Source organism: Carcharodon carcharias, chromosome 4, assembly GCF_017639515.1.
Source record: "Carcharodon carcharias isolate sCarCar2 chromosome 4, sCarCar2.pri, whole genome shotgun sequence".
Lineage (NCBI taxonomy): Eukaryota > Metazoa > Chordata > Chondrichthyes > Lamniformes > Lamnidae > Carcharodon > Carcharodon carcharias.
This window is the reverse complement of record NC_054470.1, coordinates 160,344,208-160,416,296: the sequence shown is the minus strand read 5'-3', so window position 1 is coordinate 160,416,296 and position 72,089 is coordinate 160,344,208. Positions and strand designations below refer to the sequence as shown.

General features: G+C 42.6%; 1 protein-coding gene across 2 annotated transcripts; it reads right to left on the bottom strand.

Annotated features, from left to right (window-relative positions):
- Positions 1 to 17,492: 17,492 nt before the first annotated feature.
- s100z (S100 calcium binding protein Z) lies at positions 17,493 to 45,539 on the bottom strand. 2 transcript variants are annotated; one of them, XM_041186327.1, is made up of 6 exons: positions 45,500 to 45,539; positions 39,500 to 39,565; positions 38,992 to 39,095; positions 38,748 to 38,842; positions 38,461 to 38,613; positions 17,493 to 17,753 (listed from the first exon to the last, which is right to left on the bottom strand). In XM_041186327.1, the coding sequence occupies exons 5-6, from the start codon at positions 38,599 to 38,601 to the stop codon at positions 17,592 to 17,594; spliced, it is 303 nt and encodes a 100-aa protein (XP_041042261.1). In that variant the 5' UTR covers positions 38,602 to 38,613; positions 38,748 to 38,842; positions 38,992 to 39,095; positions 39,500 to 39,565; positions 45,500 to 45,539; the 3' UTR covers positions 17,493 to 17,591. The 2 variants fall into 2 exon arrangements, with proteins under 2 accessions (XP_041042261.1, XP_041042262.1); XM_041186328.1 differs by lacking the exons at positions 39,500 to 39,565; positions 45,500 to 45,539 and having other exon boundaries at positions 38,992 to 39,167.
- Between the last annotated feature and the right edge of the window lie 26,550 nt (positions 45,540 to 72,089).

The following is a 72,089-nucleotide window of genomic DNA, read 5'->3' as shown; positions in this document are numbered from 1 at the left end:
ATCAAAAAACTCAAGCAAGTTAGTTAAACATGGTTTTCGCTTAACAACTCCTTGCTGGCTTTCTTCAATTTACCTGCATTTGTCCAAATGACTATTAATTTTCCTGAATTATCTTTTCTAACAGCTTCCCCACCACTGAGGTTAAACTGACTGGCCTAATCATTGCTGGGCTTACCTTTACACCCTTTTTTGAACATGGGTGTTACACTTGCAATTCTCCAGTCCTCTGACACAGCCCCTAAGTTTAAGGAAAACTGGAAAGTTAGGGCCAGTGCCTCTGCAATTTCCATTCTCAATTTTATCAATGTCCTGGGATGCATCTCATCGGGTTCTGGTGCCTTATCAACTTTAGGTACAAGCTGCCTATCTAATACCACCTTTTCAATTTTAAACACTTTTAGTGTCTGAATTACCTCCTCTTTCACCATGACCTGTGCAGCATCTTCCTTGGTACAGCCAGATGCAAAATATTCAGTTAATACCTCAGCCATGCCCCCTGCCTCCATCCGTAAATCCCCTTTTTAGTCCTTAATCGGCCCCACTCCTCTTTGTACTGATTATATGCCTATAGAAGAATTTTGGATTCCTTTTTATGTTAGCTGCCAGTCTCTTTTCATACTCTCTCTATGCTTCTCTTATTTGCCTTTTCAATTCTTGTCTGAACCTTCTATATTCAGTCTTGTTCTTGGTTGTATTTTCCATTGACATCTGTCATAAGCACACTTTTTCTGCTATACTTTAATCTTTATCTCTTTCATCATCCATGGAGCACTGGATTTGTTTGCCTTCCCTTTCCTCTTCTTGGGAATCTACCTTGACACTCCCTGAACTATCTCTTCTTTAAAGGCAGCCAGTTGTTCAGTTATAATTTTTCCACTAGCCTTTGATTCAATTTTATCTGGGTTAGTTCTATCCTTACCCTATTTTCTTTAGCATAACTTCAGACACATGTTTTTTCTCCTTGGGGAATAGGGGGGAAGTGTTGGAAGGATTCATGGGCTGATTATCAGCTCACTGAACCACTTCACCAACACTCTTTCTGTGGCCAACAAGTCCTGATGTGAGACTTGAACCCAGGGCTTCTGGCCTAGAGGTAGAGACACCTCCGTGTCACAAGATCCCCCCTTACCCCATTGAAGTTGGCTTTTGTCCCAATTAATTATTCTTACTCTGGATTGTTCCGCGTCCTTTTCCATAGCCAACCACAGCTTATGGCCCAATATAAGAGAGTCACCAAGAAATCTAATCGAGAATTCAAAAGACACTTCTTCACCCAAAGATTGGTAAGAATGTGGAACTCCCTACTACAGGGAGTGGTTGAAGTGAATAGTCTAGATGCATTTAAAGGGAAATTGCCTATGAGCGAGAAGGGAATAGATGGTTAATATTTTTAAATTTAGATGAGGAAAGATGGAAGAAACTCAAGTGGAGCATAACCAATGGTATGGACTGGTTGGGCTGAATGTGCCATATTTCCTATGTAGTCCTGCATTATGAATGCACCTTCCATGGCCATTAATTCCTGGAGTGGAACCTGAAGCTGGAGCTTCTGATATATCCTGCACCACTCAAATATTCTGGGAGAACATGTGCCATTTTATGTTGTCATCCAACAACAGAGGTATAGGCTTAAAAACAAATTCCATGAAAGTTTAAAATGCTTTAATTGGTGGCAAATTTGAGATAGTTATAATTACAGTGCAAATCTGGCCTGAATTTGCTGTTGGGGCTGCTGAGACAACTGAAGAAAGCAGGATGAGGTCCCAAGATATAGAAATACATTTCACTTAAGAGTTGGTTCAGGCCTTGACACCACCTGGCTAGAAGCAATGTCACGAACACTGAACTTGTAAATTGTAAATCCATTCTGAGAAATTATTGGAGTTTAAATCATTGATTATAATTTCGCACATAGATCTCTAATGTACCCATTGTAGTCCAGTCTTACTCTTTCAACTTCCTAAGTTCAGTATCTGGGGAAGCAATGGTACCGAATCAGAATATCTAAAAGAAATGAAACTGCCTTCTCAATTCACTAATGTACCAAAATCTCCTTTACTTCAACCTACAGTCAAATGTTTTTATGGAATTAAATAGTCTAGAGCTAAAGGTAGGGTTAAAAAAAAATGACTGTTTACTTTCTGAATAATTGGGACTACAAAATACGACCATAGTTGTCTTTCTGTATCAAAAGCATAATTCCTAAAATTAGTTAAAAAAAGGTCTCTAAACCAAGTTTGCTCTTTCTGTAAACTCTGATAGGAGGAGTGAATATTAGTTCTTCTATTTAACCGTCATGATTTCCCCATATCTAACTTTCATACAAATTAGCATTGTCATTGATTGTTCTCAACGCATTTCATGTCATAAGGGAGATAATAACAAGTAAAACTATGACAGGTAAATTCCAGAATATTAATCAAACATTAGAATCCATATGATTCAATACATTGTGGTTCACAATTATATAAAAATAAGGCAAGACTTGCATTTATGTAGTACCTAATTTCCCAATCTCAGAATGTCCCAAGACACTTTACAGCTGATGAAGTGTAGTTACTGTTGTAATGTATGAAATGTGACAGCCAATTTGTGTACAGCAAGCTCCCACAAACAGCAATGAGATAATGATCAGATAATTTTTTTTTGGTGATGTTGATTGAGGCGTAAATATTGGCCAGGACACCAGGGATAAATTATATAATTCTTATATTCTTTAATTTATCAGAATGACCAAGGTCCTTCACAAAAGTGTAGAGAATGCACGCAAAGCAGGAACAGGAGTAGGAATAAAGTTAAAGGAATAACTGTAGGATCAGTCTTAGTAATATGTTGTGAACAAATTTTTGAATGTGAAGAGAATTGTAGCAAGGTATAAGGGTTTAGGAAAGGAATTGCAAAAAGTAGGGTCATGGTAGTATTAAAAATCCCCATAGAGACATAATAACTTTTAAAAAGAAGTTTGAATTTCCAGTGACTAAACTCTATTTTGTAAGCAACTTTTCCTACAAACTATAGAAAAATTCCCTTGTAAATGCTTTAATGTGACCAAAAATGCGGGCATGCGCTTGACACAAATGAACGTAAAATATCATACAACAACGTCAGGCGAGCATCCCGATGTCATCGTGCACTCCCACAATATTTCGGTAGGTGGGTGCGCTCCTCCCGCCCCCAACACGGTAGCACTGAGCACTGCAACACGCGTTTCATGCTGGCTGGCTGTTAATTGGTCAGCCAGTATGAAATCACAGTCGGAGCCCGATCACAGGCAGCAGTTGGCTAACAGACCACTCCCAGGCCCACCCGCCAAGCCCCCATCACCACTGGAAAATCCTGGCCTGAGTTTCTGAGAACTTGCTCCCTTTCTATTCCTTTCTCAGCCATGTAATTTCTACTCCCCAAACTGACTTTCATGGTGAGGGAGAAATAGGAGATTCTTCCCTCTAGCTAAAGCTGGGTGAATTTTCAAATCTCATTTAAATCCTCACGAACCTAGTCTCTTCAATCTGAGTGCAAGCTTCCACCCAGATTTTGCGTGGTGAACAATAGAGTTTTGCTGTCTCCATCTCCTCTGTCTTCCTGTCTCCCTGTCTCCCTGTTCTCTCAAATTATTGCAGACTGAGACTGTGAGATTCAGTGATATTTCAAGAAAATGGCCTCTAAGCCGATCCTAAACTGGCTTCCTGTGGACTCTTACCCTCTCAAAGGCCATCTCCATGGTGACATGAATCACATAGGCCTTGTATCCAGGTAGAAATGCTAAATAGCTTTACTTTTCATTCTCTCTTGAAGCTAAATAGACAGTTTGAGATATGATTATTTACAAAACCAGACATTCATAAAACCTTCCTGGGACTCTGGAAATTAACAGTCTGTCCACCATCAGCACAAATGCTTTGGTCATTGTTTACATGTCTGAATACTTTGCACTTCATTCCCAGTAAAACAAACTGGACTCCCCATTAATACTTAAAATGCAAGCTTTAATCTGTAAAATGCAAGCTTGCTGTCAGCAGAATTCAGAACCAGGGGTCCGAAGAAGTGTCATATGGACTCAGAACGTTAACTCTGTTTCTCTCTCCACAGATGCTGCCAGACCTGCTGAGTTTTTCCAGCATTTTCTGTTTTTATTTCAAAACCAGGGGTCACCTGACCCCCTTCATTCCCCTGTTTTACCCTAAATTAAAGGCACAGACCCAAAACATAACAATCTTCTAAAAACTTGCATTTGTAACAATAGATAAATGCTTTGTTATTATTAATAAAGAATTGGGATGAAGAATGCATAGTAAGCAGAGTCAGAAAAGTGGAGGATGCAAGTTAGACCATAATAAAGTAGCAGAGATAAGTAGAGTGATGTCACGGAAGAGCTTATAAAAGAGGAGGAGCATTTGGAGGACAGCCAGTGAATGAAGGGGAACAAAGCAGTATAACTGAGTGGAGCTTAGTTTGGGTTCTTTTTTAAAATTCTTTTATGGGATGTGGGCATCACTGGCAAGACTATTATTTGTGGCCCATCCCTATTTTCCCTTGAAGTGAATGGCTTGTTAGGCCATGTCAGAGGGCAGTTAAGTGTCAACCACATTACTGTGGATCTGTCACTTGTTGGCCAGACCAGGTAAGGGTGGCAGATTTCTTTCCCTAAAGGACATTAATGAACCTGATGGGTTTTTACAACAATTGATGATAGTTCCATGGTCACCATTACTGAGACTGGCTTTCATTTCCATATTATACTAATTGAATTTAAATTCCAACAGCTTCTATTAAACCCATATCCCTGGAGCATTAGCCTAGGCCCATGGATTATTAGCCTAGTCACATTACCACACTACCACCATCTCCCCTTCATCCCATAGGATGTAGGCAATAGATTATTGGGTAACATTTATGTACTGTGGAGCCTGGGAATCTAGTGAGGAGAAAGTCACAGATCGATAGTGTTCCATAGTGTTCCAGCTGTGCCAGATGCAGAGAAAAAAAGAATAAAACTGATTTATAATATGAGGGCAAACTATTAACTGATATCTGCTTTGCACCACCAATACAAGTTTGAGCTGGCAAATGGGGAGCTGCTTAGGCAGGTACATAAAGCTTGAAACATTGTCATACACAAATCATGGGGAATTTGAACATCCTACAGTTTGAATGAACATATCAGAACTGTATCGGAAGAGAAATGTGAGAATATATTTTTAAAAATCAATGAATCAGGCAGGAATGGCTTCTCATGCAACTTGTGTGTTAGGCTACGAGAGTCAGATTTTGTTGGATTAGGTATTTAGCAATCAACCAAAGCTGGTTACCAAATTGGAAGTAAATCTTTAAAAATGCTTTACTAATGTGCCAAGAAATGTGCATAGATCTTGACTTAAATAATCTGGCAATACAATTCTTATCACAACTAAACTATTAATGATGTAGTAATTTAATCTCAATGAAAGGAAACATCCAACAAAAACATGATTTACACAGAATTGATCAGACTTATGAAATGTCTTTATGAAAAGCTTGGCAGTAGATTAAACCTTATGTTGAGCAATCTGAATTAAATTAATTGGATCACATCTTACCCTTGGCTCAGGATATATGTGAATGTTTTCTTTAGGCTAGGAACCAGGTGTAATTAGAAATTTGATGCTCAATTAGGGTATACATTTATTCTGAGCCCACATTTGTAAGGGGCAATGTACTAAATTTGATTTACTGGAAAGAAGCCTCGCCTGCTTAGAGTACATAACAAATATTCCAAACCATGCGACACAAGATATGGCAACCATTTAAAAGGAAGGTTGGAAGCCTGTCTGCAGAGTGGCTGGAACATAACCAATAAGTTGGTGTGGGCAAGGTTCCTCCAAGTTGAAAAATTCCCTTCAATGCTTTATGCCTGACAGGCAATAGATTCTTGCAGACATAGCCTTGGGAAAAGATGGGCATCAATCTGATTTAGCAGCTTTATTGTTTTTGAGTAATTGCTGCAGAACTTTCTGCACTGGTGCTTTAAAAAGCTTGACAAAACATTTGGTATTACGATTCCAGGAAGAATGAATTGATCTTCTTGTGTACAGGCTTTGTAATCCTCACAGCAAATACCACCACATTTCGTATAAATGTCATAAGTGCATGATAAAAGATTTACCTTCAAGTTTCTTGATTTATATGAGCAGTAGCACAATTGTGAATATGATATCTGGTTGCATAACATCTGTGATACTTAAGAATAAATCAATGCACACACTTTATGTTGAAAAGTCTAACCAAAGGATCCACATAAAAGATCTTTATGGAACCACCTGTGGCTGAAAAGCCTGATATTCAGTCAAGGGGCAATTCCATGATCTGCTGCTCTGTCAGTTGGGAACAGTGGGTGCACCTCAGGAAATTTCAGGTTGACATTTGGTAATTTTTTGACTACTATGGATGGAAATTTATGGGCTGCAAGATTGTGATTTTTGAGATGTGGGGTGGAATTTTATGCCAGCAGGACTTTTTCAATGTACTGATGAATGGCTCGCCGCATTTTATGGCCCCACCTGCATAAAATTCCATTTGTGATCACAGTGAGTGCAACAGACCCCTGGCAGTGGCAGATCACGGCATCACATTTCCAATGTCTAAGCTCATGCACACAACAACAAAAATCAAAAACACTACATGGGCAAGGTATCCAAAACATTTAGAACCATAACCTGCCACAAGTCAATGACTTCAGATGAGTATAGGAGAATATGAAAAAAAGGATCCAACAATGTTAAAAACAAAAAACTGCTGATGCTGGAAATCCAAAACAAAATCAAAAACCTGGAAAAACTCAGCAGGTCTGGCAGCATCGACGGAGAAGAACAAAGCTGACCTTTCGAGTCCTCATGACCCTTCAACAGAACTAAGTAAAAATAGGTCAGGGGTGAAAAATAAGCTGGTTTAAGGTGGGTGGGGGGGATGGGGGGAGAGAAATGGGGGGGAGGAATGGTTGTAGGGACAAGCAAGCAGTGATAGGAGCAGATAATCAAAAGCTGTCACAGACAAAAGAACAAAGAGGTGTTGAAAGTGGTGATATTATCTAAAAGAATGTGCTAATTAAGAATGGATGGCAGGACACGCAAGGTACAGATAGCTCTAGTGGGGATGGGGTGAAATAAGACTAAAAGGGCATAAAAGGTAAAGATTTAAAAATAATGGAAACAGGTGGGAAAAAAAATCTATATAGATTATTGGAAAAAACAAAAGGGAGGGGAAAGAAACGGAAAGGGGGTGGGGGTGGAGGAGGGAGTTCAAGATCTAAAGTTGTTGAATTCAATATTCAGTCCGGAAGGCTGTAAAGTGCCTAGTCGGAAGATGAGATGTTGTTCCTCCAGTTTGCGTTGGGCTTCACTGGAACAATGCAGCAAGCCAAGGACAGACATGTGGGCAAGAGAGCAGGGTGGAGTGTTAAAATGGCAAGCGACAGGGAGGTTTGGGTCATTCTTGCAGACAGACCGAAGGTGTTCTGCAAAGCAGTCGCCCAGTCTGCGCTTGGTCTCTCCAATGTAGAGGAGACCACATTGGGAGCATTGAATGCAGTAGACTAAGTTGGGGGAAATGCAAGTGAAATGCTGCTTCACTTGAAAGGAGTGTTTGGGCCCTTGGACGGTGAGGAGAGAGGAAGTGAAGGGGCAGGTGTTACATCTTTTGCGTGGGCATGGGGAGGTGCCATAGGTGGGGGTTGAGGAATAGGGGGTGATGGAGGAGTGGACCAGGGTGTCCTGGAGGGAACGATCCCTACGGAATGCTGCTGGGCCAGGGGGGTGGGGGGCGTGAAGGGAAGATGTGTTTGGTGGTGGCATCATGCAGGAGTTGGCCGAAATGGCGGAGGATGATCCTTTGAATGCTGGTGGGGTGATAAGTGAGGACAAGGGGGACCCTATCATGTTTCTGGGAGGGAGGAGAAGGCATGAGGGTGGATGCGCGGGAGATGGGCCGGACAATGTTCAACAATGTTCTCAGGAGGTGAACATCTGGGTGCAATTTGTAACATGTAAAACACTGAGGGGTAAATTTCAAATAGAAGGACTTGCCTGTTGGAAGTGCACATCATAAATTGAGGTATGCAACTCTTTTGGTTGAACAATCGCGGTCAATACACTTGTGTATTTCCATTATGTATTCTTGACGGGTGAGGTTTCCTTCTGCTGATTGTTATCTTATCACTTACTTCAAAGTTCTATAGTAAAATTGATATGCTAGTGATAGAATCCTTCAAATTTGGTTTCAGTTTTCCTCTTATATTTAAAACGTTACTGCCAAAGTGTCATCGTTCATTCATTTTGATAAATTATACAATATAAATAACAATCACATTGTACTAATGACCTTCGATTTGAGTCAGTAAAGTGGAATGTTTCTGTTGACCTTTCTTTTGTTCATAATTCTATCCATCCTCCAAAAGGCACTCATTTTCTAATCCTTTTATAGCAGACTAAAGTTTAATCCATATCTACTTATCTATACAACATGACCAAAAGCAGGACTGATAGCAGTTAATCCCTGTCACTTTGAAGATTAACTTAAATCTAAAAGAAAACTAATGATGTTCAGGTTGAATGTTATGAAGTCAATTCAATTGGCAATAGTTATTTTCAAATACACATGAAAATGAAACATTCCTGGGGTTATTCTCAGTAAATGGAATGACGCACACTACAAATCTGATTTAGTGCTGTAAAGTATAAAAAGGCAAAACATTGCCTTGAGGACAGATACTGATGTGTTCAGTGGCATATATCGTTTCTAACCTTTCAATATCTGACTATAACAGACATTGCTGAATATTGATTTGTGAACCATAGAACAAAGTGAATGCAACAAATGTCATTCTAGAGTTCCCTTTCCATACAGATGTGGCTTTGATTACAGATATGGGAAGCTAGTTCTAGTACTGATGAGATTGCATGATACACTGAAACGTCAGTGGGTATGTTTTGCCCACCCATCATACTTTGAGGTTGACAAAACATCAAATTAACTTTCAGGGTGATGATTCTAAGGGATTTAAAAGAATCTGTAACTTTACATTCAATACTAGCATAAAGCAAAGCATGAATTTAACAAACAGCTGCTTGATACATTGTAACCCATGTAAGCTGAGTTTCCTGCTTTCTGTCTCCCTCCCTTTTTGAATAAAGGAGTTGCATTTGCTATTTTCCAATCTAAAGGCACATTCCCTGAATCTAGGGAATTTTGGAAAATGCATCAACTATCTCACTAGCCACTTCTTTCAAGACCTTAGGGCGAAGTCCATCCTGACCTGGGGATTTATCAGCCTGAAGCCCCAACAATTTGCTCAATACCACTTCCGTGGTGATTGTAATTTTCCCAACTTCCTCCCTCCCTTCCATTTCCTGATTTACAGCTATTTTCACGACGTTACTTGTGTCCTCTATAGTGAAGACTGAAGCAAGATACCTGTTTAACTCATCTGCCATCTCCATACTTTCCGTTATCAATTCCCCAGGGACACTTTCAATAGGACAAATGCTCACTTTGCTAACTCTTTTCTTATTTAAATACCTATAGGGCAGAATTTTACAACAGTGGGATTTTACGTTCCCGCTGAAGTCAATGGCGTTTATAATGTCTCGCCGCATTTTACGGCCCCGTCCCTGCCGAAATGGGGCTGTAAAATCCTGCCCATAGAAACTCTTGCTATCCATCTTTATATTACTAGCTGGCTTTCTGTTGTACTCTAATTTTTCCCTCTTTATTAATCCTTTTGTCATTCTTTGCTGTTCTTTATATTCTTTCCAATCTTCTGACCTGCCACCCATCTAAGCATAATTACATGCTCTTCCTTTAAGTTTGATACCGTCTTTAACTTTTTTAGTTAACCACAGGTAGTGGGCCCTCTTCTTTTTTTCTTTCTAATTGGAATGTATCTATTCTGTGTATTCTGAAATATCCCTTTGAATGCCTGCCACTGAACTTCTATTGATGTATCCCTCATTTGCCAGCTCACATTTGCTAGCTCCACTTTCATGCCCTCATAATTGTCCCTATTTACGTTTAAAATACTAGTTTTGGACACACTCATTTCTCCCTCAAAATGAATGTAAAATTCAATCATATTATTGTTGTTGCTGCCTAGGGGTAGCCTTCATTAGGAGGTTATCAATTAATCCCATCTTGTTGCTCAATGTCAGGTCTAGAATAGCCTGCTTACTGGTTGGCTCCAGAAAGTGTTGTTCTAAGAAACTATCCTGAAAATATTCTATGAACTCCTCATCTACACTACTTTTGCCCATTTGATTTTTCCAGTCTATATGTAGATTAAAATCCCCCCTAATTATTGCTGTACTTTTCTAGCAAGCTCCCATTATCTCTTCTTTTATACTCTGTTCTACCATGTAGTTACAATTAGAGGACTTCTACACCACTCCCACAAGTGACTTCTTGCCTTTATCATTTCTCATCTCACCCAAAACAGTTTCTACACCCTGGTTTGTTGAACTTCGATCATCCCTCTCTAATATGCTAATGCCATCATTAATTAACAGAACCACCCGCCACCTTTTCTTAACCCCCTGTCCTTTCTAAATGTCACGTACTCTTTAATATTCAGGTCCCAATCTATGTCATTCTGTAGTCATGTCTCTGTAGTGGCTATCAGATCATACCTATTTATTTCTATTTGCACTGTCAGTTCATCTGTTTTGTTTCGAATGTGTTTAGCCTTGCTCAAAAGTAAGGTAAAAAAAATGCTTGCTGGACTAGTGTAAGAGCGATGAGCTGTGCATAATATATATGACAGGATTTGTCCTCAGGGCTCGCTGCACCTACGCATATATGGGCTGCTCAAAACACACAAAAGTGATGTCTCTCTATGCCCTATCTTATCTATGACTGGTTCTGCACAGCATGAATTGGCCAAATGGTTGGGCGAGTTGTTTCAACCAGTTTTGATCAAGTTTTCCACATACACAGTGAAGGACTCTTTCACATTTGCAAAGACCATACAGGACTTGCATATCAATAGCAATGCTGTGTTCATGTGCTCATTTGACATTGCTGGCCTATTCACCTGTTCCGTTAAGGAAACCATAGATATTTGTACTTCAGCACTATATTATGGTGATCTAGACCCATCACCATTGTGTGAATCAGCATTCATTGAGCTTATGAACTCGGCAACTCCCGCAATTAAGTTCAGCTTTAATGACACCATGTATGCCCAAATAGGTGTTGCCATGGGATCCGCTCTAGGCCCAGCTCTCATAAACATCTTTGTTGGTTTACATGAGAAATGTAACTTCGATGGAATGACGCCTAGCCTCCTACTCCTTTCATATTTCCAATATGTTCATGATACGTTTGCTATATTTAAATCCGCAGCTGCGTGTAATAATTTCCTTGCGTGTCTTAATGGGCTCCATCCTACTTTCAAATTCATCTTTGAAATGGAGCAGTCAAATGAACGCCACTCCCTTGACATACTAGTTGAGAAATCTGCCAGGGGGCTCTCTACTACTGTCTACCGCAAGCCTACCTTCACTGGTCGGATACACCCGCTGGGATTCTTACAGTTCCACGCACTGTAAGATTGGCCTTATCAGCAGCCTTATAAAAAGGCCTGAGCTATTTGCTTACCATACAAGGTTGATGTTGAAATGAGGCGCATTAAAGACATCCTGCAGGATAATGGCCACCCTGAACAGGTCATTTTGTGCTGTATATCACACAAACTCATGAACAGGCCTAAGGCCATCGCTTTCGGCCCTGAAAAGTGACCAGTCTACCTCTGATTACCCTGCAGTGAAGCTAGCTGTTTCACGCTGCTACTGTGCAGTAGCAACACTAGTGGTAGTCATCATTTAAAAGGAGGCTGCCTTCAAGCCAAAAAGACATTCTGCCTATCACACAAATGAGTAATGTGGTGTGTGAATTTCAGTGCCAGTGTAGTGCTAGGTATGTGGGCTGTACATCCCAAAGACTGGCAAATCATATCAAACAGCATGCCCCTTCTGCTGTTCACAACAAGCAAGGTATAGACCGTACTCAACCAGCCCGTGCTTGCTAAATTCAACATTAGATGTGATTCTGCCATTAGGCAATATTTGCTAAATAATCCTCAATGTGTTAAGAATTATGCTGATAACCAATTTAAGACTGTCAGTCTGGCTCGCAGTATGGTGCATTTGTGTGTACTGGAAGCTACATTTATTAATACGCGGGGCCCTGTTCTTTGCATGTACACACATTGCGCCTGTTTCAGCTAAACAAAATAAGTAACTGCCATTCACTGGTTCCTTCCTGAGGGCAGTGTCATAACCAATGAGATTCAAGCTGCCTGGTTTAAATTTCAAACATTTAACTGTCAGTCACCATCAACTGGTGCATTGTCCATGTCACTGTCTCTACCAATCAGAGTCCACTTGCCAACCAGCGCTCTCTTCTCAAACAGTATAAATATGTTGTTTCCCTTGACATTGGTATTTTCTTGCAAATTGTCCTAATGAGTGCAGGATGAAAAGCTTCAACGAAAAAAAACCTCTTTTTTCAGCAATACTCAAGTTTTGGACTATCAAATGGCAACTTAATTATTTTGGCCTTAATTTCAATGATTTACATGTAAGTTAGTAACACTAGAAAATGTTTCATACATTGTCAAACTGAAAATCTGATGGCACTTAAAGCCACTACTTGCTTAGCTAAGGCACCAAGTTTGTAAATGACTCCTCAATGCCTGCTAACCAAAGCAGAAACATTCATTAAGAATTGCGGTGCCAATTGTGTCCACTAAGGAATGGGTTGCTTCATTCTTCAACAACAGCAACTTACATTTACATCTCACCTTTATCATTGTAAAAATGTCCTCAGTTTCAAATAAACTATCGAGGTTTTTAAATGGAGATTGGACTTAGCATTGCACAGTAAAGTTAGAGTGGAATAGAGGATTCTGGGATCTTGTGCCAAACAAAGCCTTGGTTCAGTTATTTTTAAGAAAATGAGACAGAAAAATGTCATTGAAACAAAAGCCTGTAACTGCTGTCTTCACTAATTGGGTATCTTAATAGGATTACCAACTCTGGCTGGACATATTCTGGGAGATGTCATCACATGACCTCCTACCTTCAACTGCCCCTCACCCAACTTGTCAATTATCACAGAGTCCCACCTTCCCCAGGCTCTTTAATGTGTCCTGGTTTTGAGTTTTGAAAATCTTGTCATCTACCCAAACATTTACAACGTTCCAATCCATCGTTGAACGCCTCCCTAAGCTCTGAGTGTACTACTGGCAGCTCTCTGAGGTGGGACTTACTATTCCTGAAAGACAGAAATCTCACCTCCTGCCTATTAATGGCTAATCAGCAGTTACATCGTTGCAGGGAAGCTGTCCTTCCCTTGGTTGGGCTTCCTCCCAGTTTTTTACCCATGGGGCAGGGACCACGGGACCTCATTTAATTCAGCCCACAAGTTCAAATCCCACAGCTGCTGAGGAGCTTAAACATCAATTGAATAAATACGGAATAAAAAAACTTGTTTCAGTAATAGTGACTATGAAACCACCGGATTCTTGTTAAAACTCCTCTAGTTCACTAATGTCCTTTGAGGAAGGAAGCCTGCTACCCTTTTCCGGTCTGGCCTATATATAACTCCAGACACACAGCAATGTAGTTGTCTCTTAACTGCTCTCTGAGTGGTCTAGTAAGCTGTTCACTTGTATCAAAAAAAACACTAGAGGTGGAATTGTCCCAGACTTGCACAAAGTGCAAAAGTGGGTGGGAGAAAAGTTGTTTTACCCGCTGGCCGCAATGGCTGGGTTTTGTGCTTTATTGTTTCATTCCTGCCTCATTAATTACGCAGCCACAGGAAATGCGCCGTCTCACTGGTGGGTGGCCTCTGATTTGTCCACCGCTCCAGTACCCCGCCGCTTCCTTATGTAAGGGTGCCAAATTTAAACTGCAACCGCATGCACACTTCTCAATGCCTGCAGCCCAGGACTGCTCCAGTGAAGACATGGCCCCAAAAGCCAAGAAGGGTGCAGCTCCCCTGATTCAGTGACACATGCCTCGGACATCTTCTGGGCACTGTGGAGGCCTGCAGTAATGTCCTCTACCTCCGTTCTGGCCGCAGGAGGCCCATCAGTCTCACCACCCTGGCTTGGAAGGTGGTGGCATAGGTGGTCAGTGCGAATGCTGCAAAACAAGAGGTCAGCCATCCAGTGCAGAAAATGGATGAATGGCCTCTTCCTGTCACTAGAGTAAAACAACCATCTTATCACTCTGAACTCACGCACTCATAAGGCCATCACACATTCACTGACATCTCAGTCAATGCCAACTCAAGGAACATCACCACTCATTCTGTCACACACAGCCTTATGCCTCCATCTGGCCTCATCTCCTCTGGAGACTGCCTCCTCAGCCCTCACCATCTTGAGGCCTTTTGCACAGATTAACTTGCGCCCCCACACATAGCCTGGGATACCACCCCCTTACCCAGTACAGCCCTCGCCCTGCAGCCTCTTCCCTTGCCTGAGATCACTAAGCCCCTTTCACCAAGCAAACCCTTGCCCTGCAGCTGGTGCAAAGCCACCCCCACTTTACAGCTGGGCTGGTAGGTAGAGGCCTGCCCATGAGCCCCCCTAAAAGTAATGTGGTGCCTGCAAAGCCTGGCACTGAAGACTGTGAGTGCTGCCCGAAGCAAGGTAAGCAAACAAACCTCCCAAGTGAAGTGCTGCTCATCAGACGCACATCGCTTATGTATAGATGTGAAACATGTCAGCGTGCAATCACACCGATGTGCCTGGGTGATCAAGGTGGGGGGAATGATTCCAGTGAGCCAGGCTTATAATGAGATGCTAAGATAATGAAATAAGGTTCTTGATGTGCGGCAGCAGGAAACACAGCTTGTTGATGGGTGGAGCAGACAATCGCAAACTGTGGCATGAAACCAATTTTTGGCCCAACACCAATAGGGCTGGAAAATTCCAGCCTTTGTTTCTGATTCATTAGATGTGGACATTCCAGCATTTATTGCCCATCTCTAAGTGCCCTTATTTAGAGGGCATTTAAGAGTCAATCATATTGCTGTGGCTCTGGAGTCACATGTAGGCCAGGCAAGGACAACAGATATCCTTCCCTAAGGGAACTTAGTGAACCAGATGGGTTTTTACAATAATTGCCAATTGTTTCATGGTCATCATTAGACTTTTAATCCCAGATTTTTATTGAATTGAAATTCCACCATCTGCTATCAGGGGATTTGAACCCTGGTTCCCAGAGCTTTACTGGTCTCTGGGTTACTAGCCCAGCAACAATACCATTATACCATCACCTCCCTGTACATGGAGTGCAGTGGCTCACCAAGGACAAATAGGGACACAGTAATAAAAGCTGGACTTGTCAGCAACACCCAAATCTCATTAATGAATTAAAAAAGGTTTATTTCTCATTTTGCGGTGTTTAATATAGAGATGAATTTTAAAATAGTCTTCACCGTGGTATGTGATAGCAATGTGCTTCCTTGAACTTTGTCCTTTACAAACGTTTCCTGTGGCTAATCATAAGAATAATAGGTGAAGTGACTCACTCACATTAACAGCCAAAGATGCGCTTTACAGAATATGATTCAGCTACTTTATTTAAAATGGGGTATTCGTTATTGTTTGCCCACTTGAATTGCAGGCATGCAGGTTTGATTATTTGTTATTTTGCTTGCTTGTAATTGACTCTTAGCATAGATTGCCTGAGAAATAGCCAAGCTTTTTTCATTTATGTCATAGGCCAATTGGAACCAACGCACAGAGATAAGTAGAGTCCATTACACAAGTACACTATATCTATCATTCACCCTTCCCTGAAAATGCCTGATGGGTGTAATGGTGATTAAACATAGAAGTTGCAAAAAATGCAATTCATATGCACATTTATCACACTGCTGAGGTAACCAACTTGAACCATCAAGTTAATAGGTTTGCATAAGATATGATAAATGTCCCTTTATGAACGATATTTTCAGATAAATATAATTTTGTTTGTTTAGAGAGCAAAATACTCCATCTTTCTTACTTAATTCCAGGCACAGGCATATGAATTTGAAACAGCACTTAACTTTATTGTGTTTGGATTGTAAAGTAAAATTCAGTTTCTGCATTTAAATAAGTGTTTGGTCATTTTAATAGATGCTGCTGTTAAACAGTTCCCACTTCAGCAACTACTGCTAATTGTGAAGGATAACTTGTTTGTCCAATCCTCACTGGTGCCATAAAGCTGCAGTATGAGTCACTTTACAGTAGTGATAATAATAATGGCCTCTTGCATAACTCTTATGCAACAAATGGCTTGATTTCCTGTTTGTGTCCTGACATTTCCATCTTATACATTTTTATAAGAGTTAGGAATTAAACAATTCATACCAGCTCCAGGAGTCAATGCAGAAAGACTTAAAATTGCTGTTTGTGCCTGAGGTGTGCATTAACTTAAAAATTAATTTAGAAGTTTAATTTCAAGTCGGTGAGAAGCTCAAAGACCATTTAAAGTGGCAGCATTGCTCAGTTGATACCATTCTCACCTTTAACTCAGAGGATTGTGAGTTCATGCCCTACCCCAAGATATTGCACATAATTGTGGCTGACACATCAGCGCAGTACTGAGTGTGTACTGCATTGTCAGGTGTACTACTTGCTTTATAAAATATTAAATTGAGATTCTATTTTAAGTTAAATAATCTCTTGCACTATTCAGTGAAGAACTAAATGTTCTCCTGCTGTTGTAGGTAATATTGTTCCATCAATTATCACCAGGGAAAAACAGATTAAATGGCCATTCATTTTATTTACTATTTGCAGCTTGCGAATTGTTAGTCATGCATATTTTCTTTTCAAAACTTTGAACAATGCTGATTAACATTAAAATCAAAAATATTTGCAATTTAACCTGAATTTCAAACTGATTTATTCAAAAATGAAGAACACTAAATACTCAGTTTATCCCATGTGTGGGAGGCATTCATTATATGGCTGATTTTACAAATTCAGACTGACTGGGAGAATCATCTATTAGGTACACATATGAAGGAAGCAAAGCAGCATGCCTTTGATTTCCTAATACACATATCCAGCTTGCAAGGCTCCCAACTGGCAGCATGCACTTATAAATAATAGATTAATACGTGTTTATGACTTAATGGCACAAGAATGGAATGAACTCAGTTTTTCACTGTTTGTTTTAGTGCATCATCTGTGTAGAAGATGAAAAACTATTCCAACCATTTAAATTGGAACCGACACAGGCAAGAACTGTAATAGATGACACTAAATTCTACACTCCCTTGATCATTCCTTATCACTGACTAACATATAAATTATCAATTAATCCTTTCCCTCTGGATTTTAGGGTGTTTTTTTAATATAAGCTGGTGTAAAATAACTTCTAAATAAGGCATTTGTGCAACTCATAGACATTTTATTGCCTTCAAAGTGAAGTATACTTTCTTACTTACAAAGTACATAGACATAGAAGTTATAGCAGTTCTACAAAGGAAAGGGATAAGCTTGTATCAATTTTTTAACATGGTGTCCACCAAGATATCCATTTAAGATATTTTCAGTTCCATTAGGCTTTCCCTTTTTTTCTAAGTTGCTTTTCAAAGAACTCATTGCAGGCAACAGTCAGAGCAGCAACTAAAATAACAAATTCATTGAAATCCACCTCATTGTCTTTATTGGAATCAAGGTCTTTCATGATATTGTCCACGAGAGATGGATCCTTCTGAGACTGGAGAAAGGAAGGAAGAAGATAATTAGATACATTTAACTTAATGAATGGTGCAACTCATTGAAGAGAATTAATGTCAATCATACAGCAATTGTTTTAGGTACCACTGCCTCACACAACATTGTTGAATATTAAAAAAGGAAAAGCATAGAAAATAAAGTATACAATTAATTTTTAAATGAAAAATTGGCCCCAATATTTCAATTGGAAATTAACACAGAAAATACTGCCAGACTCAGCAGGTCTGGCAGCATCTGTGCAGAGAGAAACAGAGTTAACGTTGCGAGTCTATATGACTTCTTCAGAGCTAAAGAGAAGTAGAAACGTGATGGATTTTATACTGTTTAAGAGATGGTGGAGTAGGTGGAACAAAATAGAAAGGCAGGGATTGGTGGGAGCTCAGGAGAGATTGACAAAGATGTTATGGGCACAAGTATAAATTGGAAACAAAAACAGAATTACCTGGAAAAACACAGCAGGTCTGGCAGCATCAGTTGAGAAGAAAAGAATTGACGTTTCGAGTCCTCATAACCCTTCAGCAGATAAATTGGGAGTTGGGTAGGCTGTCCCTTGTACACTATTAAGTGTTACTAAATACACTCAGGTAGGAAAAAATGTGGATTAAAGCTTTATCCAGCACTTATTACAGAATGGAAGATAAGACCTATATCAAAGTTACAATAGCTGCCATTTCATGGATTAGCAAATTAAGTACCAAATAAATACTTGTTCTGCTGTTAAAAAAAACGTTCACTGAATTATTTTATCACGCACTCCCTAAAAGCTGTGTTTTTATTAATAATTATGCGCAGGCATACTTTTTTAGCTGACAGTCAGTAATTTCCTTTTGAAATCATTGATCATCTCTGCTGCCACCACGCTCCTGGGCAGGGACTTCCAGCATTGTTGCTGCAGTTTCCCAATTGCTAGAAACAAAGGGCAGGATTTTGTCCTTTAGTTCGGGACAAATGGGGATCACAACCTCACATCATGATGTGAACAGATGCCCAGCTCTTGTTTTGAGGTGCCTCTCTCCAATTTTTAAACTTTTAAATTTAAAAGTGCTTTCAGCAGCTGGGCCACTATTGTGGAGTGGGAGCCCCTCCACAGGACGGTCTGAGGCTACTGCTGTGGAAGGCCACAAAGCCTGCCTGGAGCCCTGGACCCTGGTCTGCCAATGCAAGGCTGCCCCCAGACAGCTGGCCTAGCCCCCACTACTTTCAGGGGCCCACAATTGGCCTCTGGCAATAGGCCTTATTAGGCCTTTGAAGAGCCTTAAGTGGCGATCTGCCACTTGTGGATGGGCAGTGCTAACATTCAGCCACTCTGCCTATGGGAGAATGGCCTGGGAGCAGGAGGGTGCCGGCAACCAACATACTGGCCAAGGCGTTAATTTTCACACCTGCCTGCCTCCGCATTCACCTCCATCAGGGCCTGAACATCTTGCCAAAAGAAGTTGGAAACAAAGTAGAAAATTGGGAGTAGAGTGCAGCATTTGAAAGATGACAAATTTTACTTTGTTTAAACAATCACCTTGAGACCCAAACATATACGATTTTGCAATACTTTGAAACTATGATGTATAATTCAGATAGTTGGCCTGTTTTGGGATAGTTTCAGTGATCAGCAAGGTCTGGTAACTTTTAAAGCAATCTTTCATTTGTTCATAGAATCAAAGAGCCATGGAATAGTTAGAGCACAGAAGGAGGCTATATTGGCCCACCCTGTCCATGTTGGCTCTCTATAAAACTCAGCTAGTTTCACTCCTGTGCTGTTTCCCTGCAGGTTCTTATCCATTGATTTTGATTGAATCTGCTTGCGCCATACTCTCAGGCAATGTACACAAGATATAAAAACAAAAAACTGCGGATGCTGGAAATCCAAAACAAAAACAGAATTACCTGGAAAAACTCAGCAGGTCTGGCAGCATCGGCGGAGAAGAAAAGAGTTGACGTTTCGAGTCCTCATGACCCTTCCACAGAACTGAGCGAATATAAGGAGAGGGGTGAAATATAAGTGGTTTAAGGTGGGGGGAGGGGTGGGGGGGAGAGAAGTTGGGGGCGGGGTGGTGTGGTTGTAGGGACAAGCAAGCAGTGATAGGAGCAGATAATCAAAAGATGTCACAGACAAAAGAACAAAAGAACACAGAGGTGTTGAAGGTAGTGATATTATTTAAACAAATGTGCTAATTAAGAATGGATGGTAGGGCACTCAAGGTACAGCTCTAGTGGGAGTGTGGTGGAAAGACTAGCGGGACATAAAAGATTTAAAAATAATGGAAATAGGTGGGAAAAGAGAAATCTATATAAATGATTGGAAAAAACAAAAGGAAGGGGGAAGAAACAGAAAGGGGTCCCTGCTGAGTTTTTCCAGGTAATTCTGTTTTTGCAATGCACACAAGATCCTATCCACATACTGTATACATAAGTTTCTCCTCATGTCACCTTTGTTTCTTTCGCCAATCACCTTAAATTGGTGTCCTCTGTTTCTTGATTCTTCTGCCAATGGGAATAGTTTTCCCTTAAGTATTCTAGACCCTCACGATTGTGAACGTCTCTTATCAACTGTCCTCTCAACCTTCACTTCCCAAGGAGAACATCCTCAGCCTCTCCAATCTATCCATGTAACTGAAGTCCCTCATTCCTGGAACCATTGTCGTAAATCTTTTCTGAACTCTCTCCAAAGCCTTCATATCCTTCCTAAAGTACGACACAATACTCCAGGTGAGGTCAAATCTGTTTTATAATGATTTACCATTCCTTGCTTTTGTACTCAATGCCTCTATTTATAAAGCCCAGGATCTTGTATGCTTAACCACTTTCTCAACCTTCAATAATTTATGCACATATATGCCCAGGTCTTTCTGTTCTTTCACTCCCTTTAGAATCGCACCTTTTATTTTAAGCTGCCTCTCCTCATTCTTCCTACCAAGCTGTATCACTTCACACTTCTTTGCATTAAACTTCATCTGCCATATGCTCACTCACTCGTGAAGTCTACCACTATTTTCCTTACGGTTCACAATAATTGCAAGTTTTGCATCATCTGTGAATTTTGAAATTGTGCCCTGTACACCCAGTCGAGGTCATTAATATATATGAAGAAAAGCGGCGGTCCTAGTGCTGACTCCTGGGGAACGTCACTTACCCTCCTCAAGTCCGAATAACGATCATTCACCACTGCACTGTGTTTGCTGTCCCTCAGCCAATGTCCCCTTTTATCCCACAGTTTCAATTTTGCTGGCAAGTCTATCATGTGGCACATTATTAAATGGACTTCTAGAAGTTCATGTGCACCACACCAATCAAAGCAACTTTACACTCATGGTGGATGCACCTTTACAAGCATACAGTAGCAGTGTTAGAACTCATATAATTCATACTACAGCAGACAACATCCACAGGAACATGTAAGAAGGAATCCTTCCAGATGGGAAGAAAATAGAACTGAGCCTTCTTTGGCCTTGCTTAGTTCTCGAGTTCCTCCTGTTAGAGTGGCATCGCAGTGGCCACCTCAATTGCACCTCTGTAGGAATGGGTCACCCACCCCAAATATTTAAATAATCCTGTCACCAACAATTTAAAATAGTCAACTCAGGGAACAACCGTAGCTGACTTTTCACTCCCTCCCCCGATAATTCAAAAAAGGGAGCAGGGACACCAAAAACTCATATTTGTGCACCATTTTAGTATATTTTTTAATGATTATACAGTGGAATAGGTTTGTATTTCCAATAGAAAAACTCTTTCTCAAAGCACCAAAAGAGCAGAAACCAAATAACTCTTAGCGATAATAGCAGATGGATTTTCCTCATCTGATATATTAATAGCGGACATTAAACCTGTTTTTTGAGCAAGTTAAATCACTCTGTTAGAATAATAGAGTATTATCATTTGAGCATAGTAAGCCTTTATCTGCTCTTATCCCCAATGGCAATTTGCAGCTTCATTTGTTAGAAGATGCTTGAAATGTGTAGCATAAAAAAGGTTAATGTTTATGTGTGACCCTTTATCAGAATTCAGCTCTACTTTCTGTTTTTTAATGATACTGATTCACTCTTATCCACATAGAAGCTCCTAACAAATCATGGTTGTTTATTTAAAATCGTTACATCAGCATACTCTCAACTCATGTAACCCCAAGCCTGCCTCTAGACTGTTAGATGGTTAGGGACAGGGTATAGTTGTATTACAAGGACATGTTTTTTTTTAAAAAAGAAAAAGATGGAATTTCTAATGCCTTTTTGCTGGTTGGATTTTAATAAACTGTAATACCAGTAAGACAATGGAAAAACTGCCAGCCAGCAGAATATACAACAAAAAAAAAATCCCTGGAAAAACTCAGCAGGTCTGACAGCATCTGCAGAGAGGGATACAGTTGACGTTTCGAGTCTGTATGACCCTTCATCAGAACTAAGCCATATAGAAATGAGGTGAAATATAAGCTGGTAGAGGGGAGTGGGACAGGTAGAGCTCGATGTGGGGCCGGTGATAGATGGAGGCCAAGAAGAGACTGCCAAAGATGTCATAGACAAAAGGACAAAGGGGTGTTGACGGTGGTGATATTATCTAAGGAACGTGCTAATAGGGACATTAAGGGTAGCATGCAGGGCAAGCTAGTGGCAGATGGCCCTGGTGGGGGTGGGGTGGGGGGGAAGGGATCGAAATGGGCTAAAAGGTGGAGATGAAACAATAGATCAAAATAAATTTAAAAATAGATGGGAAAAGAAAAATATATTTGTAAAATAATTATAAATTATTGGAAAAAGGGGGATCGGAAAGGGGGTAGGGATGGAGGAGAGAGTTCATGAACTGAAATTGCTGAACTCATTAAGTCTGAAAGACTGTAAACTGCCGAGGAACAGCACCTCATCTTCCGACTAGGCACTTTACAGTCTTCCGGACTTAATTTTTCCAATAATTTATAATTTTTTAACACATATATTTTTCTTTTCCCACCTATTTTTAAAATTTATTTTGATCTATTATTTCATCTCCACCTTTTAGCCCATTTCAATCCCTTCCCCCCCACCCCACTCCCACAAGGGCCATCTGCCACTAGCTTGTCCTGCGTGCTACTCTTAATGTCCCCATTAGCACATTCCTTAGATAATATCACTACCGTCAACACCCTTTTGTCCTTTTGTCTATGACATCTTTGGCAATCTCTTATTGTCCTTCACCTATCACTGGTCCCCTATCGAGTTCTACCTGTCTCAACACCCTCTACCAGCTTATATTTCACCTCATTTCTATATGTCTTAGTTCTGATGAAGGGTCATACGGACTCGAAATGTCAACTGTATCCCTCTCTGCAGATGCTGTCAGACCTGCTGAGTTTTTCCAGGTGTTTTTGTTTTTGTTCCAGATTTCCAGCGTCCGCAGTATTTTGCTTTTATCTTAGCAGAATACACAACCTGCATTCCTCCAAAATAGGAATGAAAAGGAATATTCAACCCCTCCCGCCTCCTGGGAGGCATGAAAGACTCAATTACTGTTACTCTTCAAAAGTTTCTGAGATGAGACATCAAAAGTGTAATTAATTACTTGTTCTACAATACAGAGACTACAGCAGACATGGTAATTGAATTTCTTTGGAATATACAACCAGCAAGGCTTTGTAAGAACTGTTTACCAAGTCAGAGCAGAGATTGGAAGGATATACTGAAAGGTTGCAATGAGCCATGTCTCTCACTCTCAGAAGTATTGTGCTCAGATATTGCAGAGTAACCATTTTGAGAAGAGAAAACCAAGATCTTTTGGGGATAAAATGTGGAAATCTTCTCCATATAGCTACATCTAGGAAGACAACTAACAAAATGGCCACCAGATGGAATCATCACTGAGACCAACCAAAGGACAGTTTTTCTTATTCATTTAGGGAATGTGGGCATCACTGGTTAGGCCAGCATTTATTGCCCATCCCTAAATTCAGTTAACCATATAAGAACATAAGAACTAGGAGCAGGAGTAGGCAATTCAGCCCATCAAGCTTGCCCCACCATTTATTATGATCATGGCTGATCTCATTTCGGGCTCAACTCTAATTTCCCGCCTTCTCCCCGTAACCTTTCAACCCGTTACTAATTAAAAATCTGTCTATCTCCTCCTTAAATTTAATCAGCGTCCCAGCATCCACTGCACTCCGAGGTAGTGAATTCCACAGATTCATGACCCTTTGAGAAAAGTAATTCCTCCTCATCTCTGATTTAAATCTACCACCCCTTAGGCTAAAACTATGGCCTCTTGTTCTAGAATACCCCAGAAGGGGAAACATCCGCTCCACGTCTACTTTGTCTATCCCCTGTAGCATCTTATATACCTCAACTAGATCTCCTCTTATCCTTCTAAACTCTAGCGAGTATAGGCCTAAACTGCTCAATCTCTCCTCATAAGACAAGCCCCGCATCTCTGGAATCAATCTAGTGAACCTCCTCTGAACCGCCTCCAGTGCAACTGCATCCTTCCTCAAGTAAGGGGACCAAAACTGCGCACAGTACTCTAGGTGCGGTATCACCAATGCCTTGTACAGTTGCAACAACACTTCCCTATATTTATACTCTTCCTTTAGCAATAAATGCCAAAATTCCATTTGCCTTCCTTATTACCTGCTGTACCTGCATACTAGCTTTCAGCGATTCATGCACGAGGACACCCAGATCCCTCTGCACTGAAGCGTTCTGAAGTTTCTCTCCATTTAAATAATAAGTCGCCTGTTTATTCTTCCAACAAAAATGGATAACCTCACACTTATCCACGTTAAACTCCATCTGCTAAATTTTGGCCCATTCACCTAACCTGTCCATATCCATTTGTAAATTTCTTATTTCTTCTTTGCAACTTACTTTCCCACCTATTTTGGTGTCATCTGCATATATTTCTTTTGTTGTTCATTTTCTGCACAAACTGTAAAAAATCTTTAAGTCTATCCTGTTGTGGGGCCCAGGGAATGTGTGTGACATATGAATGAGGGCTACGATTCATCTAGTTTTTTAAGTTTGGAAGTAGGATCAATAAACATCTTGTTCTTTGATTTAAACTCAGAAAATCTGACTGATTAATTCTTTAAAACCTGGAAGCATACATAGTAGGACTCCTGCAGTATTGACAAAGCACATCCTCACTAAATTCACAACTAAACCCTGATACAGCCAGACCTGGAGTGGTAAATTAGGAGAGTCAATTTTTACCCCTCCTCACATGGTTGTAACAGATGCTATAATAAACTAGCTTGCTTTGTACCTGTAGATTGTCTCACTGCATAAGATTATGGTAGTTAAGTGTTGTAAAATATTTTGGTTCACAAATTAACATGGGCCAAGATTTTCCATTCGTCGGACAGGCTTGGTGGGAGCAGTCGCAGAGTCGACTGCCGCCCATGATTGGCTCCGCACTGTGATTTCACGCTGAGTACTACCTCTGCGGGTGGGGGAGGGAAAGGGAAAGTCGGGTCCAGCTCTCTTTTGTGCGCATACACGCGAAAGAGCGCTTCAATCTCCTTGAGGCACGGAGCTTACCGTAAGGTTGGGCGGGCAGCATAAAATTCAAGTTAATTATCTGGTAAATGGCCTTAATAAGCCTATCAATTATCGGTGGGTGTGCAGCCGACTCTGGTCCACGCCCGCCGAGCGGAATATCGCGCGACTTCACAATGGTGTCAGGACGCATGCCTGACATCATCACACATCATTTAGCGTTCCGGTGTGTCAAGCCTGTGCCCACACGCTGAATGGAAAATCCTGCCCATGATGTATTTAGGGTCAATTGTATAGATATTTTCATTATTACACTCAACAAACCTTTAATCAATTTCAGAAGAAATGATGTTTAGTTCAAAAGCCAGAATTACAGTCAGCTTCAAAACATCAGAAAATAAAAGAGGTGATTTTCAACTATTTGGTCACCTGTTTTTGCCTGAAAATCAGGGTTGGGGGGTGGGGGGAGGAGTGGGTAAGTAACCTGACACCCATGATTCACCGCCTGAAACCTTTGAGCTTTCCTGTCAAAGAGCAAATGACCTGCAAACAGAAGGCCACTTAAATATGCAGGCTTCAGCCCTACACTGGTTGCAGGACCCTGATTGCCATTTTCAGGAACAAATGTGTGCACTGTGCAGTCAGAGCACTCTGCCCGTCTATACAGGGTCTTTAAAGGGAAGACTGGCAGCTGCTCTAAAGAAAAACAGCCCAGCAAACTTGAATTTTTTTTCATTCTGCTGAAGAAAATAATTTCCCCACTTCCAACCTGTTCCTCAGCAGCAAATACATGCCTGAACACAGTGTACTTGCCTGCGTAGGTAACCTCATCTTGAGCACCAGCAGTGTGAGTTAGCTTACTAAAAATAAAATCATTTATTTTAATTACCCTGTAGGTTAAGGAATGATTCTTAGTTTAGTGGACTACAGGACCTGTAGTTTTATAGAGGGCTTTTAAAGCTGAAGTGAGTGTTGACCCTTGCTTTCTCTGGTTATCAGTAATGGTGATCATGAAACAGCCGGATTATTGTTAAAGCCCATCTGGTTCACTAATGTCCTTTAGGGAAGGAAATCTGCCCTGCTCACCCAGTCTGGCCTACGTGTAACTCCAGACCCACAGCAACGTGGATGATTCCGAGCTGCCCTCCGAAATGGCCGAACAAGCCACTCAGTTGTCTCAAGGGTAATTAGGGATGTGCAATAAATCAGAGATGCCCACACCCCAGGCATGAATAAACAATAAAAAATAAATATTGGTCTTCCCAATATTTAGTTAAAGGATGTCCCACTAAGCAATCTGATAATTTGGCAACAGCAGAGGAGTCGAGAGAGGTGGTGGTGAGATATATCTGAATGCTATCAGTGTACATGTGAAAACTAATACTGAGCCTTTGGATGATGTCATTGACATGCAGCATGTAGATAAGAGATAAGATGAGGCCAAGGAGACATCCTTGGAGGACACCAGAGGAAATGATGTGGGAGCTGGAAGAAAATCATTACAATGATAGCTTGGATACAATTAGATAGATAAGAATGGAACCAGGTGAGAGCCGTTCAACCCATTTGAATGACAATGGAAAGGTGTTGAAGGGTGATGGTGTGATCATCTGTGTCAAACACTGCAGACAGGCTGAGAATGATGAGGAAGAGTTTACCTTTGTCACAGTCACATAGGATGTCATTTGTTGCTTTGATAAGAACAATTTCAGTACTGTCACAGGTGTAGAACCTTAATTGCTGGGATTCAAACATGGACTTCCGGGAAAGGTGGGCATGGATTTTGAAATAACAACATGTTCAATGACTTTGCAGAGGAAAGCAAGTTTTGAGATGGGATGTTAGTTTTCAAAGATGGTAGGGTCAAGGGTTTTTTTTTGTGGAGTAGGGCGATGATGGCAGATTGAAAGGAGAGATGGACAACAGCAGCTGAAGAGTGAGAACCATAAACAATATTGGCTAATGTGGTGACCAGGAGGGGAAGTGAGTGGTCAGCATTTTGGTGGGAATAGGGTCATGGGAGCAAGAGGTGGGTCTCATGGACTAGATGAACTCAGAGCAGGAATAAGAAAAGAGAGATAGGAGAGAAACTATAGGAGAGATAGGAGAGGAAGATGTGAGTTCAGGGATAGGGCAGGGGGAGCATTAAAGAAAGTTTAATCTGGTGGGCAAATGGAAGTTAGGGATGCGGCAGAAACAGCTGATCAAATGGTCTCGATCTTAGTGACAAAGAAATCCATGAGCACTTCATACTTATTGTTGAATGTGAGGGTGGAGGAGACAGGGACAGGGGTTTAAGGAGACAGTTTACTTTTGAGAAAAGAAGCTGGGGTTATCTTTGCATTCCAGGACAATCCTGGAATAATGAACAATTTTAGCAGATGAGAGCAGGACCTGATAGTGTTCAGTATGATCCAGCCCGATCTGACAGCAGATAGCTAAACCAAGTGTCTGCTATATTCTCTCATGTCAGTGTCCCTTGAATTTAAGAGAATGGAGATGGGGATCTTACCTGGCTAAGACAATAAGAGATGGTTAAGATTGTTGTTTGTTGAATTGACTTGCCTTTTGATTTCCATTCTTCTGCACAATCTGGGGAAACTATTCACTTCCATTCAGTCCCTTTCCTGACAATCTAACTAAGGTCAGGATCTCATCTTGTATGAAATAATGGGTGAAAACAGAGGTTAAACCGCTTCACTTAACACTTGTAGACACGAACAAACCATCTGAACTGTGATAAAAATAAAACACCGTTGCCTGGAATTTCCATAGAAATTCTCCACTGGGAGGTTAGCAAATCACTGGAGCTATGTCATCAATGGCTAAAAATGGTTATATACACAATTTTTCCAGTGATTCTATCAATATCCTCCCCAAGTTATGTATAGAGATCAGAAGAGCACCACTGCTCAGGGTCCACCTACTAGATGCTCTTCTATTTATTCTTAACTGAAGCATCAATATGGCAAGGTTTTTTTTAAACAGCAATTAACTCTGGATCCTTCATTAATATAAAATCAATCTTATTTTTGTGCTATCCTTTTTCTCCTGATCATATTATACTGATCTTTTCAATAATGCCTATCTGCAGAGTATCACAGTGATGCAACACGTTGAAGCATTAATATTTGGATTTACTGGTTGGTATGGTTCAGCCCCAACAAATTTGTGAGCCTTTAGCAATGCATGGGTTAACCAGACAGCCAATGCAGATTTGTTAAATGGCAAGCTGTGTTCGTTAGACAAATTTAGAAATTTTCAAGGTGACCGAGTGAATTGACGGAGGGAATACAGTAAGTTTGCAGAAGGCATTAGGTAAGGTATCCCACAGAAGATGTTCTTACAGTAATTGGGCATATGGGATATGAGAGGAAAGTTGGCAACATGGATGGAAAGTTGGTTGATAAATAGAAAATAAAGCATTAAGGTAAATGTGTGCTACTCAGATTTGAGAAAGGTTCAAAGTAGTGTAACCTAAGAGTCAGTGCTAGGTCCACTTTAGTTCTTGGTTTATAGATCAATAACTTAAACATAGGGAGCAGGATATCAAGATTTATTGATGAAACTAAAGTAGGGAATTTTGCAAACAGTAAGGTGGACTGCGAAAGACTTCAGAAGGACACAGACAACAATGGCAACAGCACTTTGCACTTATATTCACCTTTAATGTGGTAAAAAAAATTCCAAGGTGTTTCAACAGGACTGCTATCAAACAAATTCGATACTGAACTACGTAATTGGATATCAGGGCAGGTAGCCAAAAGCTTGGCCCAAGAGGTAGGTTTAAGGAGCTCCTTAAAGGAAGGTGGAGAAGTGAGAGGTTCAGGGGGGATTTCCAGAGCTTAGGGCCTCAGCAGCTGAATGCACAGCCACCAAAGGTGAAGCAATTAAAATCGGGATGTGCAATAAGCAAGAAAGAATTGCAGGATTTCAGATATCTTGGGAGGATATATTGCTGGAGGTGGTTATAGAGATAGAGAGGGGAGAGGTCATGGAGGAATTTGAAGAGAAGGATGAGAATTTTAAAATCAAGGTGTTGTTTAACTGGGGGCCAACGTAGATCAGTGAGTACTGGGGTGATGAGTGAACAGTTCTTGGTACAAGTTAGGATAAAGGCAGCAGAGTTTATGGAGGGTGGGAGATGAGAGATCAGACAGGTGTGTATTGAACTTGTCAAGTGTAGAGGTAACATTTAGCAAAATGTGCAAAGCGTGAGCAGGTGAAATTTAATGTGAAGAAGTGTGAGGTCATGCAATTTTGGGGGGAGAACAAGGAATGAGAGAATACAATCAATGGAGAGATGATAAAGACTTTCTGAGTGCGCTGATTTCAGTTCAAGGTCACACTTTCAGATAGAATGGAGGGGTTCAGCAAAATGATCACCTAATCTATATTTGGTCTCCCTAATGAAGAGACTGCTCACAATGCAGCATTCTCTATATCAGAGAGACCATACATGGGTTAGGTCAGCAATTTGCTGAATGCCTCTGTTCTGTCCATAGGGAAGAAGCCGGATGATTGAATAGATTCAAGGTTGAGTTAGACCGATTTTTGATCAACAAGAGAGTCAAGGGTTATGACGGGAAGGTAGGAAAGTGGAGTTAAGGCCACCATCAGATCAGTCATGATCTTATTGAATATTGGAGCAGATTCGATGGGTCAAATGACATATTCTTGCTCCAATTGCTTATGTTCTAACCCTGAGCTCCCTATTGCTTATCACTTTTAGGTTTTTGCTGTTTCTGGTTAGGATTTTTAGCACCTGCAGATGTTTTTTATGTTTCTCAAAGCCTTATGAGGTTCTTGTCAGATCCCCCAATATCTCTGCAGTGCTAGTTCCAAATGATCATTGAACAATCACTATCAAAAGAAATTTCTGTCACATACAACCGCCATGATAGTTCCTCACCCAGCCCACTTTATTTCCTAAAAATAAAATGAATAACTTTGCACGTTAAAAAAAATCAACAATCCAAAAATAAGAAATGTACCCATAAGCTTTGTTCTTCCACACCTTTCAAGAAAGAACACAGTGCACCTCAAGGAGCCTCTGAGCATTTTTAATCAAGATTTTAATCCTTACCCTGCTTACCAAATCGCCCTGATATCTGGAGGCTCAAAACAATCAAACTAAATACACTCAAGTAAAAACAGATAATGCTAGAAACACTCACCAGGTCAGGCAGCATCTGTGGAAAGAGAAATTGAGTTCACATATTTTGAAAAGAATGAATAGGATGATAGGATGGGAAGGCAGGAGAAATTAAAAGATAAAAGAGGTAATCATGCAAGGCAAAAGGTGGGTGATAATGGGACAAGCAAAGAAATAATATTTGTGTCTAGAGGAAAGTAAAGCAGGATCATTACCAGCAGTTACAGTCAAAAAACCAAGATGAAATGGGAGCAGAGTTTATGAACTGAAATTTTGACATCAATGTTGAGTCCAGAGGCTGTAAAGTGCCTCATCAAAAGAACATTTTCTCTTTTATTCTTTTCCTCCCAAGTTTCCCTGCCAGTGTACTTATTTTAAACTTATTGCATCTCTAACTTGTTCCTGGCCTGATGAAGGGTTAGCGATCTGAAATGTTAACTATGGGCAGGATTTTCTTGTCCCGCCGGCCGCCAGGATCATTCAGTCCTGCCAAAAGTCAATGAGCTTTTGGCTGGCCCGCCACATCCCCCCGCTCCCCACCACCACCCCCCCCCCCACCAACTCCCGGGCAGGTCCCGCCATGGTGGGGCCTGAAAATCCCAGCCTCTGTTTTTCTCTCCACAGGTGCTGCCAGACCAGAATACTTCAAGCACTTTCTGCCTTCCGTGGCGCGGCACTAGTAAATTGCTCCTTCAGAGAGCCTGCACAGATATGACAGGCCGAATGGCCTCTTTCTGTGCTGGAACAATTCTGTGATTCTATTTCAGATTTCCAGCACCTGCAGTGTTTTGCTTTTGTAAACATACTCAAGCTTGCTCCCCTAAAAGAGCACAATTACCGGTAACCTTTGTAAGAAAACATGTGTCAGAAAACACTTCTTTCTTCACATGAACAACATCTGCCTCAATGTATGATACCATCTCTAATAAACTTCTGATTTTATTTAATTCAGCAATAACCCTGCTACCTCCTGGTCTTATCCTTAATCTGCCAACTGCACTTCCAAAGAGATCAATTGAAAAGTTCAAAACTGATTTTTTTTTTTCAGTAAGGGCAATAAAGGTGGGGAGATGTAGTTAAGGTACATATCAGCCATCACCTAATGGAATGAATGAATAGGCTTGGGGGACTGAATAGTCTACTCCTGTTCCTATATCCCTAACCTCTATATTATTGGATTAGTGCTTCCTAGTTATAGCTCTGACATGACTGCCAAATTGTCACAAACAGCCTTGGACTCTCAAATTCATGGCTTTGGCTTCAATGCTGAATAGCACAGGAGGCAGGTCTGGACTTCAGTAGCCTAGAGAAATTCCCTGGACTTTATTAGGATTGGAATTCAGGAGCTTGGTAGCACGGTGAAATCCTTAGACCTGGTAGGGCTGTGCAAGGGGAATGTCAGCTTGACTCACTGATGGATTTGCTGGTATCCTGTATTATTTTATTGCAGCAATCTTGCTTCTCCTGAGCATCCGATTAGTGCATTTGTGCCCTTGGAACCCATGTACATAACCCAAGCTCAGACAACACAATCTGGCTACAGCTTATAAAGTCATGCCCTGAGCAAAAATGGCAAAGCCAAGTACCAGGCCTTTGGGAGAGGCTGAGGCCTTCAGATAAAAGATTCAATTAAGTTCTGTTATAATTCACTGATACATGGAATCCTATTATTGGGAAATATATATTCTTTTGAATTTTATTTTAGATGTGTATATTTTGTTTGTTAAGAAATAAAGTAAATTAAGTTTGAGTGATTTAATCATGGTTTATTGATGAACCAAATGTTTACATATGGTTATCTCATTATAACATATTGACATTTTCAAAAGGGTTCCATTACTATAAAGGTTTACGCAAAAACACAAGAAATAGGAGCAGTAGTCCATATGGCCAGTCAAGCGTGTCTTGTCAATCAGTACAATCGTGGCTGACCTTGGGCTTCAACTCCACTTTCCTGCCTGCTTCCCATAACCTTTGATTCCCTGAGGGACTGAAAATCTGTCTATCCTGGCCTTAAATGTATTCAACACTGAAGCATACACAACCTTTTGGGATAGAGAATTCTAAAGATTCACAATCCTTTGAGAAGTAATTCCTCCTCATCTCAGTCCTAAATAATCAGCCCCTTGTCCTCAGTGTCCTGTATTTTAGTTCCCTGACCAGTGTAGACTTAGTGTCTACCCTATCAAGCCCCTTCAGAATCTCATATGTTTCAATGAGATCACCTCTCATTCTTCTAAACTCTAGAAAGTATAGGCCCAATGTATTCAGCCACTCATCATGGGGCAACACCCTCATCTCAACTAGGGACCAGTTTAGTGTACCCACACTGTATTGCCTCCAATGTAAGTATATCCTTCCTCAACTATGGAGACCAAAACTGCACACAGTATTCCAGATGTGGTCTCACCAAATGCCAGTATAATTGTAGCAAGATTTCTTTATTCTTGTATTCCAATCCCCTTGCAATAAAGGCCAACGTGCCATTTGCCTTCCTATTTGCTTGCTGTACGTGCATGCTAACTTCCTGCATTCCTTGTACCTGCACAACCAAGTCTCTTTGAACATCTTATTGGATAGTGTAAAGGCTATGGGCCCTGACAATATTCCAGCAATAGTACTGAAGACTTGTGCTCTAGAACTTGCCGCGCCTCCAGCCAAGCTGTTCCAGTACAACTACAATACTGGCATCCACCCAGCAATGTGGAAAATTGCCCAGCTATGTCCTATACACAAAAAGCAGGACAAATCCAACCTGGCCAATTACAGCCCCATCAGTCTACTCTCAGTCATCAGCAAAGTAATGGAAGGGGTCATCAACAGTGCTATCAAGTGGCACTTGTTTAGCAATAACATGCTCACTGATGCCCAGTTTGGGTTCCACCAATGTCGCTCAGCTCCTGACCTCATTACAGCCTTGATTTGAACATGGACAAAAGAGCTGAACTCCCGAGGTGAGGTGAGAGTGACTGCCCTTGACATCAAGGCCACATTTGACAGAATGTGGCATCAAGGAACCCTAGCAAAACTGGAGTCAATGGGAATCAGAGGGAAAGCTCTCCACTGGTTGGAGTCATACCTAGCACAAAGGAAGATGGTTATGGTTGTTGGCAGTCAATCATCTCAGCTTCAGGATATCACCGCAGGTGTTCCTCATGGTAGTGTCCTCGACCCAACCATCTTCAGCTGTTTATCAATGACCATCCTTCCATCATAAGGTCAGAGGTGGGGATGTTCACTGATGATTGCACAATGTTCAGCACCATTCGCGACTCCTCAGATACTGAAGCAGTCCATGTCCAAACATGACCTAAACAATATCCAGGCTTGGGCTGACAAGTGGCAAGTAACATCGCGCCACATAAGTTTCAGGCAATGACTATCTCCAACAAGAGAGAACCCAACCATCGCCCCTTGATGTTCAATGGCATTACCATCACTGAATCCCCCACTATAAACATCCTGGGGGGTTTACCATTGACCAGAAACTGAACTGGACAAGCCATATAAATACTACGGCTACAAGACCAGGCCAGAGACTAGGAATCCTGTGACGAGGAACTCACCTCCTGACTCCTCAAAGCCTGTCCACCAACTACAAGGCACAAGTCAGGTGTGTGATGGAATACTCCCCACTAGCCTGGATGAGTGCAGCTCTTACAACACTGAAGAAACTGGAAACTACCCAGGACAAAGCAGTCCACTTAATTGGCACCACATCCACAAACATTTGCTCCCTCCACCACCGATGCACAGGATTAGCAGTGTGTATCATCTACAAGATGTACTGCAGGAATTCACCAAGGCTCCTTCGATAGCACCTTCCAAACCCATGATCACTACCACCTAGAAGGACAAGGGCAGCAGATAGATAGGATCACCATCACCTGGAAGTTCCCTTCCAAGTCACTCACCATCCTGACTTGGAAATGTATCACCGTTCCTTCACTGTCGCTGGGTCAAAAACCTGGAACTCCCTTCCTAACAGCACTGTGGGTGTACCTACACCACATGACCTGCAGCCGTTCAAGAAGGCAGCTCACCACCATCTTCTCAAGGGCAGCTAGGGATGGGCAATAAATGCTGGCCCAGCCAGTGAAGCCCACATCCCATGAATGAATAAAAAAAAAATCAACAAGTTTCACACCTTTTAAAAAATATTCTGCATTTCTATTCCCATGAACCAAAGTGAATAACTACATAGACAATTAAATGGACAATTTCCATTGCAAATGATGATGCTAAAAGGGTTGCAGGAAGTGACAAACTGTGGACAGGAAATGTGCTTTAAGATTTTTAATGACATGTGAATATAGATTATAAATCAGAAGGGCACAGTGACCATAGGCCAGAATTTTACATTTGGAGTGTGGGTGCACACCTGACACGCCGGAGTGTAAAATGAAGTGCGATGACGCTTGGCGTGCGTCTCGCACACCGTCGCGATATTTAATTCAACGGGCGCACACCGGAGTTGGCTGCGCCCCCGCCGATAATTGAGAGGCCTATTAAGGCCACTAACAAGGTAATTAAGTTGAATTTTACACTGCCCATCCAACCTTACGGTCGTCGGGCAGGGGAAGAGGTCAAGTGGCCTTTACGTTTTTTAGGAAACCTCATCCACGAGCGGGACGAGGTTTCCTGAAGCTATTACAAATTAAATAAAAACTTCCTTTTGCCATTAAGAACATGTCCCATCTCTTGTGACACAGTCACATGAGGGGACATGTTTCATTAAATTTCTAATGCCGTTATTAATTTATTAATTTATTAATTTTTTTAAAAAGCGCTTCAATCTCCCTGAGGCAGCTTCAGGGAGATTGAAGCGCTCTTTCACGCACATGCACGGACTGCGCGCTAGACCCGACTCTTCCACTCCCCACCCCCCGCACAGGCAGCGCTCAGCGCTGCCACTCACGATCCACGCAGGGCAGTTCTTAATTGGCCCACCCGCCTGAAATCGCGGTGCGGAGCCGATCGCGGGTGACGTTCGGCTTCCCAATCACCCCTGCCCCCTTTCGCCGAGCCCGCGTACCAAATGTAAAATTCTGGTCATAGAGGATGTGCGTTGCTGGTAGGTGGTGCTGGGAGCTGAAAGTCAGAATAATTCATAAAATTACTCATATTCTGATTAAAAGCTGCTATAGCTAACTTGGAAATCAGAAACAACAGTTTGACCTTTTTACGCTAGATATCTCAACGTTCTTCGTATGTTCCCAGAGGAAACAGGGAGCAGCCAAAGGAGCAGTTCAGTCCCTTCCTTTTATATTCATTTACTTTGGTTTCAACAAAAACAAAATGCTTAGAAGTGCAGCATACAAAGCAGTGATTGATTGTGATGTGAGAAGACACCAGAGTTATCTGCACATCAGCACTACCAAGAAAGTTGTGATTTCCTGCCAAAGCATATCATGTTCACCATGTTGGCAAACGGCATTTATGACATGCTTGGCTCTGATGATACTCAGGGAACAAGTGTCTGAGCGAGGTGGTAGGAGTCCAACCAGCAACAGTTAACATTAATTATCAACTGAATAACATTGTAAAGACAGAGGTTGTTCAAGATTTGTGCATTTTTACAACAGGGGCTCTCCTTGAGTCAGGGACTCATGGTGATTGCAGACATTATGTGTGCCTTAATTCATGCCATGACATGTTTATGAAACTTCAAGCATCCACATACAGTGACACTGGTTGCGATCTGCCTGTCGAGGAAATGGTGTTTGGGGTCCAAAATCAGGCAGAAAAGAAAAGGGGTGAGATGACATAGACTATATATGTTGTTTTAGTGTAATCACTTGCCAAAATACCTGAAAAATGTTTTAAAAAAGGCTAAAAAATAAAGTAATCTAAGAATACAAATACTGATTGGTATTTTAAGTTTACAGTTTTGTGAAGATTTGTCCAGAGCTACAGACCTGATTACAAGTGTCCAGTGATGACTTTAGAAGCTGTCCTCAAGCACTGCTCATGGCCATATACAACTCTCACGGCAAAAGCCTACAAAATTAAATAGGCTGTCTAATAATGTTTCATCCAAAAGGTTACATTTTGTTGGTGGAGATTTTCTTCCTGCTGACTGCACTGGATTCTGCAAAGGCTCTGACAACCTCTTGGATGTAGTGCTGAGGTCTACAACTAGTCATAACTCTAGCCAAGCTCTTCCAGCACAGTTACAACACTTGCATCAAACCGACAAAGTGGAATATTGTCTAGGTATGTCCTGTCCACAAAAAAACCAGGATAAATCCAAACCAGCCAATTACTGCCCCACCAGTCAATCATCAGCGAAGTAATGCAATGTCTCATCAACAATGCAGTCATGTAGCACTTACTCACCAGTAACCTGTTCTCCGATGTTCAGTTTAGGCTCCATCAGCTCTAGTTCTCATTACAGCTTTGGTCTAAACGTGGACAAGAGAATTGAATTCCAAGCTGAATGAAATTAAGGCAGCATTTGACTAAATGTGGCATCAAGAAGCTCTAATAAAATTAAAGCCAAAGGGGATCAGGGGAAAAACTCTCTACTAGCTGGAGCCATATCTATTTCAAAGAAAGAAGGTTGTGATTGTTGAAGGCTAATCGTCTCAGCTCCAGGACATTGCTGCAAAAGTTCTTCAGGACTGTTAACCATCTTCAGCTGTTTCATCAATCAGCAAAGCCCCCACCATCAACATCTTGGGATCAGCATTGACCAGAAACTTAACTGGACCAACCATATAAATATTATGGCTACAAGTGCAAGTCAGAGGCTGGGAATTCTGCATGAATGACTCACTTCTAGCTTTCCCAAAGTCTTTCCACTATCTACAAGCACAAGTCAGGAATGTGATGAAATACTAACCACTTGCCTGGATGACTGCAGCGCCAGCAACACTCAAGTAGCTTAATATCATTCAGGCCAAATCAGCCCACTTGATTGGCACCCCATCCACCTCTTTAAACATTCACTCCCTCCACCACCGGGTGCAATGTGACTGCAGTGTCTACAAGATGCACTGCAGAAATTTGCCAAGCCTCCTTTGACAGAACTTTCCAAATCCATGGCCTCTACATCCTAGAAGTACAAGGGCAGAAGATGCACCGGAACACCACCACCTGCAGGTATCCTCCCCAAGCCACACACCATCCCGACTCGTAAATATATCGCCGTTCCTTCACTGTCACTGGGTCAAAATCCTGCAACTCCCTCCCTAACAGCACTGTGAGTGTACCTATGTCACATGGACTGCAGCGGTTCAAGAAGGCAACTCACCACTACCTTCTCAAGGGCAACTGGAGATGGGCAATAAATGCTGGCCAAGCCAGTGATGCAAACATCTTATGAATGAATAAGATTAATTTGGAAATGATTGACTTTCTTCTTTAAAACAAATGAGGCTTTTTTCCAAAACTAAGTGACAGAAATGAGCATGTGCAACACACTATTGTCTTAGTGTATGAGATTTGACCAGATTATAGAAATAAATGAAATAAACAGGCAAATTGTATTGTAACATGTAACATCACTTCTAGGCCAGGCTGCTGAGAAATGTTGTGCTCATTGAACACAGTAAGATTTTTTGGTACAAGAACCAGAGGAAAGCTGAGAATTATTTTTGCTTGTTGTTGTGATGTTAAATGACACTAGCTGAAGTGATGATGAAGGCAGATTCAATGGCAACTTTCTAAAGGGAATTGGGTATAGAATTGAAAAGGAACTATTTGCAGGGAAAGGCCAGGGGAGCAGAGCTAATTGGATCAAAGAGCTGATACAGGCATGATAGGGTGAAGAGTCTCCTATGTGGGTGATTCTAGTTTGGTTGTATTTAACTCATCCCTGCTGGGAAGGTGGGGAATGGGCTTTAGAGATCAAACAGATATTGAATAGCTGCTGTTTATTTCCCTTACAATTCCACCCCAGTGTTTAATGTCTAATACTGGAAACTGCAGAATTCAAGCAATCTTCACATTAGAATCATGGGGTCAGGCAATGTTAACTGAGAAAGTAAGACAAAAAAAGAGGAAAGAGAAAGGACCTCATTGTGTCAAAGTCAGTATGTCCTTTCCCCTTTGCAGCGTCCCTTTCATGCTCTTACCGCCAGGAAATTACCCAGCTCACATTGCAGAAGGTCCTTCAGTTCACCCTTGCTAAGTTTATACTTGTCCCCCTCTTTGCCAGAATAATTGTGGAAGATGTGGATCAGTGAATCCATGGCACCCTCCAGCTGGGATGGCATCTTGGCAGAGATCTGAGAAGCAAGGCACAAGCAGAAACCAGCACGTTAATACAGTGTAACTCTACCTGCCTCCTACATGCACAAGCAATAAAGACGTAAATGCAAGCGATCCCTCTAAATAGGGGTGGTATGCGTGATCTAATTACCAGAAAAATATAGCTGGGTAAAATGTATCCCTGGCAATAATACAATAATGCCAGCGTTTAGTGTATCCACCACAGGTATGAATACTGGCAGTGATCTAAAAATCCAACATTGCAGAATATCAGTCACTTAATAAATAATTCCTACTGGAAAATTATCACAAAAAAGTGGTCACATAAATACGTTAACCAACTGGAAGATGAAAGGAGCTGAGTAAATTAGGAAGCAAAATAAGGGAGTGATTACCTGCTGTAGGAAAGGCAGTTAGAATCGATCGCAGTGATAGTAGACTGACTGGCAACAATGCTCCTCTTGTACCATTTATAGCCAAAATGTGATTTGAAACACACCTATTCGATTACATCAACCAATAATAATTACAAACCAGTTTGGTTAAATACAGAAACACAAATAATAGTCCTCCCATGATACTGAACTAAATACCCAGATTAGTGCTGGATCATCAGTTTGCTGGATTCAGGGTTGTCACCCTTGAGGGTCACAAGCATTAATTTCCTGTCTTGGTACAGCTAATGTGTTCAGATGAGTCACTCACCAACATGGCTCAACTGCACATTGCAATTATGATACAGGACCTTTAATATACCATCTAAAATTCTCCTCACCCACTTATAATCCACATTTTATACATTCACTGTAATCCAGTACAAAATAATTTCTTCTCTCACTGGCCCCTAATTTACCAAACCTCCATTGACTGTATTAGATTATCGACGTTTGTTATTCTCCTTACTTTGTCTTGTGGCAGCTGTGTCAATCCCCTTGTTGGAAATACTTTTTCCTTCCTTTCCGTCTCTCTCTGGAAAATAGATGCATTCAAAGATACCACCAATTATGAGACAATCTGTTCATTAAATAATGTCCCTCATTTCCTTTCCGTGGCTCCCCTTCTGCAATACAGCCCTATAGGCATTGTCCTATTTGAGGGTATGTTACTGGCCTTGTAAACCAGAGGCCTGATGATCTGAAGATATGAGTTCATGTTCCTACCTCAGCAGCTGGGAAATTTAAATACAGTTGAATAAATAATAATAAATAATTAAATAAATATGGAAAAACTAGTATCAGCAATGGTGAGCACGAAACTACTGTATCATTGGAAAAAACGCCCCTGGTTCACTTACGTCTTTCAGGGAAGGAAATTTGTCATCCATTCCCAGTGTGGGTCTAAATTTGTTTCCAGACCTACAGCTATGTGGTTAACTCTTAACTGCTCTCTAAAATGGCAAACCATTTCGCTGTGTTAAAGAAGGTGATTAGGAATGGACAATAAATGCCAGCCTTGCTAGTGATGCTGCATATGAAGGGATAAAGAAAAAAATACCGCACCAACTTATATAGTGGCTTTAAAGTAGTAAAGTGCCCCAAGCAGCTTCACAAGAGGGTTGGCAAACAAAATTTGGCCCTGAGCTGCATGAGGAGATTTATTATTTGTGATTCCAAGATGAGCTCCCTGCCACACATCTGCACCATCATGGAGACCGACTATTTACACCTCTGTAATATCACTTGACCCTGCTTTTACTTCAATTTACCTGCTGCCGAACACCCCACCATCCATGTCTTTGTTAACTCGCGACTTGACAATTCCAATGCACCCCTGGCCAACTTCCCGTTATCCACCCTCCACAAATTTGACGTCATTCTGCCCGGGTCCTAACTCATGCCAAGTTCTACCCTCCCATCTCTCCTGTGTTGTTTGATCCACATTGGTTTCTTATTAAGCAACACCTCAGTTTTAAAATTCTCATCCTTGTTTTCAAGTCCCTCCATCGCTTCTCTGCCTCTATAATCTCCTCCAGACCCACAAACCCTGTGATTCTCTGCATTCCACCAATTCTGGTCCTTAAGTAATCAGTTTCTAACCTCTCCACTATAGGTGGCTGTGCCACCAGTTGCCTACTTTTTTTATTCATTCACGGGGTGTGGGCTTCACTGGTTGGGGCAGCATTTATTGCCCATCCATAGTTGCCCGTGAGAAGGTGTTGGTGAGCTGCCTTCTTGAACCACTGCAGTCCATGTGGTGTAGGTACACTCACAGTGCTGTTAAGAAGGGAGTTCCAGGATTTTGACCCAGTGACAGTGAAGGAATGGTGATATATTTCCAAGTCAGGATGGTGAGTGGCTTGGAGGAGAACCTCCAGGAGATGGTGTTCCCACTTATCTGCTGACCTTATGATGGAAGGAAGGTTATTGATGAAGCAGCTGAAGGTGGTTGGGCTGAGGACACTACCCCGAGGAACTCCTGCAGTGATGTCCTGAAGCTGAGATGACTGACCTCCAACAACCATAACCATCTTCCTTTGTGCTAGGTATGACTCCAACTAGTGGAGAGTTTCCCCCCCCCCCCCCACCACCCCCCCGATTCCCACTGACTCCAGTTTTGCTAGGGCTCCTTGATGCCACACTCAGTCAAAGGCAGCCTTGCTATCAAGGGCCAGTCATTCTCAGATAAAAGCAAAAAAACTGCGGATGCTGGAAATCCGTTGAAGAGTCATACGGACTCGAAACGTTAACTGTGTTCCTCTCCGCAGATGCTGCCAGACCTGCCGGTCATTCTCACCTTTCTTCGGAAGTCCAGCTCTTTGGTCCATGCTTGAACCAAGGCTGTAATCAGGTCAGGAGCTGAGTGGCCCTGGCAGATCCCAAACTGGGCATCAGTGAGCAGGTTATTGCTAAGCAAGGGCCACTTGATAACATTGTTCATGACCCCTTCCACTACTTTCCTGATATCGAGAGAGACTGATGGAATGAAAATTGGCCGGGTTGGAATTGTCCTGTTTTTTGTGTACAGGACATACAGGACATTCCACATAGCCGGTTAGATGCCAGTGTTGAAGCTGTACTGGAACAACTTGGCTAGGGGTGCAGCAAGTTCTGGAGCCTTCAGTACTATTGCCAGAATATTGTCAGGGCCCATAGTCTTTGCAGTATCCGATGCCTTCAGCTGTTTCTTGATATCACGTAGAGTGCATCGAATTGGCTGAATACTGGCATTTGTCATGCTGGAAGAAGCCAAGATGGATCATCTACTAGGCACTTCTGGCTGATGATTGCAGCGAATGCTTCAGCCTTATCTTTTGCACTGATGTGCTGGGCTCCTCCATCATTGAGGATGGGGATATTTGTGCAGCCTCCTCCTCCAATGAGTTAATTGTTCACCACCATTCACGACTGGATGTGGCAGAACTGCAGAGTTTAGATTTGATCTATTGGTTGTGGAATCGCTTAGCCCTGTCTATCACTTGCTGCTTATGCTGTTTGGCATTGTAGCTTCACCAGGTTAATATCTCAGTTTTAGGTATGCCTGGTGCTGCTTTTGGCATGCCTTCCTGTATTCTTCTTTGAACCAGGGTTAATCCCCTGGCTGATGGTAGAGTAGGGGATATGTTAGTCCATGAGGTTACAGATTGTGTTTGAGTACAGTTCTGCTAATGCTGATGACCCACAGTCTTGAGTTGCTAGATCTGTTCAAAATTTATCCAATTTAGCATGGTGGCAGTGCCACACAACATGATGGAGGGTATCCTCAATGTGAAGGCGGGACTTTGTCTCCACAATGACAGTGCGGTGGTCACTCCTACCGATACTGTCATTGACAGATGCATTTGCGGCAGGCAGGTTGGTGAGGATGAGGTCAAGTATGTTTTTCCCTCTTGGTTCTCTCACCACCAGCCACAGACCCAGTCTAGCAGCTATGTCATTTAGGCCTCGGCCAGCTTGGTCAATAGTGGTGCTACTGAGTCACTTTTGCAGTAGACATTGAAGTCCCTCACCCAGAGTATATTCTGAGCCCTTGCCACCCTCAGTGCTTCCTCCAAGTGGTGTTCAACATGGAGGAGCACTGACTCATCAGCTGAGGGAGGGCGGTACATGGTAATCAGCAGGAGGTTTCCTTGCCCATGTTTGGCCTGATGCCATGAGAATTCATGGGGTCCGGATTCGATGTTTAGGACTGCCCAGGGATGGTGATAGTGGTGTTTGAGACATTATCTGTAAGATATGATTCTGTGAAGATGACTATGCCAGGCTATTGCTTGACTAATCTGTGAGGCAACTCTCCCAATTTTGGCACTAGCCCCCCAGCTGTTAATAAGAATTAAAAATTAAGTTTAAGAGGTCTTCCTCTTGCCACCTCTGCCAATCTCTGCCCTTCCACCCATAGCTATGGCCCCTATGCCAAGCTCTGTCCTTCTACCCATCCCCTGTGGCCCTCTTGCCAAGGCACTTGCATTTTGACCCACTATACCCTATCTAGAACAAATGAACTCCATAGTGTATAGTTTCATGTGTTTAAATAAGCTTTTAAAAAAGTAATTCAATCATAACTTTCTTCTAAGTTGAAAAAAGTCATTTAACTACATGCTAATAAAAGTGTTAATCATCCAGACCCTTTAAAGCATCAATGACAAAAACCACAAACCTTTGAAACCACTTGACTTGTGTAAACAAACATTGTGAAGTAGGCAGCAGAGATCAACCAGTCAGAGCTGTCAATCTAACAATGTGTTCTCTGAAGCAGTTGTTTCAACAAGCTTAATGGATACTGGACTCTCAGCCAAGCTTCATCATGAATGCTGGGGTATTGGCTAACAGGTATGATCCTCTGGTATAACAATGTTAGGCTGTTCCCTAATTAGTTTGTGAGACAGTTCTCCCTGTTTCTGCGCAAGTCGTCAGATGTTAGTGAGGAGGATTTTGGAAGATTGACTGGGGTGGGTCTGCCTTTATCATGTCTGATGCCTTGGTCGATTCCATGTGTTCTTTCCAGTTATATTCTTATAGTTTTGCATAGTTATTTGACAGAGCTGTGTGGTTTGGTAGGGTGTTTCAGAGGGCAGTTAAGAGTAACCATATTGTGGTGGGTCCCAAGTCACATGTAGGCCAGACCAGGTAATTATTACAAATTTCCTTCTCTGAAGGATTTTTGTGAACCAGTCATCCAGTTACCATTTCAACAAACTGCAAATAATTGTTGGCAATCATGTGAGTGGTGAGGATGATGTAAAGAGGCTTTAAGATGATTTAGACAAGTTGAATGAATGGGTAAATAGATGGCAGTTGCAGTATAACATGGATCAATGTGAAGTTACCCACTTTGATAGGAAAAATGGAATGGCAGAGTATTATTTAAATGGTGATAGATTAGGCAGTATTGATGTGCAAAGGGACCTGGGTGTTTTTATGCGCCAATCGCTGAAATCAAGCATGCAGGTGGAACAAGCAGTTAGGAAAGCAAATGGTATGTTGTCCTTCATTGCAAGAGTACAGGGGCTAAAATGTTTTACTGCAGCTGTACAGGGCCATGGCGAGACTACACCTGGAGTATTGTGCACAGTCTTGGTCTCCTTACCTAAGAAAGGATATACTTGCCACAGAGGGAGTGCAGTGAAGGTTCATCAGACTGATTCCTGGGTTGGCAGGATTGTCAAATGAGGAGAGATTGGGTTGACGAGGCCTGTATTCACTGGAGTTTAGAAGAATCAGAGGGCAGCTCATTGAAACATATGAAATTCTGACAGGACTGGACAGACTGGATACAGGGGTGATGTCTCCTCTGGCTGGGGGGTGGTGAGGTGGAGTCTAGAACAAGGGGTCACAGTCTGAGAATATGGGGTAGGCCATTCAGGAATGAGATGAGGGGAAACCTCTTCACTCAGAGGGTGGTGAACCTGTGGAATTCTCTACCATAGAGGGCTGTAGAGGCCAAGTCACTGAATATATTTAAGAAGGAAATAGATTTACATAGAAACATAGAAAATAGGAGCAGGAGTAGGTCATTCGGCCCTTTGAGCCTGCTCCATCATACAATAAGATCATGGCTGATCCTCTATCTCAACGCTATATTCCCACTCTCTCCCCATATCCCTTCACGCCTATAGAGTTTAGAAATTTGTCTATTTCCTCCATAAATATATTCAGTGACTTGGCCTCCACAGCCCTCTGTGGTAGAGAATTCCACAGGTTCACCACCCTCTGAGTGAAGAGGTTTCTCCTCATCTTAGATACTAGACATTTCTAGATCCAAAAGGTGTTAAGGGGTATGGGGGGGAGAGTGGGAGTATGGCGTTGAGACAGAGTATCAGCCATGATCATATTGAATGGTGGAGCAGGCTGAAAGGACCCAATGATCTACTTCTGCTCTTATTTTCTATGTTTCAATGGGCAGAAAATAACGCTGGGTGGGTGGGCGGGCACGCACCCGAAATGATGCACATTGATGTCGGCCGAGCTTGCCGGCTCCGGTCCGCGCCCGCTGGCCAGTTATTTTTTTTTCATATCTCTTCATTTCCCCGAGGCAGCTCTGTGCCTCAGGGCGATTATGAAGGACTCACTCGTGCGCATGCACGCAGTTCGCTCTCAGCCCACTCACCCTCCTCCCTGCCCACACCACCCCCCCACTCCCGCACAGGTAGCGCGCAGCGCTGCCGCTTGTGTTTCACTCTGGACAGGCCTTAATTGGCCCGCCAGCATGAAATTGCAGTTCCCTGCCAATTGCAGGTGGGGGTTAGCTTCCTGACCGCCTCTGCTCGCCCCCTTCGAGCCCACCTGGCAAGGGCAAAATTCTGCCCTATGCTTCCATGGACATTATATTCTTCAATATTATAATATAAACACTTTATTGCATTTATATTTCCTTTGTCCGCTGTTTTAATTGAGCTATTAATTCATTTGACACAGTGGATAGAGGAATTTGATACAAGTGCTCCTGCAATAACAAAAACAGAATTACCTGGAAAAACTCAGCAGGTCTGGCAGCATCGGCGGAGAAGAAAAGAGTTGACGTTTCGAGTCCTCATGACCCTTCGACAGAACTAACATTGCAAAGCATAATTTTCAATCTAACAGATCTTTGAATCATGTGCAGGGGAGGATATGGTGTGCATTTGTTATTACAAGTCAAACCCTCGAAGGGTTTCTGTTTTGGAACTAAATAGTTGGAAGATGTTTCCATAAATTAATAGACACAGCTAAATCATAGGTACAGCAACTTATGCTGCCACAGCTCCCTCTGGTGTTGAAATATAGCACTTTAAAGTTGGATGAAACAAACAAACATTTAAAATTAGTGGAAGTTATCCATGGAAAAGTTAACTCTTGTAACTTTTGGAATGACGTATGAGTTTCAATTGATTACCTACCTGAATAAAAAGCACAATCTACAAAGGCTTCAAATGCCCAGCTAAGTTAACTCTGCTTATTCCCCAAGTTCCACGTTACAGGAAGAAAGTTTTACCAAAATCAATTCTGGGGTTTTAAGATTATATTGTTGACCAGGCATCAAAATACTTTTTTATTTTCAAGGGCTCTTCTCAAGGTTTTCTTGAGGGCTACTTTTTGATTTTTGGGGGCTATTTTCTGGTTTTGAGGGGCTCCTTTTTTATTCTCACTCACCCTTTTATTAGGTGATTCAGTCACATGGTTACAATTATCTCCTGCATTTGTGTTGACATATGAGGCAAGATTTTCCCCTCGTCAGGCGGGCGTGGCAGGCATGCCCAGGAGTGTCCGCGAAACTGACCACCGCCCACATTAGGGCCCCGGCCGCGATTTCATACTGGCAGACCAACTAAGGCCCCCCCAACATGAAAAGCAGCTTGTCGCTGGTTCGGAAGGGCCGAGCGGGGATGGGTGCCTGGCAGCCGCCGGGTCCGAAAGCTGCCAGGGAAGGACGTCTGTCTGCCATTGTAAAGATGGAGTCGAGTGCAGCAGCAAACGCCAGGCAGGAGGGCAGGTTGGGTGGGCACTTGGCCCCCTGCTTTTCTGACGAGTGCCTCGCTGTCCTCCTGGAGGAGGCGGCTGCCAGGAAGGACACACATGTCACCAGGAATGGGAGGAGGAGGTTACCACACCTCACCAAGAGAGCATGGGAGGAGGTGGCTGCGCTGGTCAGCAGCCATGACATGGTGTGGCTCACATAGATGCCGTGCCGGAAGTACTTCACTGACCTGCTGCGCTCAGGAAGGGTGAGTACCGTGTTGGCATGGGTCAGTGAGCAGAAGTGTTAAGGTGTGGCCGTCCCTGCCATGGACCTCAGGGGTTCTAGAGTCTGAGTGTCAACTGTCAGTGACACCGGAGCTGGACAAGAGGGTGAGCTCTGGCTGCTTGGACTGAGTGTCTTGCGGCTCGAGGGCCACAACTCAGATCTGCCCTGCAATATGTTCCTCAGCTGGGGTTGGCCAGGCTGCAATGGCGCTGCAGGTAGAAAGTGCTCAATGCTCCTCTGTCCTTTCAGGAGAAGACGAGCCATAACCAAGCCAAGAAGGTACGTACAGGCGGAGACACGCCCAACATTTAAATGCCCTCTGAAGTGGCCGAGCAAGTCACTCAGTTGTATCAAACCAGCAGCAGAGACCACAATTCCCATTACCAGGGTAAAAGAAGGTCGCCTGATACCTGGAAGGGTACACACAGTCTGAATCCTCCAGTGGCCTGGCAGACAGCAATGAGTCCTGAAAAGAGGCCTGGAAATGCTAACAATGAACCCACAAACAGAGGTGAAACTGCCAAGTACCATTAAGCAACCAGCTGCAAGCTACCTCCAGAACTCCTCACTACTCACACTGGCAATGCTGCTGACCCTTTTTATCCCGCCCTTGGATAGGTTTGTGAAAATGTCGGCTAGCCACCTGCCTGTTTTGCCCGTGCGACGAGCAGGAAATCACACGGGCAATGGAAAATCACAGCCATTTGGACTGTTAAAGGCTTTAAGTGGCCTGTTAATTAATGGTGGGCGCCACTCCTGCACCTGCACGTGCCCACTGAATGAAATATCGCACGAATGCACGATGATGTCGGGACACTTACAATCGCGCACTATTTTACTCCTGATCGGGTCAGGTGTGCGCCCGCCCGGGGGATAAAAAATTCTGCCCATGGTGTATTTGGACTCACACGGAAGCAGAAGTAAAGAATTCATCAATATATTGGCAATATATTTCACCCTCAACTTGGGGGGGATGTAAGTAGGCCTGGGCATTAAGAATTTAATTTAACTTGACCATTTTTAGATTATTTTCACATTATGGTCACTGCAGTAAGCTAACAAGGTCAAGACACCATTTTTTTTACTAACATTTGGCTAAATAAGTCATTTTGTAATATTTATAACTATATAAACTACAAAACCACACACATGTATTGAACAAGAATTACTGTATATTAGTAACCAGCCAAAAACAGGTGATTAAATAAGTAGTGTACCTCAATTATGTTATGATTGAAGAATAGGTAATTAATCAAGCAGCTATTAAGTCTGGGAATATACGAATGACTGTAAGTTTAAAAGTATTAATTTGTTGCTGTAGGCTTTGTCTGTGGGAAAGGGAGCAGTCAGATACCACTGGGTACAAATCTTCATTTTTGTCCTTGGCCATCTGGAGCAGGTGCAGGGTAATGAATAGGGATTTGTACAAATTCAGATAAGGGAAACATCATGAACAGGCTCATTGTTCTGCTCTATGGGCAATGTGCACAAACGATCAATTCCAATCGAATTAACCCAGCAACAACAATTGACCAATTGGCTAATAATAACAGGTTTGATTTGAGATGAGGTAATGTTAATTCAAGGGTTAAAAATGGAGGTTTCAAGAACCATCTTTAATTAGTCATGAGAGAGGGAGAGAGAGAGAGAGAGAGGGAGAGTTGCAAATTTGCAAATTTGCAAGTTGTACTGAGTGCTCCCTGGGACAGGATTTTGGCGAAATCACAGTTGCTGAGGGAACCTGTGGTTGACTTACAATTCTACCTGGGCTTGGCCTAAATAGCCAAGTGGTTATGGTACTGGGTTTGTAATCCCAAGATCAAGAGTTCAAATCTCACAATGGCAAACTATGAAACAATGTAACTTCATCTGAAAACAGATGGAAACCTGTTTGTACTTGAAAGAGTTACAATTCTACCTGGATCGATCACCCAATGAGCTTGGCCTAAACAGCCAAGTGGTTATGGTACTGGGTTTGTAACCCCAAGATCAAGAGTTCAAATCTCACAATAGCAAACTATGAAACAATGTAACTTCATCTGAAACAAATGGAAACGGGTTTGTACTCAAAAGGGTTTCATGCTTGCTTTCCAATGGCATGCAGGACCCTTTGAACATCAACATTCCCCTCCAATTTGGGAAGTATTAGGCTCAGCTTTGTCCAAAGATAGTACCTCATCAGTAATTCTGCAGGTGTTGCCCTTGTTGTAGTGTAGGGGGTTGTTCCACAGTGGAACAGAAAACGAGCAAGTTTGGTCTCCAGCGAGTCACCTGTTAACTTTTTCATTCCCGCCTTAAAAGTTTGTACTGCTCTTTCCATCAGCCCATTTGATGACGGATGATACGGTGCTGTCTTCACTTGGTTGATACCGTTGAGGCTGATAAATCATTGGAAATCAGTGCTCGTAAATGCAGTGCCATTATCTGAGATGACTACCTCTGGCAATCCGTGGATGGCAAAGTTCTGGTGTAATTTTTCAATAGTAGCACCCAACATTCGTGACTTTACCTCATAAATGTCTAACCACTCAGAATGAGCATCTGTAATCAGTAGAAACATGGTTCCAAGGAAAGGACCAACGTAATCAATGTGCAATTGCACCCAGGCCACTCTCATGGGTATAATGGGGCTGCCACCAGCAACTTTTGCAGCTGCTGGCATTTCACACAATGTTTTAGCACATTTTCAATATCGCTGTCCATCCCTGGCCACCATAGATAACTTGAGGAAGGATATAGTTGCATTGGAGGTGGTTCAGAGGAGGTTCACTAGATTGATTCCAGAGATGCGGGGCTTGCTTATAAGGAGAGATTGAGTAGTTTAAGCCTATACTCGCTAGAGTTTAGAAGGATGAGAGGAGATCTAATTGAGGTATATAAGATGCTAAAGGGCACAGACAAAGTAGACATGGGGTGGATGTTTCCCCTTGTGGGGCATTCTAGAATGAGAGGCCATAGTTTTAGGCTAAGGGGTGGTAGATTTAAATCAGAGATGAGGAGAAATTGCTTTTCTCAAAGGGTCATGAATCTGTGGAACTCACAACCTCAGAGTGCAGTGGATGCCGGGTGCTGAATAAATTTAAGGAGGAGATTGACAGATTTTTAGTTAGTAATGGGTTGAAAGGTTATGGGGAGAGGGCGGGAAATTGAAGTTGAGGCTGAAATGAGATCAGCCATGATCGTATTGAATGGCGGGGCAGGGTCAAGGGGCTGAATTGCCTACTCCTGCTCCTAGTTCTTATGTTATGTTCTCCGCGTTATGGTCTTCATTCAGAGATCCCTGGATGGGCACTGTGTAGCTCTACTAAAAGTGGCTCCCTTCCCTGTGGAGGAACTACTACCCGTGTACCCCAAAGTAGAATATCATCTTGACTGCTCATCTCGTGTCTTTGGTTGAAGAATGGTTCCAGTTCATCGGAGACTGGCTTCTGGGACCAACCATGTAACGCTTGGTCTTTCACTCGAGACAGGTCTGGATCGCGATTTGTCCAGTTTCTTATCTGTCTGGCACAGACTAGCAAGGGAATCGAGAAAATTCATCGCTAGTACAAGTTCCTGTGGAACTGGGACATATTTGACATTCTCTTGCAAATGCATGCGAGTCAGAGCATCGGCATTTGCCATATGAATCCCTGGTCTATGTACAAAGGTGTATTCATATGCTGCCAAAATCAGAGCCCATCTTCGTATTCTTGCAGAGACTATGGGAGGTATAGCCTTTTCCTCGCTAAACAAACCCAAAAGTGGATTGTGGTCTGATACTATTGTGAAATGTCACCCGTGCACATATTGTTGCCATTTTTTTACACCAAAAGTAATTGACAGACCTTCCTTTTTGATCAGAGAATATCCTTTTTCAGCTGTGATAAGCGCCCTGGGTACATAGCTTTTTGGCCTCTCTGAGCTGTCATCCATTTTATGAGGTAGTACCGGTCTCACTCCATAGGGGGACACATCACAATTTAGCACCAATTCCTTGGTCTGATCATAATGCACTAACAAATTGGGAGACCGTAAGCTGTTTTACTTTCATAAAGGATTCTTTTTGGGGTGCTTCCCAAAACAAACGCTGTTTTTTTCTTAGCAGTGAATGCAGAGGGGCCAGAACTGTGGATAAATTTGGTAAAAATCACCCATAATAATTTATCATCCCTAAAAATGATTTAAGTTCAGAGGTGTTATTTGGCACAGGTGCCTTTCTAATTGCTTTAACCTTCTCTTCGAACGGGTGTAACCCTTGAGTATCTGTCCGGTAGTCCAAATAAATGACCCCATTTGCTTGAAAAGTGTATTTTTCCTTCTTCAGGCACAATCCTACTTGTAAAAATCATTTCAGGACTTCCTCTAGGTTAGCCAAGTGTTCCTTTTCTGTGAATCCAGTTACCAGTACATTGTCAAGGTTGACCTCAACCTGAGGTAGTCCCTGCAGTAAGCTCTCCATTGTCTTCTGAAAAATGGCACAGGCTGAGGAAACACCAAAGCGCAGCCATGTATATTATTGCAACCCTTTGTGCGTATTTACGGTGATGAATTCCCGCCAGCTCCAATTGCTGATATGCGTGACTCATATCAAGCTTTGTATATGTCGTCCCTCCTGCTAGTTTGGGGTATAGGTCTTCAATTTTGGGAATAGGGTACCTGTCCAGTCTGGCTGCATTGTTGACTGTTAGTTTATAGTCCCCACAGATCCGGGTGGTCTGGTCTTGTTTAAGGACAGGGATTATGGGTGCTGCCCAGTCTGAGAACTGAACCGCTTTTATGACAACCTCTCTAGCCGGTTCAGCTCAGTGTCAACCTTCTCTCTCAGGCACCGGTCTTGCTTTCAAGAAGCAAGGGGTTGCTTCTGGATCATGTAAATCTTGGCCTGTAGGCCTTGGATTTTTCCCAGCTCATCCTTGAAGTCAGTATCATTTTTCTTAGCAGCTCTGGTAGTCCACCTGCTCTCAACTGGAAGATTTCAGACCAGTTTAGTTTAATCTCTTTTAACCAATTTCACCCTAGAAGGCTTGGATTTCCTCGCTTGTGTACATCTTCAACTTGGCAGATGCTTGTTCCAAATTTAATTGTTGATCACCTTAGATTTCTGAAAGTTTGTTCTCCTATTACAGTGGTGGAAGCTCCTGTGTCCACTTCCATTTATAATGGTTTACCATTCACTTGCACTGTAACAAATATTGGCTTTGTCTTCCCAACTTTTATGTTGAGTAGTTAATAAATGTCTGAATTAGTTGTTTCTGGCACTTCTACGTTATAGACTTCACTGGACTTTGTTGTTTTTGGAGGCCTGTTTAAGTCTCGCTTTGCACTGTCTCATTATGTGTCCACTTCTGTGACAAAAATAACACTCTGATTTTTAAATTGCCAATTGCTAGAAGAATGATTGTTTCCATGTCGCTGAAAGTTACTTTTCGATTTAGTTGCTAAGCTGTTTCCTCTCATTTTTCGGTTTCCCCTCCACGGCAGAGACCCGGATTCTTGCGCCACTTTAGGCTCACTGTTCCCGCTCGATTTGATGCACAGCACCATTTTGCGTCCCTTGAATTGCTTGCAAATCCCTTACAGCGCTTTCCATTGCCAGCCCCATTCCTAACACATTCTGAGCATTTCAGCCAGCAATCTTCGCTGAATAGTGTCTTCCTGCACACCACATACTCAATGATATCTAAGCATGTCAGTCAGGGTTTCACCGAAATTACAATATTCTATTAGTTGCTGTAATTTCACCACGTGGGTAACAATTGTCTCACCTGCGGCTCTACTTGGTGAATTGAGCCTGAACCTCTGCATTGTGACTGAGGGCTTGAGTTGAAAATGTCCAAACGAAGGTCTGCTAATTCACTGAAAGCCTTTGAATCTGGGTCACTGGGGACCATCAAGCTTCGAATTAAACTGTAGGTCTTGGTCCCACAAATACTCAGGAGGATTGCTCACCTCTTCTCTTCCCCCGTGATTTAATTTGCTTGAAAGAAGACAGCAAAAAGTTCTATGTACTGAGACCAATCATCTGTGGCTGGCTCAAAGGGATTGATTCTGCCAAACTGTGGCATTTCAGGTGAGTATCTTTTCAGTTACTTTTAACTAACTTAGATACTCACAATTGCCGGGCGAGGTACAACACCAATTCTGATTTATCCTTGTCGCCAGTTTGTTATAGAGTTGATCTTCAGACAACTTTTCTTAGTGAAATCATTTGGCTTTATTTACAAGACAGCAGTAGCAACAACACGCACCCATCAAACTCCATAACTAAAGAAGACTCTCTCCTGTAGAGGTTCCCCGTGCTGCTAACACATTGGTTTTCACAGATCATGTGATCTTACAGCACAGGATTATTCTTAAAGCTACAGTCCAACATTTTCCAAAACTATAATTACTACAGTCAGATAGCGATGGCACAGTGGTATTGTCACTGGACTAGTAATCCAGAGACCCAGGGTAATGTTCTGGGGACCAGGGTTTGTATCCCATGGCAGATGGTGGAATTTGACTTAAAAGTCTAATAATGATCAGAAACCAATGTTGATTGTTGTAAAGACCCATCTGGTTCACTAATGCCCCTTTAGGGACTCACAGCTCTCAAGTTGCTTGCTAGGTTCTCAGTTGTAAAAAAGTGTTACAAAGTCACAAAAAAGGATGGATCACCCGGCATCAACCTAGACACTGGAAAAGATAATGGCAAACAAGCCCTGTCGACTCTGCAAAGTCCTCCTTGCTAACATCTGGGGCTGAGTGCCAAAATTGGGAGAGTTGTCTCACAGACTACCAAGCAACAGCCTGACATAGTCATCCTCAGGGAACAGATCCTCACCTTACATACAATGTCCCAGACATCACCATCAGCATCCCTGTGTGTGTCCTGTCCCACCCAGCATAGGTGATGGCACAATGGTATACAGTCAGGAGGAAATTGCCCTGGGAGTTCTCAACGTCGACTCCAGACCCCATGAAATCTCATGGCACCAGGTCAAAAATGGGCACAGAAATCTCCTGCTGATTACCATATTTCCGCCCCCGCCCCCCTCCTCAGCTGATGAATCAGTGCTCTATGTCGAACATCACTTGGGGGAAACACTGAGGGTGGCAAGGGCATAGAATGTATCATCTTCAGCTGCTTCATCAATGACCTTCCTTCCATCATTAGATCCATTCAATGTCCATCACCAAAAGTGGCTCTGTTGCATCACTACTGACCAAGCTGACCAATGACATAGCTGTTAGACTGGGTCTGCGGTGAGGGAACCAACGAGAAGAAAAAACATACCTGACCTCATCCTCACCAATCTGCTTGCTGCAGATGCATCTATCCATAGCAGTATCGGTAGGAGTGGCCACCGCACAGTCATTGTGGAGGGAAGTCCCAACTTCATATTGAGGATGCCCTCCATCATGTTGTGTGGCACTACCACCGTGCTAAATGGGATAGATTTCGAACAGATCTAGCAACTCAAGGCTGGGCATCCATGAGACGCTGTGGGCCATCAGCAGCAGCACAATTGTACTCAAACATGATCTGTAACCTCATGGCCCGACATATCCCCCACTCTATCATTAACATCAAGCCAGGGCTCAACCCTGGTGTAATGAAGAATGCAGGAGAGCATGCTAGGAGCAACACCAGGCATACCTAAAAATGAGATTTGATGAAGCCATAATTAAGGACTACTTGCATGCCAAACAGCATAAGTAGTAAGTGATAGACAGAGCTAATTGATCCCACAATCTCCTACCACATCCAGTCGTGAATGGCAGTGGAGAATTTAACTACTCACTGGAGGATGAGGCTCTACAAATATCCCCATCCTCAATGATGGAGGAGCCCAGAACACCAGTGCAAGTGATAAGGCTGAAGCATTTGCTACAATCTTCAGCCAGAAGTGCCGAGTGGATGATCCATCTCAGTTTCGTCTGGTGGTCCCCAGCATTACAGATGCCAGTCTTCAGCCAATTCAATTCGCTCCACGTGTTATCAAGAAATGGCTGAAGGTACTGGATAGTGCAAAGGCTGTGGGCCCTGACAATATTCCAGCAATAGTACTGAAGACTTGTGCTCCAGAACTTGCCATGTCTCTAGCCAAGCTGTCCCAGTACAGCTACAACACTGGCATCTATCCAGCTATGTGGAAAATTGCCTAGATATGTCCTGTACACAAAAAGCAGGACAAATCACACCTGGCCAATCACTCTATTCTCGGTCATCAGTAAAGTAATGGAAACGGTCATCAACAGTGCTATCAAGCGGCATTTGCTTAGCAATAACCTGCTCACTGATGCCCAATTTGGGTTCCTCCAGGGCCAGTCAGCTCCTGACCTCATTACAGTTTTGGTTCAGACATGAACAAAACCTGAATTCCCGAGATGAGGTGAGAGTGACTGCCCTTGACATCAAGGTTGCATTTGACAGTGTGTTACACCAAAGAGCCCTAGCAAAACTAGAGTCAATGGGAATCAGGGGGAAATCTTTCCACTGGTTCGATTCATACCTAGCACAAAGGAAAATGGTTGTGGTGGTTGAAGGTCAATCATCTCAGCTCCAGGACATCACTGAAGGAGTTCCTCAGGGTGGTGTCCACGGCCCAACCATCTTCAGCTGCTTCATCGATGACCTTCCTTCCATCAAAAGGTCAGAAGTGGAATGTTCACTGACGATTGCACAATGTTCAGCACCATTTGTGACTCCTCAGATACTGAAGCAGTCCATGTCCAAATGCAGCAAGACCTGGACAAGAGGCTTGGGCTGACAAGAGGCAAGTAACATTTGCACCACACAAGTGTCAAGCAATGACCATCTCCAACAAGAGAGAATCTAACCATTGCCTTGTGACACGTAATGGCATTACCATCACTGAATCCCCCACTATCAACATCCTGGGGGTTACCATTGACCAGAAACTGAACTGGACTAGCCATATAAATACTATGGCTACAAGAACAGATCAGAGGCTAGGAATCCTGCAACGAGTATCTCACCTCCTGCCCACCACCTACAAGGCACAAATTAGGATTGTGATGGGATACTCCCCAATTGCCTGAATGAGTGCAACTCCCATAACACTCAAGAAGCTTGACACCATCCAGGACAAAGCAGCCGCTTGATTAGCACCACATCCACAAACATTCACTCCCTCCACCACCAATACAGTCTAGCAGCAGTATGTCCCAGCTACAAGATGCACTGCAGGAATTCACCAAGGCTTCTTAGACAGCACCTTCCAAACCCATGACCACTGCCAACTAGACGGACAAGGGCAGCAGATAGATGGGAAAACCAGCACCTGGAACTTCCCTTCCAAGTCACTCACCATCCTGACTTGGAAATAAATCGCCGTTCCTTCACTGCCATTGGGTCAAAATCCTGGAACTCCCTGCTTAACAGCAATGTGGGTATACCTATAACACATGGGGACTGCAGCAATTAGGGATGGGCAATAAATTCTTGCCTAGCCAGAGACCCTCATGAAAATGAATTTTAAAAAATAGCTAGAAAGAAGGTTGAAGAGGATGCATTTGATTTTGCAGTTACAAGGGAAGAACCCATGCTGGGTCTAGCCCTATACCCAGAAACATGCCTGTAATGAGATGCGTTTTCAAACTGGGAATGGCCAGATCTACCCCCACTGAGACAGATGGTTGAAGAAGAGAGGGATCCCACCCCTGTGTTGATTTGTCACTCCTCCTGCTCCCCCAGCACCTCCAGCCACGTATCCCCTCTTTCCCTCCATGAATACATCAGCTCCTGTCTCGGTAGTATCATATGTGAAGCGTGCAGGGTGGATTGCTAAGTGCAGAAGAAAGATTTGTTCCTCCCTCCCACACTGAAGTATAGGCTTGTGTCAGAGAAGATGGGGGTGATCCCCTTAAAGTGAATTGGCAGTGTGAATTCTATTATCATTGAGTGGGTCTTAGCATAGGTTGTTCTTGGGTGGAGACAAAACTGTTGGTAAACTCTACCTTTTATTAAACATTCTTCCAACTATATATAATAGAAGGCTTCTCATAGGACTATCGCTTAGCATGCTTGCTGTAGATCTCATACTGATAATTTAGACAGTCTATTTACATATTTAACATTAACCCTTTACTCTACATCTGCCCCAAGTCTCTGACTTGATTCAATATATTATTTAAATTATCCTACATTTCCCCCAGAAGTCTCTGCCTTCATCCCTGGTTAAGAGAGATACCCATTGTGGTGGTTTCACCAATCTCCCTGATCTTGTTCTCAGCTCTCTGAGGATGCCTAGGATCCAAGTTCTCTATGTTCTCTCTGAACACGGTAGAGTAGTATGTGAACTATCAGAGACTTTCAGCTCTCTGTTCAGGTGGCCTTCATTATCTTCTGGGAAACTGGTCCATTCCATTGATGGTCTTCAGCTTGTAGACACAAGTGCACTTCTGTTTCTTCTCACTATTCCATTTTCAGTATCTACAAGATAAGAAAGCATTTGTAGTGGTTTTTTCAAAACCTAGCCTTCATGATTCTGATCACAAATCCATACTGACTCCTCTGGCTGGAGTTCTGGTAAGTTACATACTATATGACGTTGAATATAGTTTCTGGTCTGAATTGTGCGATACTCATCCTCCTTCTCCCTTACTCTTTCTATATCTGCTACTTTGACGCATGGCATAACCATGTGTGGAAGAACAGAGTTGTCTTCCCATTCCAGGTTGTGAAGATGACTGGGGTGGAACAGTAATTCAACAGTGCCACATTGATATCCATCATTTTTCTTCATCAAAGCATTTAATGTCCTTACTCCTCTTTTAGCCTCTCCATTAGCTTGTGGTTATCTGGGTGAGTTAGTTGTGTGGACAAATTCATAAGTTTCTGTGAACTGCTTAAAATATTCAATGGAAAACTGTGGACCTTTGGCTGAAATAACTAGGTCTGGAATGCAGTGTGTGGCAAAAATTTATTTGAGCAACGTAATGACAGCTTCCAAGATGGGACCATGAAGATGTTTAACCTCAATCCATCTGGGGTAATAGTCAACAACTATGAGGAATGTCTTCCCCTTGAACTTGAAAAGATCCATTCTGAGATGTTCCCACAGTCTGGTTAGGAATTAATAGTTCCCTTTGCTCCTGGTGAGGGATTGCACAGGTGATGCCACTCAAAATCATTTCCTTTAATGATTTTGAGATCCCTGGCCACCAAATGGAATTTTGTGCTCTAGCGTGACACTTAGTAATGCCAAGGTGTCCCTGGTGTATTCTCTGTACTGTACATAGTATCTTGAGTCTGAGGACCCAAGGTATGACCAATCACTCAACATAAATCAGTAAGTCACCCGCGGCACTGAGATGTCTTCATTGCTTTAAGTATTGCTACAGGATGAGATTATTTGGAACATATTCTGGCCATTCTTTGATGTATATTCCTGAATTTTAGGATACTCTTTGTCTGCTTTTTGTGTCTTTCAAATTTCATTTCACCTCTGTGTTGTTGCTGGTGAAAATTTTGTGGTCAATGAAGTATGAGATCCCACATCTTCGGGAAAATGCATCTCCTCTTGTTCAGGCTTGTCTCTCTTATTCTTGAGTTCAAGTTTGCCCATCCATTTCTTGCTTGATGCAAGCTGTCCTTCCTGGTAATTAACTTGTGATTCTTTTACCTGCAGTTCATGGGAAATCTTCTGCCTGGTTTTCTATTGGTTTTCACATGGCTCTATTTGGTTCTAGTGCTCCTACTTTAGACCACTTGTTTCAGTCTTCTCAAGACCACTAAATAAGTTTGGAAGTGCTGTCCTTAATTATTTTGGCTTGTCTTGGCTTCGCAGTTCATCTATTTTATAGATGAGTTGTAGATCTTTGCAAGCTTTTTGGCTTAATGGTGAACAGTCTTGGTCCTGGATCACATCCAAAGCTTTGGTGATTTCTCTTCCTTTGTGCTGAAGTGTTGTAGTCCCTTGATCTTCAGTTGAATGTCTCCTGGACCGAGGAGTTGTATGGTTGATGGCTAGAGGGAGTCTTGCTTTAGTTACTGTTCTGTGCCTAAAAGGGGGCGGGGGGGGGGTGGTGGTGGGACAAGTGGAGCTGGATAGAGGGCCAGTGATATGTGTAGATAACCAAATAGTGTCACAGACCAAAGGAGAAAGAGGTGTTGAAGCTGGTGATATTATCTAAGGAATGTGCTAAATAAGGGTAGAAAGCAGGACAAGCAGGGAGAACAATTTTAAACCTGTCAACAATGCAAAACTCAGCTAACTGAAAGCCAGGAAAACTTAAGTCACTGAGGTAATAAATTCCTTGCTAATGGAAATGGTGGCTCTAGCTTAAGGCTGCATAAGTTCAGGAGCTACTATATGGGGAATAATGTAGTGGATGCTATTGTGATGAACATTGTGTTAATTGGATAATTTAATAGTTTTATTTCAAAAGAAATATCTGCATTTACGTGTTATCACATCTCAAATTATTTCAAATACTGTGAATTACTTGAAACGCAGTGACAATGTTAAAGACAAATATGCAACCATTTTGCATTTACTAAGATCCCAAACAAGCAATGAACATCTTAAATTTTTGCAGTGCTTTTTATGACCTTAAGGCATTCCAAAGTGCTTTACAGTTAATAGAATACCTTGGAAGTGCATACACTGTTGTAATGAATGAAATGTAATGAGATAAATGATCAATTAACTTAGAGGAGTCTAGGACTAGGGAGCATAATCTAAAAATTAGAACCAGATCTTTTTGGAGTGAGCTGGCAACAGTTTGGAATTCTCTTCCACAAACAGCAATTGATATTTGATCAATATCAATGCTGGATGGATCAATTATTAAATTTAAATCTGGGCTTCAGATCTGAGATGCAATAAAAAGGGTAATAATTGTCTAGTTAAAATCTTCCAGCTTTGTGCATATGCAATGGGAACACATTAGCTATGATCTCATCAGTCCACAGAAGGCATATTTAGGCTGATGGCTTTTTAAGTGTAGAAGTGTATGTCAGTTATTTTTAAATAAAACCTTTGTTGCTAACTTATGCCTGTTGTCTTATGCCCACTTAAATACTGTGGTGCTGCGGAAATTAATGTTTTCCTTGTGTGCTGCGGTTTTATGTTTAATGGTGTAAATGTTTGCAAGAGAGTAAGGACATCTTAAATCTGTATGCTGCAGCAAAAAGCTCCTAACTCAGAAATTTAAGGAGAAACCAATTAAAACAGGTAGCATTCAACAAATTGAAGATGCAAAAGACAATGAAGTGCCATTCTTGGGAGAAATTACAGCATCTAGGGGAGCTATTGGAGCACAGACATTATGGCCAACAGACATAAGATAAACTTCAAATTAGACACTATACAGATAGCCCTAGTGGGGGTGGGGTTGGGGGAAGGAATCAAAAAAGGCTAAAAGATAGAGATAAAGCAATGGATGGAAATACATTTAAAAATAATGGAAGTAGATGGGAAAAGAAAAATCTATATAAATTATTGGAAAAAAGGCGGGGGGGGGGGCGGGGAATCGGAAAGGGGGTGGGGATGGAGGAGAGAGTTCATGATCTAAAATTGTTGAACTCAATATTCAGTCCAGAAGGCTGTAAATTGCCTAGTCAGAAGATGAGGTGCTGTTTCTCCAGTTCGCGTTGAGCTTCACTGGAACAATGTAGCAAGCCAAGGATGGACATGTGGGCATGAGAGCAGGGTGGAGTGTTGAAATGGCAAGCAACAGGGAGGTCTGGGTAATGCTTGCGGACAGACCAAAGGTGTTCTGCAAAGCGGTCACCCAGTCTGAGTTTGGTCTCTCCAATGTAGAGGAAACCGCACTGGGAGCAATGAATGCAGTAGACTAAATTGAGGGAAGTGCAAGTGAAATGCTGCTTCACTTGAAAGGAGTGTTTGGACCCTTGGGCTGAGCGTCAACTCACAGACACTTCCTCCTACCTCTCCCTGGACCATGACCCCACCATTGAACATCAAGCCATTGTTTCCAGGACTGTTATTGACCTCATCTCCTCTGGAGATCTTCCTTCCACAGCTTCAAACCTGATAGTCTCCCAAACTCGGACGGCCCGCTTCTACCTCTTACCCAAAATCCACAAACAGGACTGTCCTGGCAAACAAATCGTGTCAGCCTGTTCCTGCCCCAAGGAACTCATTTCTTGCTGTCTTGACTCCATTCTCTCTCTCCTTGTCCAGTCCCTTCCCATCTACATCCGTGATTCCTCTGACACCCTTCATCATATCAACAATTTCCAGTTCCCTGGCCCCAACTGCCTCCTCTTCACCATGGACGTCCAATCCCTCTACACCTCCATCTCCCACCGGGATGGTCTGATGGCTTTCCACTTCTTCCTTGAACAGAGGCCTGAACAATCCCCATCCAACACTACTCTCCACCGTCTGGGTGAACTTGTCCTCACATTAAAAAATTTCTCCTTAAAATCCTCTCACTTCCTCCAAATAAAAGGTGTGGCTATGGGCACACGCATGAGCCCCAGCTATGCCTGTCTCTTTATGTGGAATGTGGAACATTCCTTGTTCCAGTTCTACTCCGGTCCCCTCCGACAACTCTTTCTCCGGTACATCAATGATTACGTCAGTGCTGCTTCATGCTCTCGCCTGGACCTGGAAAAATTTATTAATTTTGCTTCCAATTTCCACCCCTCCATCATTTTCACGGTCATCATGGTCCATCTCTGACACTTCCCTTCCCTTCCTTGACCTCTCTGTCTCAATCTCTGGTGATAGACTGTCCACCAATATCCATTACAAGCCTACAGACTCCCACAGCTACGTCGACTACAGCTCCTCACACCTCGCTTTCTGTAAGGACTCCGTCCCATTCTCTCAGTTTCTTTGCCTCCGTCGCATCTGTTCTGATGATGCCACTTTCAAAAACAGTTCCTTTGACATGTCCACCTTCTTCCTTAACCGAGGTTTTCCTCCCACGGTCGTTGACAGAGCCCTCAACCGTGTCTGGCCCATCTTCCGTGCATCCGCCCTCACACTTTCTTCTCCCCCCCAGAAATATGATAGGGTCCCCCTTGTCCTCACTTATCACCCCACCAACATTTGCATTCAAAGGGTTATCCTCCGCCATTTCCGCCAACTCCAGCATGATGCTACCACCAACCACATCCTCCCTTCATCCCTCCGGCGGCATTCCGCGGGGATCGTTCCCTCCGGGACACCCTGGTCCACTCCTCCATCACTCCCTACACCTCAACCCCCTCCCACGGCACCTTCCCATGCAACTGCAGAAGGTGCAACAGCTGCCCCTTTACTTCCCCTCTCCTCACCCTCTAAGGGCCCAACACTCCTATCAAGTGAAGCAGCACTTCACTTGCACTTCCCTCAATTTAGTCTACTGAATTCGTTGCTCCCAATGCGGTTTCCTCTACATTGGAGAGATCAAACGCAGACCGGGTGACCGCTTTGCAGAACACCTTTGGTCTGTCCGCAAGCATTACCCAGACCTCCCTGTCGCTTACCATTTCCAAACTCCACCCTGCTCTCATGCCCACATGTCTGTCCTTGGCTTGCTGCATTGTTCCAGTGAAGCTCAATGCAAACTGGAGGATTAGCACTTCATCTTCCGACTAGGCACTTTACAGTCTTCCAGACTGAATATTGAGTTCAACAATTTTAGATCATGAACTCTCTCCTCCATCCCCACCCCCTTTCCGATCCCCCCCCCTTTTTTTTCCAATAATTTATATAGATTTTTCTTTTCCCACCTACTTCTATTATTTTTAAATGCATTTCCATCCATTGTTTTATCTCTACCTTTTAGACTTTTTTGATTCCTTCACCCCATCCCACCCCAACTAGTGCTATCTGTACCTTGCTTGCCCTGCTTTCTACCCTTAATTAGCACATTCCTTAGATAATATCACCACCTTTAACACCTCTTTATCCTTTTGTCTATGACATCTTTTGGTTATCTCCACCTATCACTAGCCCTCTATCCAGCTCTACTTGTCCCACCCCCCCTTAAAGCAGCTTACATTTCACCTCTCTTCTATTTTTACTTAGTTCTGTTGAAGGGTCATTTGGACTCGAAACGTTAACTGTGCTCCTCTCCACAGATGATGCCAGACCTACTGAGTTTTTCCAGATATTTTTGGAATTGTTTATTCCTGTCTGGCGCAAAAATAAAACAGGAAAGGTGGCCAAACCGTGGCTTACAAGGGAAATTAGAGACAGTATTAGATGCAAGGAAGAGGCATACAAATTGGACAGAAAAAACAACGGACCTAAGGTTTAGGAGCTGTTTAGAATTCAGCAAAGGAGGACCAAGGGATTGATTAAGAAGGGGAAAATAGAGTACGAGAGTAAGCTTGCAGGGAACATAAAAACTGACTGTAAAAGTTTCGAAAGGTATGTGAAGAGAAAAAGATTGGTGAAGACAAATGTAGGTCCCTTACAGTCAGAAACAGGGGAATTTATAATGGGGAACAAATAAATGGCTGATCAACTAAGTACATACTTTGGTTCTGTATTCACAAAGGAGGACACTAAGAACATACCAGAAATATTGGGGAACACGGGGTTTAGTGAGAGGGAGGAACTGAAAGAAATCAGTATTAGTAGGGAAATGGTGTTGAGGAAATTGATGGGATTGAAGGCCGATAACTTCCCGGGGCCTGATAATCTACATCCCAGAGTACTTAAGAAAGCGGCCCAAGAAACAGTGGATGGATTGGTCATCATCTTCCTGAATTCTATAGACTCTGGAACAGCTCCTACAGATTGGAGACTAGCTAATGTAACCCCATTATTTAAAAAGGGAGGCAGAGAGAAAAAAGGGAATTATAGACCAGTGAGCCTGACGTCGGTAGTGGGGAAAATTCTAGAGTCCATTATGAAAGATTTAATAGCTGAGCACATGGAAAACAGTGGCAGACTCGGACAGAGTCAGCATGGATTTATGAAAGAGAAATCATGCTTGACAAATCTACTGGAATTTTTCGAGGATGTAACTAGAAGCGTTGATGAGGGGGAGCCTGTGGATGTGGTTTATTTGGACTTTCAGAAGGCTTTTGACAAAGTCTCACATAAGAGATTGGCATGTAAAATTAAAGCGCATGGGATTGGGGGTAATGTATTGAGATGGATAGATTGGCAGACAGGCAGAAACAAAGACTAGGAATAAATGGGTCTTTTTCCAAATGGCAGGCAGTGACTAGTGGGGTACCACAGGGATTGGTGCTGGAACCCAGTTATTCACAATATATATTAATGATCTAGATGAGGGAATTAAATGCAATATCTCCAAATTTGCAGATGACATAAAGCTGGGTGGGAGAGTGAGCTGTAAGGAGGATGCAGAGATGCTTCAGTGTGATTTGGACAAGCTGAGAGACCATAAGACAAAGGAGCAGAAATTAGGCCTTTCGGCCCATCGAGTCTGCTCCACCATTCAATCATGGCTGTTAAGTTTCTCAACCCCATTCTCCCGCCTTCTCCCTGTAACTTTTGATCCCCTTACCAATCAAGAACCTATCTATCTCGGTCTTAAAAACATTCAATGACCTGGCCTCCACAGCCTTCTGTGGCAATGAATTCCATAGATTCACCACGCTCTGGCTAAAGAAGTTTCTCCTCATCTCTGTTCTAAAAGGTCTTCCCTTTACTCTGAGGCTGTGCCCTCGGGTCCTAGTCTTTTCTACTAATGGAAACATCTTCCCCACGTCCACTCTATCCAGGCCTTTCAGTATTCTGTGAGTTTCAATCAGATCCCCGCTTGTCCTTCTAAACTCCATCAAGTATAGACCCAGAGTCCTCAAACATTCCTCATATGTTAAGCCTTTCATTCCTGGGATCATTCTCGTGAACCTCCTCTGGACCCTCTCCAGGGCCAGCACATCCTTCCTGAGATACGGGACCCAAAATTGCCCACGATATTCTAAATGTGGTCTGACCAGAGCCTTATAAAGCCTCAGCAGCACATCCCTGCTTTTATATTCTAGTCCTCTCGAAATAAATGCCAACATTGCATTTGCCTTCCTAACTACCGCTTCAATCTGCAAGTTAACCTTAAGAGAATCCTGGACTAGGACTCCCAAGTCCCTTTGCACTCCATACTTCTGAATTGTCTCCCCAATTAGAAAATAGTCTATGCCTCTATTCTTCCTACCAAAGTGCATGACCTCACACCTGCCCACGTTGTATTCCATCTGCCACTTCTTTGCCCATTCTCCTTACCTGTCCAAATCCTTCTGCAGCCTCCCCGCCTCCTCAATACTACCTGTCCCTCCACCTATCTTTGTATCATCTGCAAACTTAGCCAGGATGCCCTCAGTTCCTTCATCTAGATCATTAAAGTATAAAGTGAAAAGTTGTGGTCCCAACACTGACCCCTGCGGAACTCCAAGAGTCACTGGCCGCCATCCTGAGAAGGATCCCCTTATCCCCACTCTCTGCCTCCTGCCAGACAGCAAATCTTCTATCCATGCTAGAACCTTGCCTCTAACACCATGGGCTTTTATCTTACTGAGCAGCCTCCTGTGCGGCACCTTGTCAAAGGCCTTCTGGAAGTCCAAGTAGATAACATCCATTGGCTCTCCTTTGTCTAACCTACTCATTACCTCCTCAAAGAATTCTAACAGATTTGTCAGGCATGACCTCCCCTTGATGAAACCATGCTGATTTTGCCCTATTTTACCATGCATTTCCAAGTATTCTGAAATCTCATCCTTAACAATGGACTCTAAAATCTTACCAACGACCAAGGTCAGGCTAATCGGCCTGTAATTTCCCGTCTTTTGCCTCACTCCCTTTTTAAACAGGGGCGTTACATTAGCGATTTATCAGTCCTTTGGGACCCTCCCTGACTCCAGTGATTCCTGAAAGATCGCCACTAATGCCTCCACTATCTCTTCAGCTATCTCCTTCAGAACTCTGGGGTGTAATCCATCTGGTCCAGGTGATTTATCCACCTTCAGACCTTTCAGTTTTCCTAGCACCTTCTCCTTGGTAATGGCCACCATACTCACCTCTGCCCCCCAACTCTCTTGAACTTTGGGGATGTCACTCTTGTTTTCCACCGTGAAGACTGACGCAAAGTAACTATTCAGTTACTCCGGCATTTCATTGTTTCCCACTACTACTTCTCCAGAGTCATTTTCCAGCAGCCCAATGTCCACTTTTGCCTCTCTCTTACCTTTTATATATTTAAAAAAACTCTTTCAATCTTCTTTTATATTACTGGCTAGTTTACCCTCATATTTAATCTTCTCCCTCCTTATTTCTTTTTTAGTTGTCCTCTGTTGGTCTTTGTAGGCTTCCCAATCCCCTGGTTTCCCACTGCTCTTCACCGCATTGTATGCTTTCTCTTTAGCTGTTATGCTGTCCCTGACTTCCCTTGTCAGCCATGGTTGCCTCGTCCTCCCTTTAGTATGCTTCTTCTTCCTAGGGATGAATTTTTGCTGTGTCTCCCAAATTAATCCCAGAAACTCCTGCCATTGCTTTTCCACTGTCTTTCCTGCTAGGCTCATCTCCCAGTCAATTCTGGCCAGCTCTTCCCTCATCCTTCTGTAGTTGCCTTTATTCAACTGTAATACCGTTACATCTGATTCCAGCTTTTTCCTCTCAAATTGCAGGGTAAATTCAATCATATTATGGTCACTTCCTCCTAAGGGTTCCTTCACCTTAAGCTCCCTTATCAGATCTGCCTCATTACACATCACTAAATCTAGAATTGCCTGTTCCCTAGTGGGCTCTACCACTATCTCGTAGACATTCCACAAATTCCTTTTCTTGGGATCCACTGTCAACCTGATTTTCCCAGTCTACCTGCATATTGAAATCCCCCATGATCACTGTAACCTTGCCTTTCTTACACACCTTTTCTATCTCCTGGTGCATCTTGTGCCCCACATACTGACTACTGTTCGGAGGCCTGTACATAACTCCCATTATGGATTTTTTACCTTTGCGTTTCCTCAACTCTACCCACTCAGATTCTACATCACCTGACCCTACATCATTTCTTGCTATCGATTTAATTTCATTTCTTACTAACAAAGCAAACCCCCTCCTCTGCCAATCTGCCTATCTTTTAGATAGAATGTATATCCTTGGATATTTAGCTCCCAGTACTGATCCCCTTGCATCCAGTCTCCGTGATGCCCACCACATCATACCTCCAATTTCAATCTGTGCCACAAGCTCATTTACCTTATTTCGTATACTGCGTGCATTCAGATACAACACCTTCAGTCCTATATTTCCCTTCCCCTTTCTCATTGTCGTCCCTTTATCTGATATGCTTGAAGTTAGATTCCTAGCCCTTTCCAAACATTCTGTCCTACCTTGTGTTCTGGAGACTTTAATAGCCTCTCCTGGGCTCTCCTTCCTTTTCAGTTTTTTCATAATTTTCCATGAAGTTAAAACCACACTCCCACACCCTAACCTGCTGCTTTGTTTTCCATTAGCAACATTTCTTGGAGTTTTAACCTTCCCTCCGCCTCCCCCCCCCACCGCCCCCCCGCAACACCACCCCCCCCCACCGCCCCCAACCACTTTCTAGTTTAAAGTCCTGTTGACCACCCTATTTACCCTTTTCGCTAGAACACTGGTCCTAGATTGGTTCAGGTGGAGACCATCCCAACGGTACAGATCCCTCCTGTTCCAATACTGATGCCAGTGCCCCATGAAATGGAACTCCTCTTTCCCACACCACTCCTTTAGCCATGTGTTTACTTCCCTTATTCTCGCGTCCCTATGTTAATTTGCATGTGGCTCAGGTAGTAATCCGAGAGAGTGGGCAAATGCATGGCAGATGCAGTAAAATGTGGATAAATGCGAGGTTATCCATTTTGGCATTAAAAACAGGAAGGCAGATTCTTATCTACATGGCTATAAATTGAGAGAGGGGAATGTGCAACGAGACCTGGGTGTCCTTGTACACCAGCTGCTGAAGATAAGTATGCAGATGCAGCAGGCAGTAAAGAAGGCAAACGGTATGTTGGCCTTTATAGCCAGAGGATTTGAGTTCAGGAACAAGGATGTCTTGCTGCAATTGTACAGGGCCTTGGTGAGACCACACCTGGAATATTGTGTGCAGTTTAGGTCTCCTTATCTGAGGAAGGATGTTCTTGCTATAGAGGGAGGGCAGCAAAGGTTTACCCAACTGATTCCTGGGATGGCGGGATTGACATTTGAAGAGAGATTGAGTCAATTCAGAGGATTATATTCCCTGGAGTTCAGAAGAATGAGGGGGGATCTCATAGAAACCTATAAAATTCTAACAGGACTAGACAGGGTAGATGCAGGAAGGACGTTCCCGATGGTGGGAGTGTCCAAAACCAGGGGTCACAGTCTGAGGATATGGGGTAGACCATTTGGTACTGATATGAGGAGAAATTTCTTCACCCAGAGAGCGGTGAACCTGTGGACTTCATTACCACAGAAAGTAGTTGAGACCAAAACATTGTATGCTTTCAAGAAGGAGTTAGATATAGCTCTTGGGGTGAAAGGGATCAAAGGGTATGGGGAGAAAGCGGGAGCAGGCTACTGAGTTGGATGATCAGCCATGATCATAATGAATGGCGGAGCAGGCTCAAAGGGCTGAATGGCCTACTCCTGCTCCTAGTTCCTATGTTTCTATACTTCCTCACAGGCTCTCTCCCACTTTGCAGCCCCTCTCTCCCCTTTTGCTATCCCTCTCATCCGCTTTGTTGTCCCTCTCTCCACCTTTGCTGTCCCTCTCTCCCTCTTTGCAGCCCCCTCTTCCCCTATGCAGTCATCTCTACCCCCAGCAGTCTCGCTTCCCACCTGGCCTCGCCAGCCTCACTCCCTATCTGCCCACAGCAGTCTCGCTTCCCACCTGGCCTCACAAGCCCTTGCTCCAACCCCCACCTCGATTCCTACCTCACCTTGCCTCCCCACTTCCACCCCCGGCCTCGCTTGCTGCCTGGCCTCACTTCCCCCCACACCTGGCCCCGGCCCAGCAGCTTATCTCACCGCTGCTGCGTGACAATTTAACTTCCCACTGCTTGCTGCTCCTCCAATCACAAATTGTTTCTATCCTACCTTTGCCGCTGATAGACTCACTAATTTAAAGGGCTCAAAACATTAAATCCTAAGGGATAGATGATATTTATCCCAGGGCACTGAATAAATTTGGTTAGGAGATTTGTGAGGCATTGACAATCATAATGAGGGCGTCATTGGATACAGGGCTACCAGAAAATTTGGAACAGTTTAACATAATGCACATACTCAAAAAAAGGACAACAAATTAGAAAAAAAGACAATGGTGACCATTTGTTTTACCCCAATCCCATATAAAATAACGGAATTGATTATAAAGTGTGAACTTGAAGATTATCTATAAAATAGTTAACTAAGAAACAACAATCATCATGAATACAGAATTAGCAAATCCTGTCTGAGCAATCTCCTTCACTTCACTGGGACACCCACAGTGAGCTGTGGCTTTAGCTAGACTTCCCAATGGCATTTGACAAAGTTGCACATGAAACTCCATTAGTTGAGCTCAAAGCTGTGGATGTTCAGGTTAAATGTTGGGTGAGGAAAATAAATTGGGCAAAAGATAAAAACAGCAGATACTCATTCGAGGAGCTATCTTCATTTGGGTAAAAGTACTGAATGGGACGTCCCAGGCATTAATGCTGAGATCACTACTGTTTCCAATTCACATCATTGACTTGGACACAGAAACTAATGCATATAATTAAGTTTGCATATGATGCTAAATCAAATTAGAAGAGGCAACTCATAAATTACAGAATGAACCCAACAAAATATAATTAGTGGGGTGCACAACGGCGGATGAATTTTACTGGTGACAAAATACTGTGCACAAGAAGGAAAATTGGCAACATGTTGTTAATGTCTTGTTAATTACATTGTTAATGTTTGTTAATGTCAATTACATAGTTAAGATTAAGAGAAACAGTTGGTGGGTAATAATTGTCTCTGAGCACACATAAATAGGGGATAGCTGGGACACTGGTTGGAATAGGAGGAGAGCTGTAAGACTGAACAACTCATTAAACTTTCTTCATAGACAAAAGCTCTGTGTCTTGGTTTCAGCTTCATCAGTCAGCTAGGATCCTATTAACACACGGTAATTTAAGAATAGCGTTGCAATAGCTTAGGATGAAGTTGGAAGTTCAGTTTTTAAATAGGCCAGTGGTGGATAGCAATGCACAAAGTTATTGAATAATCTCTCCAGAGTGGTCAGGGTAAGTCAATGCTCTGGTGCCAGGTGAACATCCTGTACCACTCATTTCGTATCACTCATCCTTTACTCATCTCCTCGTTCAATGGAGTAACCCCATCAGCCTCATCAAAAATGCCCACTAATAAATCCAGAAGTTGTGGTGATTCATTCTGCGCTGCTCTGGAGACTTGCTATCGCATTTTTCAACCTCAAGATTGAAACAGAAGAAATGGCACTGGTGATAATTCAGGCTGATTGCCCACTGATGTCAAAGTAATTTTTGTCACAACATTTTTAAGGTTGATGTTTCCAGGCCGGGCAAGCCTCCAGAGTCAGTTTGCCAATACAGAGTGAGGACACTGGTACTGATTTCAACCTCTAAAATAACAGTCGGACACAGATTTTTCAAGTCTCCACAAATTTTTCTGACCTTATAACATGGGCAGACTCTTTACAAGTTTTAAGGTATATGCTTTTTAACAAGATCTATCAGATATTTTGCATGTTTAAATATATATGACATTGTAACAGGATTGATCACTTTTTAAATATTTAAATGTATATGACTTTTTAACAAAATTTATCTGACTTTTTAAATGTTGAAATGTATAAGACCTTTTAGTGTGATTTATCATACTTGTTTAAATGTTCTAATGTATGATTTTTGAAAATGAATCCGATTAAATTTGGGTGACATTTTAAAATATATACATATTTATGATTTTTTCCAACTGATTCTGATCAAGTTTACCAGACTTCATCTTAATGACTTTTTAACATATTATGTAGAAAAGATTCTGTGGACATGAATTTTAACAATAGGACCACATGATCTATCCTTTTCACCCAAGTTAGTGAACAATGCAGGGCCATGCTGAGGCTCAGCCTTGAGGGAATCCTCTCTCCTTGCAAGTGAAATTCTTTCCCCCCACCATCAGGTTAGATAAGTTTGTATCTTAACTCAAAGGTCAGCTCATTGCTTCACCACTGACTGCAACATCTGGCCCATTGTGCCTGCCAAAAAGGGATTCTGATAGTCTTCAGAGACGCTTCTTTTAAAGGGACATTGCACCTTCACGACCCATTGTCATGGCATACGTGAATTCAAGTCAAAAAGAACAAAAAGGCATATGACCAAATTATAGAAGGACGTGCAGGGGAACACCATTACTGAGAACTTCACTGTCACTGGGTCAAAATCCTGGAACTCCCTGTTAGTACTCTGGATATTCCTACATCACATGGGCTCCAGCAGCTCAAGTAGGCAGCACACCACCACCTTCTCAAGGGTAATTAGGAATGAGCAATAAATACTGGCCTAGCCAGCGACACCCACATCCCTTAAATGAATATAAAAAAATCCCTGGGTCTCAAGATGAAGAGACATTGGTTTAATTGGCAGGTGGACAGGAGAGGCAGTGGAAGGGAAGAAGTTGGAGTTGAGCTAGCATAAAGAAAGTTTGTTGAGGCTGGTCAAGACTTATTATATGTAGAGTTGGATTTTCCTCCCAAATGATGTTCAGGCAATTGTTCAGGGAAACTGCTAATAGTCCCGATGGGAGGACCCATGCATTATGAGGGGTGAGACCTCAAAAGCATATGGTTGGCAGGCTGGTAACAGAAGAGAAGAACTTGGGGCACTCCAGCTCTCCTCCAGGCTAGACGAGAGGAGATCCAAGGAACAGGTCATTGTTTTTTGGGAAGCAAGCAACGTTTTTGGTGGCAGACCTGAGATGGTATTCATTATGCAGTGTTCATGATTTTGCTGCATTTGCTGCACTAAATCTCCTCCAAATTGAGAATCCAGGCCATTGTCTTCATCAGTAGTACACAGAACAATATTTAGGAACATAGGAAATAGGAGCAGGAGTAGGCCATTCAGCCCATCAAGCTCCTCCACTATTCAAACCAATCATGGCTGATCACCTACATCAACATCACTTTCCCACGTTTTCTCCATGTTCCTTGATGTCATTAGTATCCAGAAATCTATTGATTTCTGTCTTGGATATGCTCAATGATTGAGCTTCCACAGCCCTCTGGAGTAGAGAATTCCAAAGATTCACCACCTTCTGAGTGAAGAAATTCCTCCTCATCTCAGTCTTAAATGGCCTTCCCTTATTCTGAGACCATGTCCCCTGATTGTAGGCTCACCAGCCACGGGAAACGTCCTATCTACATCCACCCAACATGCCCT

What these genes read in the sequence shown, in the direction of transcription:
- s100z (XM_041186327.1), bottom strand. Translation starts at nt 38,601, where the DNA reads ATGCCATCCCAGCTGGAGGGTGCCATGGATTCACTGATCCACATCTTC. An exon ending in AGCTGGGTAATTTCCTGGCG is followed by an intron (nt 17,754 to 38,460) that starts GTAAGAGCATGA and finishes TCCTTTCTCCAG; the next exon opens with TCTCAGAAGGATCCATCTCT.